This window comes from Carassius gibelio, chromosome A8, assembly GCF_023724105.1.
Source record: "Carassius gibelio isolate Cgi1373 ecotype wild population from Czech Republic chromosome A8, carGib1.2-hapl.c, whole genome shotgun sequence".
NCBI classification, from domain to species: Eukaryota; Metazoa; Chordata; class Actinopteri; order Cypriniformes; family Cyprinidae; genus Carassius; species Carassius gibelio.
The window spans coordinates 24,454,914-24,506,863 of NC_068378.1; the positions used below are offsets into that span (position 1 = coordinate 24,454,914).

At 35.9% G+C, this 51,950-nt stretch overlaps 4 protein-coding genes and 1 long non-coding RNA gene across 6 annotated transcripts; 1 reads left to right on the top strand and 4 right to left on the bottom strand.

Moving 5' to 3' along the window:
* Nucleotides 1-2,244: 2,244 nt before the first annotated feature.
* LOC128018074 (uncharacterized) lies at nt 2,245-4,947 on the bottom strand. The gene is made up of 7 exons (XM_052603456.1): nt 4,798-4,947; nt 4,378-4,543; nt 4,221-4,282; nt 4,105-4,144; nt 3,587-3,895; nt 3,197-3,319; nt 2,245-2,725 (listed from the first exon to the last, which is right to left on the bottom strand). Exons 2-7 carry the CDS (start codon nt 4,424-4,426, stop codon nt 2,676-2,678), a joined length of 633 nt encoding a protein of 210 aa, XP_052459416.1. The 5' UTR covers nt 4,427-4,543; nt 4,798-4,947; the 3' UTR covers nt 2,245-2,675.
* A 1,624-nt stretch (nt 4,948-6,571) lies between these two features.
* LOC128018975 (protein SSUH2 homolog) lies at nt 6,572-11,882 on the bottom strand. Its single transcript, XM_052604908.1, has 11 exons — nt 11,830-11,882; nt 11,043-11,118; nt 9,657-9,792; nt 9,424-9,484; nt 9,000-9,121; nt 7,881-7,943; nt 7,700-7,782; nt 7,400-7,492; nt 7,197-7,302; nt 6,995-7,102; nt 6,572-6,879 (listed from the first exon to the last, which is right to left on the bottom strand). Exons 1-11 carry the CDS (start codon nt 11,876-11,878, stop codon nt 6,739-6,741), a joined length of 1,038 nt encoding a protein of 345 aa, XP_052460868.1. The 5' UTR covers nt 11,879-11,882; the 3' UTR covers nt 6,572-6,738.
* A 1,054-nt stretch (nt 11,883-12,936) lies between these two features.
* Nucleotides 12,937-28,055, bottom strand: LOC128018972 (protein SSUH2 homolog). The gene is made up of 14 exons (XM_052604903.1): nt 27,978-28,055; nt 27,525-27,617; nt 26,269-26,379; nt 25,926-26,027; nt 25,279-25,354; nt 22,420-22,549; nt 22,227-22,287; nt 21,708-21,829; nt 20,300-20,362; nt 20,009-20,091; nt 19,575-19,667; nt 15,556-15,661; nt 15,373-15,480; nt 12,937-13,511 (listed from the first exon to the last, which is right to left on the bottom strand). The coding sequence occupies exons 2-14, from the start codon at nt 27,613-27,615 to the stop codon at nt 13,371-13,373; spliced, it is 1,287 nt and encodes a 428-aa protein (XP_052460863.1). The 5' UTR covers nt 27,616-27,617; nt 27,978-28,055; the 3' UTR covers nt 12,937-13,370.
* LOC128018976 (uncharacterized) lies at nt 26,619-27,482 on the top strand. Its single transcript, XR_008185024.1, has 3 exons — nt 26,619-26,768; nt 26,890-26,980; nt 27,317-27,482. It is a non-coding gene; the product is annotated as an uncharacterized LOC128018976 (long non-coding RNA).
* Nucleotides 28,056-34,635: 6,580 nt separating the features above from the next.
* Nucleotides 34,636-47,885, bottom strand: LOC128018973 (protein SSUH2 homolog). 2 transcript variants are annotated; one of them, XM_052604904.1, is made up of 13 exons: nt 47,649-47,885; nt 47,475-47,530; nt 43,501-43,605; nt 43,121-43,193; nt 42,088-42,217; nt 40,916-40,976; nt 40,624-40,745; nt 39,364-39,426; nt 39,046-39,128; nt 37,285-37,377; nt 35,542-35,647; nt 35,359-35,466; nt 34,636-35,148 (listed from the first exon to the last, which is right to left on the bottom strand). In XM_052604904.1, the coding sequence occupies exons 1-13, from the start codon at nt 47,666-47,668 to the stop codon at nt 35,008-35,010; spliced, it is 1,161 nt and encodes a 386-aa protein (XP_052460864.1). In that variant the 5' UTR covers nt 47,669-47,885; the 3' UTR covers nt 34,636-35,007. The 2 variants fall into 2 exon arrangements, with proteins under 2 accessions (XP_052460864.1, XP_052460865.1); XM_052604905.1 differs by lacking the exons at nt 47,475-47,530; nt 47,649-47,885 and adding an exon at nt 43,905-44,289.
* Between the last annotated feature and the right edge of the window lie 4,065 nt (nt 47,886-51,950).

Genomic DNA, 51,950 nt, shown 5'->3' on the forward strand with positions numbered 1-51,950 from the left:
CCCACCCACCCTGGAAATCCACTGTGTCATCTGCTACAGTCAGGCAGACGCTTCTGCAGTGTGATGGCAAAGACGGAGAGACTCATCAGGAGTTTCTTGCCTCATGTTATCAGACTACTAAACATGGACATTAAATACACTGAACTTTATAGACCGGTTGTTTAGGGCTTCCCAATAACTCTCTGCACACTGCACTTTTTTGACAACCTAACTATGCAACTCCTCCTCACTGCACATTGTTTACGTCTCTGCACATCATCTGTGTAGCAGTTTCTATGTAGCATCTCTACAAATCATCTGTGTAGTAGTTTAATACAGTATATTGTGTATATTTTATACAGTATATTTTTTTCCTGTTGTTTCATTATTTTTATTTTTTTTGCACAGTCTAAAAAGAGTATGCCAGACCTACATTTCACTGCTTTTTGCATGTCATATAACAAATAAAACTTGAATTTTTAATGGTGCGGATTGTTGGTACAAATAATATTTTCCTCTTAAGTCTTGGAATGTTTTTTTATTATTATTATTAACTCTTGTATTACTATTTATATATTTTTTTCTTTTTTTAAATTAAATGTTTATTTGTAAAATGTACTTCCACGTGTGGCTTTTTGTAATGTTGTTTCACCTAGAGCCAAGGGGGTTGTAACAATCTAAACAATATAATTTCTCCCTCAGATTTCAAACTTGCTTTAAAGAAAAACATTAACATACAGTAAACATTTTATTGCTCTAAATTACTCATTCATTTTCTTGATACTGATATAATTATAAAATTTATATAATTTAATATAGGCTACTTGAATGTTTGCAGTTGTCACAAAATTAAATAACCTCTTGTTAATCAAATGTAAACTACAATGAAAAACAATAAATCTGTTTTTCATTAGTATCGCTACTTTATGCCATCCTCATTCGCGCGCACCCCGGCAATGACGCAATGTGAAATTTCCGCTTAAACCCCGCCCATTTGCAAAGTCCCGCCCACTAGCGGCAAAAGTTCCTCCCACTTGGAGCTCTCCGTGAAGTCCAGCCCACTTGCGGCAAAAGCTCCTCCCACTTGGAGGTCTCCGGGCTGCAGCGATACCTACTTGAAAGTATTAGAACAGATTTAAAATAGATTAAAGTGAATAAGATTTACCCCTGGTGGCTACACAGACTAGGCTTAAGCTATTTCCAGACTAAAATGCATATATGAGCGGTCTTAACTGAGAATATCTTGCTCTGACATTAGGATTGGTCCGACAGACGATGCCAGACCCCCCTGCACGTCTTCCGGTTCCCAGCAGTCAGCAGAAGTGGATAAAAAGTTTACATTTGAAATCTAGATATTTATCTTAAAAAAACGCATGGATTTGCTACAGGTGGATTTTATTCACCCCCTGGAGGTACGTGAGGGATGTTTTATTACACAGACTTTATTTCTGAACTGTTGACACCAAACACTCACTTTACCCCATTGAAAGGCTTGGAAGAGCAAGAACAATTTTTAATATAACTTCGATTGGATTATTCTGAAAGAGGAAAGTCACCAGGGATGCTTCGAGGGTGAGTTGAAGATTTTTCATTCTTGGGTGGACTAACCCTTTAAACTGTTTCTTGGTAATTTGATGCAAAGGTGACATAATACAAAGAATTGTGTTATGTACATACATAAAAAAAAAGAAAAAGATTTGTGATGCTGATGACAGTTAAATGCGTCATCACAGTCTTGTAAAATGAGTAGCAAGAGACCAAAAAATGCAGATGAGCTGAAGGCCACTGTCAAAGAAACCTGGGTTCCATATCACCTCAGCAGTGCCACAAACTGATCACCTCCATGCCACACTGAACTGAGGCAGTAATTAAAGCAAACGGAGCCCCTACCAAGTAGTGAGTACATGTACAGTAAATGAACAAACTTTCCAGAAGGCCAACAATTCACTAAAAATGTTTTATTTTTATTTTTATTGGTCTTCTGAAGTATTCTGATTTGCTGAGATAGTGAATTGGTTTTTTTTTTTTGTTAAATGTGAGCCTTAATCATCACAGTGAAAAGAACCAAAGACTTAAAATACTACAGTCTGTGTGCACTGAATTTATTTAATTCACGAGTTTCACAATTTGAGTTGAATTGCTGAAATGAATGTTTCCATGATATTCTAATTTACTGAGGTGCACCTGTAATTTGAAAAAGAACACTTTGCAGAGTAGATGTGACAAAGCAGAAGTGACTCTCAAACACTAACTTTATACCTTCTAAATACTGCTTTATTTAATTTTTATTATTCAAGATGAGAAAAAAGCACAGATCACATTAATACATGCAAGTATTCACTTTTATTTTCTTATAAAAACATATTTGTTATATACATCAGCTTCTGCCCCTTGCTGAATTTAGACAATTCAAAGCTACAGCAGAAAGGGAAGCAGTTATTTTTATATAACAAAGATTTGTATCCAAAAATACCAACAAATGAGGGATGTTACAGCATAAGCAAAATCTTGTAAAATGTATTTTTTTAAAACCCTTTACAAATGAAATTTTTATAAAATAGTGCTTTTAATATATTTCATAAATTCTAAATAAAATAAAAAAATCAGGAATTGCAAGGAATAGTTTTTTAATTCATATATAATTTTTATACTGTTTTGTTTTTCTTCAGGCTTGTACTATTCTTTTCTGAAAGTGGTTATGTTTCCTCATAGTCATTGTTTGTAACTGCTGTGGGGTTGATGGAGTCTGTTAAAAGGTTAATAAAGAGTTCAGGGTTAGTTTATGTGTGCTGTTAAACTAAGGAAGCTCAGGCCTTATCCAAATCTAATCTTAAACCCAAATTCTTTCAGCTAGAGTTGACTTCATTACCAATGCATGTCAAAATGCAGACATACACAGAAAACAATATATATGCTTGACACCTTATGTGTGATGGTTGTCAGATTTAAGATCAAGGAAGAGAAACTTAGTTCATTTACTTTAATCTACAGATCTGAAAACCAAAGCCTGCATGTTAGTAATGAGCTTCTTGAAAGGAATCTTTAGCAGCCAGAGGATGATTGATCCAGTAATCAAATGAAATACATAAAGAAGCATTTTGAAATGCTATCAGTGTGTATGCATTTTCATTCTTAGGTTTAAATCTGACTGTGGTCATCAGGTATTTAATAATATTCATTGCTGCTATAAATGAGTGAGTAACTAGTAAACACACACCTTTAGTTTTGCTCCTTATGTGGGTCACAATCACTGCTGCAGTCATGATGAACAGACCAACAGCAATGAAAGAGGAAAAGCAGATGTAGGATAAAGATAGTCCTTCCTCGTGATGATCAAAGACTGCAAGGAAATGCAATGATAGTCAAAATATGCTTTGGCTTGCATGCACTGAAACATAGTCTCATACAGACACTCCAGTGATCAGCTGTATCTTATTCATGTATATTTTAAATGGCTAATTATGCATCCGAAACATCAGATGAGAATGAAAGAGAGTTGGGAGAGAGAGAAAAAAATTAAAATAGGAAAAAGCTAACATTTAGCAATATTTTATGATCTTGGGAGGGATGCACCATTAAACATAGTTGCAGAGATGTATTTGTTTACCTGATCTGTTGTAATTGTAGGTCTGGCTGCGCAGGTTCCTGACATCTAAACCTGACTTAAACTCATCCACACAGGTGAATGAAGCCGGTGGACTCACTGTGACCAGAAACACACATATTTCTGAAGAATTTAAAGAAGAGCATTTCAGTAGTTCTATGGTGTAGTTCAGTTCGCTCTCTACAAACAACTCATATGACTGAATTCTGAATCTCCATTGAAACATTTGGGTAAACTCGCACAGTACGACCACTTTCTCTCCATCCTCCATCTGTTGGTACACTGTGATGTTGGGCTCTGGAACATCTGGACCTGGAACACATCAACATGCCAAATAATGCAAAATAGTTGTTTTGAGGAATGTAATTAATGTTGATTTTAAATTAATCAAACTGTTTTGGTTTACTAAAAGACATCAACAATAATAAAAACAACTAGTAAGAATCACTTCAACTTAAACATGATAAACATGTATTGTATTTCAAGGAACTTTAATACAGTGAAACAAAATTGGTTCATACTTTCATACTCCTCGGTGTAGTCATCAGTGATTAGAAATGTCTGTCAGACAAAGGCACATAAAAATATTAGACATGTAATATTACTTGTTCTATTCTAGGGCTGAGAAAAGACATACATCCAAATCTCCATAGTCTTGAAGTATATAATCAGTAAAATCTTCTGATTCCTGACATTTCTCTGGATAAACAGATGGAAATAGTTTATTATAACACATTGTGGAGTAAAATATAAAACATGGGAGAAAATATACTTACGTGAGTATAAATACTTACGTGAAGCTAACATTAGAACCAGCAAAAGGACATGTGAAAGGAGCTTCATTGTGCATCAAACGATGGTCCTTACTAACACAGTGTGCACTAGCTCAGTTTGACTTCCTTTATATTTCCTGTGTTAAAGTGCAGTCCTTGTCATTCGTATAATGAGGAATGTCCTAAACTGAAACATGGATGCAAAAAACAGATTTTTACATTTTATGAAGCAGTGTATGGTGCTTTCCTTTGGACTCTAAGAAGCTGTGAATAACTAAAATAAGAAATGAAACACAAATAAGTGACAATAAACCAACAGGTGTTCCCAATCAGAAGAGCGACTGCTACAGTGGTTTAGCAGACGTCCTGTTATGCAGACTGTAATACTGTGAATTACTTGTGAATTATTGGGATAATTTAATCAGATGTTTGGACTCTCACCCATTCACTGCAGAGGATCCACTGGTAAGCAAATGATGTAAGGGCATGTTCACAGCTGGCATTTTATTTGAAAAGAAAAAGTTGACAAGGGCTTTTTTATTGCAAAAACAAAAGCTGGCAGCTGAGGACGTCTTTTATTGCTATAACAACAGCTGCCTAGTGCTGTGTGGTGCAGAAATGTTGAGAAAGAGGAAGCTGGCTCTTGCATTTTCTTTTAAAGAGGTCATATGATGCGATTTAAAATTTTTCCTTTCTCTTTGGAGTGTTACAAGATCTTGGTGCATAACGAAGATATGTAAAGTTGCAAAGACTAAAGTTTCAAATTCAAAGAGGTAGCTTTATAAAAGATAAGACTCTACCATGCCCCCCTAAAACAGCTTATTCTCAACATGTCTACATCACAATCTGGGAAGGTTTGCATAATGCTGCCCAAATGTTTCAAGCTGACCTCCACTCACTCTAGCCCGCAGTGTGTGACACTGAGTTTCGTTGTGAAGGCATAACTACTTTGTTTGGTCTTCCAAGGACACGACTAGAAATCAGTGGTTAAGTTGTATTTACAACACTATTCCAGAACAGTTCGACCAAAATATTCAGATGTGTGCAACACATTTTATGGAGGACTGTTTCCTGATCTGTTGGCTGTTCTGAATTAAAGAATTTGCCACTGATAATTCAAACACATAAAAATACAGTACTTTATAAGTCACTATAATCAGTAATTTTGTCCTCAATGGACGCAACAAATGCTTAGCTTGTAATGGGTTTTATTGGTTTTCTCTGGTCAGGAGCCGGGACATATTATCACAATATGTTAAGGGGTTAAACATTTCTGTCACTCGCTTAAGGTATTCGGCCAATCACAACGCACTGGATAGCTGGCCAATCAGAGCACACCTCGCTTTTCAAGTCGATGAGCTTTGTAAAAATGACGGGCCATAGAGGACAAACAATAATGTACAGTAAGTGGAAAATAATGTGTTTTTTTAACCTTAAATTCTTTGTCATCAGTTAGGAACCTAAGTGTGCTATTTGATGGCAATCTTTCATTAGAAAGCCACGTTTCTAACATCTGTAAAAATAAATTTTTCCATCTCAAAAATATATCTAAATACGCTTCTAATATCCAAATCGGTTAAAGGGTTTTTAGGCTGCCTTAATTAGGTAAACCGTAACCGGGAACACTTTGATTGATGATTGCACAGATACTATTTAAACTGAACTGAGCTGAATGATGACATCACTGAATTCAATAATGAACTTTGATTATCATTTTGCATTATTGACACATTGTTTTCCTAATTAATGTTGTTCAGTTGCTTTGACACAATATTTTTTGTTTAAAGCGCTATATAAATAAAGGTGACTTGACTTAAACCGCCAAATACACCAAAACAAACATGAAATACACAAAATAAAGTTATTTTTAGCAACATCATATGACCACTCTAACAAGGAATGTCGGTTCTCTGAATGTAATTTTTTAAAATTAACATTATATTCTCACCAATGAACATTTCTCTATTCGTATATCTCTATATTTACACCAGCGGTTTTTAACTTTACTTTTTGCGAACCCAGTGTAACCTCATGCTTACATTTTTAAACAGTATTCATTTTATGGATTTATTTGTATAAAAATAAAAAGGCAAATTGATGTGTTCCATCCACAAAACTCACTTTATTTAGACTTACTGCAGGCTACATTACAGACCTTTCCATCAGAAAATTACAGTAAACTATCATTAAAATAAGTTTTATTCGTGAGATGTTTTAAAATGTTAAAAATTTTTACATGGTCGTAATGTAGGTTTGCCTAGAACAATTTTTAAATACTAAATAATAGTCGTCGCTCACAGGTTTTGTTAGGCGTGTCAGGTTAGAAATGTGGGATGTACAGTTTGGATGTTTGCATGCACAGTCCTAAATGAACATGCAGAATCACATCACAGAACAGCAGCAGGTGTCAGGATAGTCATCAGCGTTCACTTTCAACTCATTTCCATACACATAATAAACATAAGGCTTCTCTTTCCACGTGTAGTTCACTCTCGTTATGGTAATGAGCTCGATCATCTGCCTCTGGAATAAGAGAAAATTGATTTAAAGAACCAGATTCAACATAAAATCATACATAAGTATGTCATCATGATGATCATATAATGCAACTTTCATTAAAATAAAATAAAAGAGGTACCTGTTGTATTATGCGGGAGTTCTTGGTATATTTCACCTGATGGTCTCTTATTAAACGCTCAGACGCTTGTGCAACAGAAACATCTGGGAAACCCATCACTGGATAAACCTACGGCAAACGACCATAGTGATAAATGTATCTTCTTCAGCTTCTTTACTATTCTTGCTTTTATCTCTAACTGTCAGTGCACATCTGTTCCCACCATAATCTGGGCATCTCTGAAGAGCTCTTTTCCTGAAACCTTCCCCAGTTTTTCAAGTCTCAGTCCACTCGAATCTTGCGCTACGTAATCGTCCTTCTCAGTGCTCCTGAAATTGCCCAAACAGTTGCTTTCAGATTGAGACAGTTGAGTTTGAGAGATTGTACAGGGTTAGGATATTATCAGTGAAATCCTGATGATGATACCATTTCACTTTGAGATTGATGAAGACGAGCAGCTGTCCCTTTCCATCACAGGTGTCACACTTGTGAAAGCCACTGCCGCTACATGAACTACATCTAAAAGTAGTCAGACAAAGGCTCAGGAAATATCAAACCACAACTGCTCTCTACTGAATGCACTTACAACTGTTTAAAAACTGTGGAAGTAAAGCATTAGTGCAAGGACACCATTGCAGTTGAGCTTGACTCTGAATCAAACGTGATGAGAGTCTTTAATGGATGGAAAAATACAAACAGTTCCTACATGAAGAATGGCAGACTTACTTTTCACGGCCGCTATAGTCACATTTATTGCAGGACTGGTTATCAGGACGTTGACGGGAACCATTACATCCAGAGCACACTTTCTGCATTAAGACAGACATAAAAAAAAGTCTCTAGTTTCACATACAATAATGCAACCTCCTATAATTTTTTGCTCTTAACACAATAAGATGTCACTTACACTTCTGGTTCCAGTGCAGGAAGAACAAGAGCTTTTTCCCATTCCACTGCATGGATTACATTTCTAGGATACAACAAGAATTGTCTTGGTTACTTGTGTAACTCTTGTTCCCTGAAGGAGGGGAACGCAGAGGTCACCTCGGTGACGGACGACTTGGGAATCTCACCAGAGAGATATACTTCAAATGTAATCTAAATGAGCCAATGCATATTGGCATATGATATTTGCATCTGACTGCCAAGCCCTGCAGCGTTGGTATAAATAAGCAGCAGGTGCAACGCATATTCAGGTTTTCACTCCTGAGATGAGTTGGTGACCCGGCCGCTCAGTGGTGGCACAACAACTGATGTCTCCATTCCCTCCTTCAAGGAACAAGGGTTATAAAAGTAACCAAGACGTTCCCTTTCAGTCGTTCATCTTCAATGTTACGTTGGTGACCGACAAATTGGGAATCCCTACTGAAGTAGTTGTTGTTTTTTTGTTTTGTTTTTTACCAGAAAGAGAACTAAATCAAGGCTGAGACTAGGGGTGTCCACCACTTTTTAGGTACCGGAGTCTCAATTGCTACTCTGAGATGGTCATCTTCCCACAGTGGGTTTATGACTTTTCTATGAAAGCCACCTCAGCCACCCGTGCTTGATGCCCAGACACATGAGGCAGTGATCTTGAGGCTTCTCCTAGAACAACTCTCTATTTAGAAACAATTAACAGATTAGTGGAGCAGAACAAACAAGTCCGCTAGGCTCCGAAGCAAAAAGCTGAATATGTGTATTATGTCTATTTATACCTAATCTGCAGCGTGTAGCAGGCTGATGCAAATATTGCATGCCAATATGCATTGGCTTGTTTATTTTACACTCAAAACAGATTGTTTTTTTCTGGCAAGATTCACAGTTCATTGGTCACCGATAAGACATCAAACATGACTGACTGAAAGGGAACAAATTACTTTCAATTTACATGACTATATATGGTACATTTCTTGCTTCTTTAAATTAAGTGCTAACAATAGCTTCAGTTAAAGATTATTGTTTGATTAAAAAACAGGTTATGATTCAGTATTCGCTGCAGGCTCTGTTGTTTGCATTGGATATTTTTGATGACAGTGTCTGATTTAACCTTGATTGAGGAAGTGTAAGGCACTCTAATGGTCTCCTTGTGATCAGTAAAGTAGGACGGGGGTTGAGCTGCGATCTCCCACGGTCCTGGAGGACGCTGAATACCAGCATCAATGCGCTGTCCTGAGAGAGAGTTGAGTTTACATATGTAAATCAGCTGAGAATTCAACAAATAGTTGCAATCTGGCTTGGAATAATATTTGGATCATGTATTTGTGGCATTTTTTCTACTGAATAAGGTATACAAGACTTCTTCACTTTACATATGGTTGTTGAATGTGATGTGTTGCAAAATCTTTGTTTTTGAGCAAACATTTGCACTATTTTGGAATCTGCACCCCAAAATGAGTAAGAATTGAGTATTGGATTTCATTCAGCAAATTTTATGCAGCCTAAGAAAGCACATCTTTATTGACTTTTGTTACCCGTGTAAGGCTCCTGACTCCATTTAGTCGTTCTGGACTCTGTGAACGTTTCCAAACGATACTAAGAACAGAAACCGAACAAAAAGACAAGACCTCATGAATACATCTATCAACACATGGCTCTATAAAGCCAAAACAGCCCCATATTTATTCATGTGCATTTATACATTTCCACTCCACATGCTCAAAAAGAATAATATCACCAAGCTCATAATGAAAATGAATTACGTCACCCTGTAGGTATTAAAGGACTCCATTTTGGTTATGATTCCATCTCTGACGGGGGCAGAACTATAGCAGCACTTGCTGGAGACGTACTCTTCAAAAGCTTGACGTGCTCTTCCTTCTGAGATGGAAGGAATGTTGTCACTAACAAGAAGATATTGATTGCATGTTGAATAATGCATCATCTGCAACATGATTCAGTTGAGAAATCAACATACTTTAAGCACAATGCATTAATCTATAAATGTCAAATTAGTCCCTGCCTCCACTCAAACCACAGCAGCTCCACCTACCTGCTTCCTTTTCACTCAGTTAACTGAAGTAGTAAACGGCTATACAATATTATCAATATTGGATTAATTCAGCCATGTATGTTTGAACTAGAAACTGATTCAGAATAAAAAGGGGAAAAGTGAATTATACAGGGTTGTATACTAGTCAATGTATCAGAATGAGAATGGTAATGCTTATTCACTTAGGGACAAAAATATCGGCACCCTTGGTAAATATGATCAAAGAAGGCTGTGAAAATTAATCCGCATTGTTAATCCTTCTGAACTTTTATTTTTAAAAAATCACAAAAATCTATCCTTTCATTGAATAATAAGAATTTAAAATGAGGAGAAATATCATTATTAATTAAATGTTTTTCTCTAATACACATTGGCCACAATTAATGGTACCCTTTTATTCAATACTTTTTATGTTGACTGGAAATTCTTAATTATTGCCCTGATGATGGAAATGGGAATTTCCACTGCTCTACCTCTTTTCTTAAAGCTACTTCATTCACTAAATTGTGAAGCTCAATTATCTTTTGCTTCACATCAGAAATATATTATTAGTTTTTTCTCATTGTGATTGATGATTAATGGATTTTTGGCTTTGTTTTCCCTACTATTTATATTTCTTTTATCCATTCTTTAATTCATGTTCATTTCATCACCCTGGAGTGCTCAAAGTTGTGAATATGAATGGAAATTTAGTTTAGAGATATATTACTCATAAGAATTTCTAGGGGTGCCAATAATTGTGTCCAACATGTATTTGAGAAAAACATTTCATAACTATATTTCCCCCCATTTCAAATTCTTATTATGCAATGAAAGGTTAGCTTTTTGTAGTTTTTGTTTTTTTAAATAAAAGATTAAAAGGATTAACAGTGCAGATTAATTTTCACAGCCTTTGATCATATTTACCAAGGGTGCCAATAATTTTGGCAATGATTGTATACAGTATGTTAAGCTCAATGTCAGACATGATAATTGATATCATTAGTCTTTGGCTTGACTATTGAAAAACTATTTTCACTGCTTCCTGAAGCAATCTGTATTGAACTATATAAATAAATGTGACTTTGTTTGAATAAATATATTTATAAAGTAAAAACGTACTTCCACTCTGGATGGCTGGCAGCGTGTTCAGGCACAGGCATCGGCACAGAAGGCATTGGAGGAGGAAGATACGCACCTGTTAGAAGAACATTCACAAGAAACCACTCTTTATAACTCCAGCATCCAAATTCTACTTTATACTGAAATCTAGAAGCTGTACTACTGCAACCAAGAAAGTTAGCACATCATCTGTTTGGTATAGTATTAACACAAAGTATTGCATGCACTTGGATCCCTAGTAGGTGAGACTCTGCGATTCAAAAAAAATATAATTAATATAATTAATAATTTAATGAAAGCGCATATACACTTCCATTCAAAAACAAATTGGGGTCAGTATGATGTTTTTGAAAGAAAATAATACTTTTATTCAGCAAGGATGCATTCGGTTGATCAAAAGTGACAGTAAAGACAATTATAAACAAAGTTTCTATTTCAATTCTATTTCGAAATTTGTAAAACTTTCAGAAAATTCTGAAAAAACAGCTTTGGCTATCACAAGGAATGAAAAAAAAATATTAAAATTGAAAATGTATTTTAAATTGTAATAATATTTCACAATATAGATGTTTTTATTTTTGATCAAATAAATGCAGCCTTGGTGGGCAGTCTTCTTTCAGAATTAAAATGAAAAAAAATCACAGACCCCAAACTGCTGAATGCTGTTATATGGTAGAGTACCTATTAATACTAGCAATAATAATGAAATAATGTAAAATAATAACTAATTTAAAAATATATAATAAGGAAAATTGAACAGTACTAAATATTGTTTTGTGCTTCTTACCCCCTCCGCCGGCCACAGTTCCCTCGTATCCTGGGATGCTGTCAAACATACCTGCAAGAAAGAGATTGTAACAAATTAATGCAATTTTTTATTTGCTTATCATCAATTATAAATTAATATTAATTTCAGCTCATATCAAACTTTGGAAAAAAATAATTTAAATGTTTAAGTTCAGCTCTCATTAAGTTAGATCTGCAATGGCTAAAATATATTCAGAAATAGGATCCTTTTTGCATATGTAACTAATAATTATATAGCAATTAATCTAGGCATTTACATTATTAGATATTATCCTGTACAATACATACGCCTATTATTAGCCAAAAATAAGCTATTGTCTCAACATAGAGGTAACCAGAGACTTACTTTCCTGTATCTCAACGATGCTTATCAAATCAGAAGCGACAGATGAGGATTATATATCTGTAAAGAGTCTTGCATTCTGACGTTTGTGATTTTCCGAGATGGTTAAAGAACTTGAGGTTACAGGTTGGTGGTTTAACGCCCACCCACCCACTGGCTCTTCAGTGAAATATTTAACAGACTGGTGCAGAGATAAAATGGCAAAACCAGAAAATTTAAAAAGAATAAAAAGTAACCAAGGTCAAATGGAAAACTGATCACCATCATTATAACAAAACCACTATTTACATTAGATTTCACAATTGTACAGTACCTAGCCTATCAGTCTGAATAAATGCTTAATTAATGATAAAAGGAAATATGCAGTTTTTTTCACTCCTTGCACCTACAGCCATGCTGATGAAGTATACTGCTAATTAAATCACAATTGAATTAAATCAGCTTTATTTTTTTCTGAAACTCAAGAACACATTCGTGAGGAGCTCAGCTATGAAACCATTTCAGTACATTGGTTTGTGGTCATTTTAAATGGAAATTTAGTTCACAACAGACCCATGAGGAGGTGTTTTTGACCACATAACCAGAGGTTCACCACTGACCTAAATTTTTTAAACACAACATTTTCCATTAAACAGTACCAAAAAAAACCAAAAAAAAAAAAAAAAAACAATTGCTGCACAAATGTTTCCAAAACCAGATTGAATATGCACTTAATTGAATTGATACTTTAACATGTATCAGTATCGGTCCTTTCTCAAAGCAAATCATATTATTCAGAAAATGAAAAGAAAATACAAAAAGGTCCTTCCTCAAAACTAAGTTTATTTGGACTCTTTCTTGAAAAAGAAATGCAATAAATCAATACATTTTTTTAATATAGATTTACTTCAGAATATACGTATTATTCATTAGTTAGGTCTTCTGAAAAATGTATTGATCTATAGGAAGTTTAGTTATTCATATTTGGTCATATTGAATATAACATATACATGGTTGGAAGTTAAGCTGCATAAAAAAAAGACCAATTCGGGCAGGTTGACCTTTGTGTCTGTCAACTACAGATGATTCTGGGATGATTCTGTGATATACAAGACAAAAGACACATTACATTTGTTCATCTTAATGGATGTACAGTATTTATATTGTACTTCTACTGTCCAGGTCAGGTGTATTTGATGTTACATGACAGAACAACAGCAGGTGGCGGGATAGTCAACAGCTTTCACTTTAAACTCATTTCCAAACACATAGTAAACATAAGGATTTCCTTTCCACTTGTAGTTCACTTTGGTTATGGGAATGAGCTCGATCGTCTGCCTCTGAAACAGATCACAGAATGACAGATTCAATATCTAGTTACAGACAAACTGGTGATGATACAGCAAAGTTTGTGCATTCAGGGCATTCAGAGTGTGACCTAGTGTTTTCTGAGTCTGTGTTGCAAGGATGAAGTTGCCGATAATGACTCGCCATCTCATTTAGAGAGAAATGCATCTTTACAGATTATGATTATAATTAAAGTTTTTCGATTTCTTTTATTTTGTCAAGTAGAATCAATGTAGAGGGGCCAAGTCTGGAAGATTTTGCTGCTAGAGAGAGTGTGGCCAGCTGTTTCAGCCAAGGCCAAAGATCAAGAAGGCCAAACTACAGGAGTTGGCCATAAGGGGGAATGTTACTGCAATGGAGGATTAAAACACTTAATTTAGACTTTCTTTTTATTTAATTTATCTTGAGATGTTTTAAGTTTACTTTTCAGCTCAGTGAAACACGTTAAGCATCAACACTTTTTGAGTAAGAAAAATTTATTGTAGAATTGTGCTTCAAATAAAGAATTTTCAGTTGACCAGATTGTTAGTTAATCATTTAGGCTCCAAGTTAATATTGTCTATATGGACAGCGATTTAATTTTTTTTTTTAAAAATTGTGAAAAATTTGGGTCAGTGCAGTGCAACCAGTGCAAAAAGTTTGTCTAGAACTCTGTGCATTACATTGTTGTGTTTTAAAACAAATCGGAAATTAGGGATGCACGATATTGGATTTTGCTAATATCGGATATGACGATATTTTGCAAGTCATTTTGGCCAACAGCCAATGCTGATACAATATATTTATTTTGTTTGTAAGCAAGACCAAGTCTCTCCTGTGCAGAGATCATAAACGAATTATTTTATAGTTTGGATATTTTTAAACAGAAGCTTACTTGTTAGAATTAAATTATTTCATAATGAGAGTATTAAATGCTTTGAAAACAACTATGAAGCAATCACTGCAGTTTTTTTCTTCAGACAGATGCAATGGTAACCTTAACATTTTATTTATAGGGATTACATTTATAAATGGTCTAAAGCAAAAGAGTTGCAATGCCTCTGAAAATCTGAAAAACTTTTCACAATTAATTTGACAAAATGTTACACGTTAAAGAATACATCTGTACAAGTATCAGGTTTGTGATATTTTATTAATTTAAGATATAGCTTCTGAACTTTAAACCAAAACATACTTGTAATTTGATGATATTTATTATTACTTTATTTAATCAGAAATACAATGTTAATGTTATTTGTGTATTTTATTTAGATTTTATTGCAAGTAGGTCAACAGCGCCCCCAAATAGAAAAGTGGCCTTAAAGGGTTAGTTCAGCCAAAAATGAAAATTATGTCATTAATAACTCACCCTCATGTCGTTCAAAACCAGTAAGACCTCTGTTCATCTTTGGAACACAGTTAAAGATATTTTAGATTTAGTCCGAGAGGTCTTAGTCCCTCCATTGAAAATGTGTGTACGGTCTACTGTCCATGTCCAGAAAGGTAAGAAAAACATCTTCAAAGTAATCCATGTGACAGTATACCGTACACACAGTTTCAATGGAGGGATAGAAGGCTCTCCGACTAAATCTAAAATATCTTAAACTGTGTTCCGAAGATGAACGGGGGTCTCACGGGTTTGGAACGACATGAGGGTGAGTCATAAATTACATAATTTTCATTTTTGGCTGAACTAACCCTTTAATGGGACAGCATTAGGACCGGGTACCTGAGCATTAGGACTCAAGGCAAAACAGCGTAATTATTCATATCGGGTGATGCCAATGTTTACATATACAATTTAAAAAAAAGAGGTAAATTGTAAATTTTACAATATAATAACATCTGGAAGCACACTAAAACACAAAAGATTACCTGTTGTAAAATACGGGATGTTTTGGCATTTTTCCCCTGATGGTCTTTTACTAAACGCTCAGAAGCTTGTGCAACAGAAACATCTGGAAAGCCCCTCACTGGATAGACCTACAGTAAACAGAACCATCTGATGAACTTACAAATTTCAACAAACCTCTCACTATATGTATGGTATGTTCGTACCATATGCTGGGCGTCTTTGATGAGCTCTTTCCCCGAAACCTCCTGCAGTTTTTCCACTTTCAGACCACTTGAATCTTGCGCTAAGAACTCATCCTTGTCTATGCTCCTGAAATAGTCCAAAAATAGCTTTTAGCATGAAACAGTTCAGTTTAAAAGACTTTTTGATTATCATGAAATAATTAATAATAATGACTTGATTTATTTTTATTTAATATGTAAATGAGTGCTCTCTTGTGCAAAGAATGACTTCAATGTAAGTCTATGAGTATGATAATTTAGAAACATAACCGCAAACATCTCCTCATGACAGCAGGATTCATGAATATACTGTAGCACAAACAGTGACTGAGGAGCTATAGTTAATATAAGGCTGCACGATTATGACAAAAATCATAACTGTCGATTATTCCATTGAAATTGTGATTATTATTTACGATTATAACAATTTACATTGAATAATGTTTATACCGTTGTTTGATGCAACTGCATGCTGTATTTTTAAATAAAATAAACAAGCTGAAACACTCTAACTGAAAAACATTTAGTGCTTTTCTATATAATCAATATTAAGACTCAAATGTCAGATAAACATTGGACTGGTTTCTTCTTTAAATTATAAAAAAGTAAAAATATGAATGGCATTATAATGTTGTACTAAAACTAAAACAATGGAAACACCCTTAAGATAACATGTAGACAGAAAAAAAAACATTTCTTAAGCGTGCAGAATAACATAAGTGGACTTTGAATAATTGCCACTTTGAACAATTACATAATTGTGGCATCCATAACTGTAATTGCGATTAGAAATTTGATTAATTGCATAGTCCTTAGTTAATAATATAGCAATAGCCATGCCTGCCTTAGCAAACATGAAGGTTGGTTTCATGCTTTCAAGGAGTGCAGATGTGCATGAAAGCCCATAAACTCTTATATCAATTGACAAACTGTTAAATGTAACCAGTTAAGAGAGCTTAAATTAGCAAGAACGAGAAGGGTGTAAAAAAATAAATAAAAATTTTTCCGTAAACATTTGTCTCTGTCTCTGTTTTAATGTTCAAATTAAATCTGATTCAACAAAAAGCATATCTAATTCATTGAAATCATGACTTATACATTGGAAAACATTTTATTAAAAGTTTAGCAAAAAATAATTTTTTTTAGAAACTTATGAAATATGTTTATTTTTTCTCAAATTATGTTTGTTAGTTTATTTATTCATGCATTTTCAGACATTTTGTGTTATTTACTTTAATTTGTCTCGTACTCAAATGATGGCATAAAATATTAATTGAATTTATCTTTTAGTCAAATTAAAATTAAACAAACCCTTTAATTTTTTTGTCAGACAAAGAGCTGCACAACAGAGGATTACTGTTAAAACATGGAGGACAAAATGTGTGATTATTCCTAAAAAATAAAGTTTTTTCATATTAGGGATGCTCGATTATGGTAAAAATCATAATTCAAGATTATTTTGGTCAATATTGTAATCACGATTATTTAACACGATTATGACCATATGACCAAAACTTTATAGGAGTGGTTTATTTAAATATAGTGATACATGTTAAACATGTATTTCCTGTAAATAAGGATGACATCTACATCGTAGAAACCAGCGGAATTCAAACAAACAAACAAACAAACAAACAAAAAGTCCTCAAAATTATTGAAAATAATTAAACCGTCAGTAATAAAAAAAAAGCAAAGGACAAATAAAATATTATAAAAAGATACGAATTAAAAAAACTGTGCTTTAATGTTTTTTTTGTATGCAAGCAGTGCTTTAAGTGGGCAGGTACGCACAGGTAGTCAGTAGGCTACCGCCACTTCCAAATATAGCTCTTGAGCGAACCGCCACCTATCCCGTGCTTTTAGCGTACCGGTATGCTCATTTGGACATGTTTTAATAGAGGTTTTAATCTTTTGCCTGCACTGCCACTTTTCAGAGCGCCCTTCACAATGCAAGCTTCCTAATTTATCCCACCGAGAGCAGAGACTACATTACCCATACACCCTTGAGTTTTACAAGTGAAAAGTGCATGCGTCGCTTTTGCCGCTGTCAGTGACAATTTAACGTGGCCGGAGAGGGTGAGGGAAACGTGTACACTCGGCTCGATAAAAATTCAAATACACTGAACACCACTTAACATGCTCTCCTGGCTTCAGACTTTGAGTACTTAAACAACACGGTCAGAATCAGATGACTCGCTGTCTGACACCTCACCAAGCCTGAATGATATCACTGCAGGTCAGACGCAAGCTACTGAAGTAATGCAGTAGCTCTTTCAGGTAGGGTGACCAGACGATTCGGTCTGGGTGACGGGATGGGGGGCTTATGATATTAGACTTCGTAGCCTATAATAAAAGATAATGAATTTCAAACCTTAACTAAACACATTTTTATTCACAGATCAACCGTCTGTCATTACTCTTTAGTCTGCCACAAGAAACAACAACATTAAAATCATGAACTCAAATGTCATTGTAATAATAAAAAAAAAACAATGACTGTTGTAACAGTGTGTAAATCAAACCTTTCTGTAACGCTAACTTAACGCTAACTTATTTTTTGTTCACGGTGCCGCGAACTGTCAATCACTCCTGTACGCGTGCATCACTGTCCTCCTCGCATCTGCAGCAACTTGCGCTCTATTCATCAAGCTTTAAAACAAAAAGGGGACAAAAAGGTTGTATTGTCTTTGTCCATATAGATTAATAAGATAAATGCATATCTAAATTCGTGCCTAGCCACCAACGGTATTTTTTTTAGAACTTAGAAAAAAGATGCTGCCAATGAGCAGCTGGCTGGGGCTGGATGCAGGACGACTCAACCTCCACAGACAGTTTTTAATGCTGAAACTTGAAAGTGAAAGTGAAAGTGACGTGACATTCAGCCAAGTATGGTGACCCATACTCAGAATTTGTGCTCTGCATTTAACCCATCTGAATTGCACACACAGTGAACACACACCCGGAGCAGTGGGCAGCCATGTATGCTGCAGCAGTTGGGGGTTCGATGCCTTGCTCAAGTGCACCTAAGTCGTGGTATTGAAGGTGGAGAGAGCACTGTGCATGCACTTCCCCCCACCCACAATTCCTGCCAGCCCGAGACTCGAACTCACATCCTTTCAATTGCGAGTCCGACTCTCTAACCATTAGGCCACGACTTCCCTTAAGCGCAGCATGTTTACACTTTAATGTGTTTTGTTCATATTTCAGTCTCTGAGTGCATATATCTTCCTGAGGAGCAGCACAAGTTCTTTCATGCTTTTAAAAACATGAATAAATGTACTTTGATAAATCAAGCACATCCAATTTTGCAAGAGTCACGTTACATGATTTTACAATTTTGCATGGGAAATTCTGCTTTTATGGAGGAAAGAAAGCGGAGCGCTGCAAAAGGGGGCGGAATGGGGTGCAATAATACTTTTATCTCAACTATTGTATTCTCATACTCGTTGAAGGCCAAAATCGAAATCAAAACCGTTTTTCGATTAATTGCACAGCCATATTTCATATCATTTTAGTAGCAGTAGTAATACTAGTAAGACATACATTCTACTGTTCCATGTACCATATTTTGACAGGTTGCCATGGAGAGTTATGTCTGTGTGTGTAAATGATATGATATGAAATTGTCTGTCTGCACCATGCATTCACACAGAGACATGCAGTATTCATATTTAAATAGTATTTTTGCCATTTAATATTCACAAACACTGGTCCATATTGCCATTTGACTTAATTGTACTGACCTACCTTTGATTTATTCATTCTTAATTAGCAAATCCTGAGACATTCCACGTTATACAGTAAATTCCATTTTTATTACTGGATTCCAAGATTCGTGTTTTTCGCACCATGGAAATCATAGGCCCTATGAGCCCCAGCACGTTATGTTGGTTACTCATCAGGTCGGGCCCCTACCTGATGAGTTACCAACATAACGTGCTGGGGCTCAGCCCTGGACCGTCCTAGCCAAATATAACCTTGATATATCATGTAGATCATACCATTTAACATTGAGGTTTATGAAGATGAGCAGCTTTCCCTTTCCATCGCAGGTGTCACACTTGCAAGATCCACTGCCGCTACATTTAAGACAGCTGAAAGACACCAAACAAGTAAAAACTCAGAAAAATACCAAACCACTGAAGCCCCCTGCAGGATTTAATCTGAATTTAACCCACAGTAACAACACCAATAAATAAAATCAGAAAAATCAATAAATGAATAAATAAATACAATGAAAATAAACAAGTAATTCAATAAAATAAATACATAAAATGGGGGAAATGAAAGAAATACATTTTTATTTAATTAAAAGTAAACAATTAATAAAGCAAAAAAACTAAATAAAATCTGGAGTAATCATGGAACTTATTACCTGAGGAATTGTTCTTAGAGAGACACCAATTTTTAAACCTACCTGCCACAACGGACTTACTTTTTACGTCCAGTCCCGTGGCAGTTCACACATTGTTCCCCAGATTCACGGTTACCAGAACCATTACACGACGTACAGTTCCTCTGCACACAGACAACAATATTTTAGGATATTTTACATCATATGAACTAAAAAAATAATAATTCTCCAGCTTGTGTGCACATTTACAATACAATTCAACTTGAATTCTTCTCCAGTTTACACAGTACAAGTGTCATTTTCTCTGTGAAATTAAAGACAATTAAAAATTGAGAACAATTAAAATCCTTGCATGCAAGAAAAATTACTTACTTTTCCAGTTTTATTACAGGTGGTACAGGGTGTTTTCCCCTTTGTCTGACACAAGTCACAGTTCTAGGGTACAAACAGAATATAATGCTCAAAAATATGATCTGACTTTTTGAACATAACCATTACTGGCATGTTTACATGCAGCATGAAGCCAGAAACCATTCATACTTTAGAGAGCAAAACACTTTTTTAGCAGCCTTGGTTCCAAACATATTTATTTTTCCATAAAGATATTAAAAACTTTTGTTTTAAGTTTTAAGCCATGCAAATGTGTTAAAATCACAGAATTAAAACTTCGATTTGTAGCATGAAGCAAAAAAAAGTATTTGAAGATGTGGCCAATACACTTTTTTTTTTTTTTGTATATTTTATATTGTTTTTTTTTTAAAAAAAAAGCTTCTTCTGCTCACCAAGGCTGCATTTATTTGATCAAAAATACAGAATATTTAATACTTAAACTTAACATTGTGAAATACTATTGCAAATTAAAATAACCATTTTCTTACTTTTTCATACTTTAAAATGTAATTTATTTCTGTGATGCATAGCTGAATAAAAAAAAAACTGAATTTATTTTTAAAAATAGAAATCTTTTGTAACAATAGAAGTCTTTTCTATCGCTTTGTATCAATTTAGTACATCCTCGCTGAATACAAATTTATATATGAAAAAAAAAGAAACAAAAATTGACTGACCCCAAACTTTTGATAGTGTATATGGTAACAAAAGTTTCTATTTTCATTTGTAATAATATTTCACTGAAATATACATATTTTTTAAATCAAATAAATGCAGCCTTGAGCAGAAGAAACTTCTTACAGATCCCAAACTTTTTAGCTGCAGTGTTTATATGTATATTTTCTGGAAGTGTAGATAGACTATTATAGATAATTCACAGTGCTTCATCTGACTGGGTGATTTTTTTTTTTTTTTTTTTTTTGGTGTAATTTGCTTTTCATTGTTCTCTGATTGGTGGAGATCTCTTTGCAGAATCATAGTTAATTTAGCTATTCACAATGAATTCTTGATTGCATTAGTTTTTGCCTTGGTAACACAAGTTAAACATACAATACAAAATGTAAATTGTGACCATGTTATGGAAGATGATCAGATATTTCTATTGACTTTAGTCAAATAGTGCACTTGGCCAGCTACAGAGAGAGAGAGAGAGAGAACTAGTGGCAGACAACAATCAAGTGACCAATTCTGAGTGGTGATGTCACTATACGTAGACATCAGAAAATGTAAACATTATTACATACACTACATGCAATCATGCCGTGCCAAATCCAAGAGGTTATACTGTTCCTTACCGAACCGTTCGGTCAAACGGTGGAAAAGTGGCTAAAGTGTGTCGAATGGGACCCGCTTTCTTAGTTTTTGTGGATCATGTGGTTAAATGTCAAACCTTGACTGAGGAAGTAAAGGGCACTTTAATGGTCTGCTTGTGCTCTTGAAAGAAGGCCGGAGGTTGAGCTGCAATCTGCCACGGACCTGGAGCAGGCTGAACACCAGCATCCACAGGCTGACCTGAGAGAGAGAGAGTCACAGGGAGAATGACATGGTTCTTTTGGCAACCAAACAGTTGATGGAAGCCGTTCTATAACATTTGTACTTCTTTTGTGTTGAACAGGAGAAAATTTTTTTGAAAAAAATTCCAAAAGCCATGGCTGATGGTTTCAAAATGAAAGAAAAATGAATATTTTGCAATGTAATTCAGAAATGTTGGGGTTTTATCGATTACAAGCCACACTAAATGCAGCAATATTTCCCTTGTAGCCATTTGCATCATCATGGAGGATTTGTTTATATTATAGGAATGTGAGATTAGATTTGTGGCAATTTTTCAGAGATATGGCCAAGTGTAAATGAAAGCAAAAGACAGCATAAAGTATAAAAAAACATGCTATTTCTGACTTCTGGGTACCTGTGTAGGGCTCCTGACTCCATTCAGCAGATCTGGACTCCAAGAACGTCTCCAAACGATACTGAGAACAGAAGCAGAATAAGCAGACACACCACAGATGAACACCAAAATTACTCTAGTTGCTACTGTTCTGCTCCACATACTGGAGAAGAAAACGATGGTCATAATGAAGATAATTTACTGTAGGTCTCACCCTGTAGGTATTAAAGGACTCCATATTGGTTATGACTCCATCTGTGACGGGGTCAGAACTATAGCAGCACTTGCTGGAGACGTATTCTGCGAAAGCTTCACGTGCCCTGTCCTCTGAGATGGAGGGTATACTGATATCAAAGAGAAAATATCAATATGTAAGTGACATTTGCACGTCTAACAGGGTGTGTTGTGACATGGACATGTTTTAGTAGCCTACTACTGTGATGCTTTTTAAGTGATTTACTAAGCTGATACACCACATTAATGCAGACCAATGAGCTAAAAAGGTGAATCAGCAGAATACTTTTTAGGTAAAGCTTTCAAACATTTTGATGCCGAAAACCTCAAAAATAAGATAATTCTCTATTAAATGCATTTTCACCTCAATTTTAGCCATCAATTATAGCCATTCAACATTACAGTATGGAAATACTTATTTTTCAACATTTAGTAGGCTCTGAAAAATGTAACTTTTAATTTATTTGCAGTCTTCAGAAAGTTGTTCCATCTCTTCCTTTTCATTTTCGGTTGTGAAATAGCGGCCTGTGCCAGTGATGCCACCTTGTGGACAAACTAGTTAGCACAAGGCATATGTGCGACTTGCGTGAACTCCTCCTTCAGGCCGCCAATTGAACCTGTACATTATGAACGGCCTCTTTAAAGGTACAATTTGTAAGATATTTGCATTAAAATATCCAAAAACCACTAGGCTAATGTTTTATATTTTGTCCAGCTGATTACTAACAATATCTGTAATGTTTTCAACTACTTGTAAATCATGAGAAAATTCCCATTTTAAACAGTGACACGGGGCAGAGCAGTCACCTGTCGATGACGTTGGTTACCGTTTGTTATCACCTTTACTGATGTAGAAACCACATGACAACAGGGTCGTGGACAAATGAGGAAATAGTTTCACGACAAACTTCAACTAGAAAGAGATGCTGATCTCGCTTGTGTTTTACTCGACAGGTGAGTTGTTTTGATTTGTATCTTTACAGAAAAGGTATGCTATTATAACAATGAACAAGATTAGTATTATGGGGCATATACGCCAAACTCGGGGCATCACATCGCAAACTCTAGAGCCACATAAGGACACGTCTGATCCATCGTCTGATCGCGTCTTTGCGTTGACTAATCGTGCAAATCATTGAACTCATGTTAAATCCATGATTTATCTTTCCGTGTGATTGATGGCCATCAGCAGTTGGGTAGAAGACAACACATCCCATCATTCCACGCTCCTTCTTAGCATCATCAAACCACATGATTGTTATTGTTTTGATAGTGCGCCCTCTCATGGCAGGTGCTACAACCTGTACCTTTAACTGTACCACAGTATAACAAATACAGGCAATGGCATAGGTTTCATGTTAAAATTGGGCACTCCACACCAGGTACAATATTCTGATTGTTTGCATCTTGTTTTCAAGATCGTCAAAAAAAGTGCTTCTGCTAATATATATGTGGCTCAGTGATAGAACATTGCGTTAGCAGCACAAAAGGTTGTGAGTTTGAATCCCAGGGAACACATACTGGTAAAAAAAAATGTATAGCCTGAATGCACTGTAAGTCGCTTTGGATAAAAATGTCTGCTAAATGTGTATATTAATAATATCATTGCACAAATTAACACATTTTCTACTTAAAAAAAAATAAAACCGCTGTCTTTGCTGTAGATCACGCTTTTCCATCTTAACTCAATCCTGCCATGCAATTTCATCATTAAAAGAGGTACATTAGAAGAGGTAGGCTACATTGTTTTTCTCAGCAAAGAGTTGGAAATATCATTTCTGAAGCAATTAAAGCCACCTATTTACTGTTAATAGAGAAATGCACTCTCTCCATCTCATAAATTAACTTGATGAATCACAATTTTCTGAGAATAGAATAGTGAATATCGCTAAATTGTAAGTTTACCTGTGTATTTAGAAAGCTGGCACATTTATATTTTATCTAAAGCGAAGAAAGAGCCCGTGCACGGTTGCCAGGTTGACAAAAATTAGTAACACATTTATAATTCAATATTGCGAACAATAACTGTTAAACTCTGTATCGGGGATTATGGCTCTTTGAGCCTGGACTGAACTACTGGTTTCGTCTGGTCAGAGGAGAACTGGCCCCCCCAACTGAGCCTGGTTTCTCCCAAGGTTTTCTCTTCATTCTGTCACCGATGGAGCATCGGTTCCTTGATGCTGTCGTCTCTGGCTTGCTTAGGTGGGGTCACTTCATTTACAGGGATATCGTTGACTTGATTGCAAATGATTGCACAGAGACTATTTAAACTGAACTGAGCTGAATGAGGACATCACTGAATTCAACGATGAACTGCCTTTAACTGTCATTTTACATTATTGACTCACTGTTTTCCTAATTAATGTTGGTCAGTTCACAATACTTTTTGTTTAAAGCACTATATAAAGCGCTTTCACTTTTCACTTTCACTATATAAATAAAGGTGACTTGTCTTGACTTGACTATATCAGCCAACCTGGTTGGATTCCTCTGCGACCAGATTAAACTAGTTATAGTGGCCTATACTATATTGTCTTCTCTATCTCTATCTTTATTAATTTATTGTATTTTTATTTTTTAGAAACCTTTCATACATTTCATTTCGATTTAAACACTGTTCTTGTATTCTAATTTAGCATGGTAGCTACAGCTACTGCGCACGTGCTGCGATACCGATATAGAAACAGCTGTATCTACACGTTTAGCTAAGTGCTTGGGATGATACATCGTCGTATCAATGCATCAAACACAGCCCTACTTTCTATGATGATTGCATAGGTGGGTTTTTAAGATTCAATGCATGCATTCAGTGCTTTTTGTATAGCAAAAAGTCTCTTACTGCCAGTCTTGTTGGCAAGGGGCCTGTTCAGGCACAGGCATCGGTACAGATGGAGGAGGAGGTGGAATACACGCACCTGTGAAAACAGTGACAGGTCAAAACTGTCAACCTAGACAAAACTAGGGGCCCATTCATGCTCTGAACACTATAAGGTTTATAGTTCAAGTTCTTCTAATGTTTGTATTTACTAGTTGGGAATGAAGTTGTAATTATGACATCAGGTGCGTTGAAAAATTGTTCAAAGCAAGACCTCGATGTACCTTTTTATTTATTTTTTTATTATTTCTTTATTTCTTTCTTTACATAAAATTCAACTCAATTAAATTTGTTTATAACTCTACATCTACAAAATGATTTAAAAAAAATGTGCATTGCTGTGTCTTTGCTTTTATACTTTTTTAAATCTATGATGGTGCTGTAAATTTAATTGTTAGGCTATATATTCTATGGTAATTTTACAATATTATGGTATTTTGTAAACTAAAATACCCCTTAATTTGAAAAAAAATTAAGCTTTTCCTATCGTCATGATGTTCATGTGCACTCAACTTGTAAATACAATCTTTCGGGGACATGATTTGAATGCTCTATATGAGCTAAGCATATTTTCTCATGCTGACATATCTTAAATTTGGCATGCTTCTTACCACCTCCACCAGCCACTATTCCTTCATATCCAGGGATTATATTGGCTGCAGGGGGTGCATAAAGGGGTGTGTGGATGCTTGCCGCAGGGGGGGCTGCCATTGCTGAATGAGAATTGAGAAGAAAAAAAAAAAACAGTTAGGGATTTTTTTTCACTGGTTGTGCACCAATAAAGACATGCAACTAAAATAATCCCAGTTTGAAAACTCAAGGTTTATAGAAAAAAAACTTTCCCACTTGTGATGACGGCTATGTGTGGTCAACTTCTAAATACAATCTTTCTGACATGAGCCTGAGCATGTTTTCTCTTGCTGACTTATCTTACAGACATAACTTCACGCTTACCGCCTCCGCCAGACATCGTTCCAGGATATCCAGGGACTGTATTGAACATATTGGCTGCAGGGGGTGCATAAAGGGGTGTGTGGATGCTTGCCGCAGGGGGGGCTGCCATTGCTGAATGAGAATTGAGAAGAAAAAAAAAAAAGAGAAAAAAAAAAACAGTTAGGGATTTTTTTTCACTGGTTGTGCATCAATTAAGACATGCAACTAAAATAATCCCAGTTTGAAAACTCAAAGTTTATAGAAAAAAACTTTCCCACTTGTGATGACTGTAAATGTCTTTATAAATCGCATTAATATCCTACACCGTATATATACAACATATATAACATTTTATATTAATATTTTAAGGCATTATATGTTTAACAGTGTCACTTTGTCTGTTCCGCTTTTATTTTGAAAAAGCGCTGTTTTCTTCTTCGGATGTTTTTTTCTTTTTTGTGACGCTAAACTTCCGCTATTCTCTCGTCACAATGTGGTGTTCACATATCGTCGGAAGAACGGTAAAAACCTTTAAACACTCAAGTTATTTATCATGTTCATCCATTTGAATCTTTTAAAGAAAGAGTTTACATTGTAATTTACTTTATTATTTTTGTATTGCTCGTACATGTTATTTTTAAGCGCTCCGAACTGTGAGGGTGTGTCAAGCTAGAGCACATGGTAGCTGATGGCAGAAACTCTTTGATTAGCGCCCTTGGAAAAGCGGAATGAGGTATGAAGGAAAATATGTGGAGTTTGTATTATTATCAGAAGAGATATTGTTTAAGGAAAAAAGAGAATGTCAATACTTCATTTGTTTATGGGTTTATTGCACGTCATCAATATAAAAACGTATATTCTTTCTTCAAACAATTATAATATATTCTGTTTAATTTAAAAGAAGCATGTGATATTTCATTTGTCATAAAGGCTTAAACACATTTCATATTGGTCATTTGTTAAAATAATTTGTATTGGGTCTAAACATGATTAATATGTGAAGATGATTTATGTGCAAATTATTTGTGAAACTACATGGAAGCATTTTGTATTTCTGTTTATTCTGTAGTTTTCAAGGTGTCCAGGTGCATGGTGCTCGTTGAGAGGAAGAAATAAATTGACACCTGTTTGAAACTCTGCGTCTTGATCAATCTATATCCGAGGGGCCGCTACAATGACTGCTATGTGTGGTCAACTTCTAAATACAATCTTTCTGACATGAGCCTGAGCATGTTTTCTCTTGCTGACTTATCTTAAAGACATAACTTCACGCTTACCGCCTCCGGCGGACATCGTTCCAGGATATCCAGGGACTGTATTGAACATGGCTGCAGGTGGTGGATAAGGGGGTACTTGGAAGTTTGCCATGGCTGAATGAAAAAAAAAGAAACAGTTAGAGAATTTTTCCACTGTTTATGCACAAAGAAAATGTTTTACTGTAGTAACCTTTCATAAAATTCTGATTCAAATATCACAGAAATGTCACTATACATTCAGACAATTTTATATATATCTATTGCACAGCTTTCTAAAACATTTGGTTCTGACTGCCCAGTCACAGCAGCCTTTATCAAAATACATTTGTAAAAAAAAATCCAAATATAAATAGCTAAAAATCCAAATATAAATGTATAAATTATAAATAGCCAGTTATTAAGTCTTCATCTGCTTAGCCTTTTCAAATAAGCTATTGAAAATATTATTAAAGGCTGCACCAAGTAATAACTTCCTTTTTTTTCCTTGAAGAACTGATTCTTGTTGTTGTAAGGCTCCTGAAGTCAGTAGTGAGCAGTGTGCACTATAATGACTATGGACTTAAGTCTCCCGTATTTATGATTTAGGAATGTATAATACAGATCCAAGAGCTGCTGCTATTGGATGGCACTGGAGGAGTGGGTGGGAAATTGTATAGTACAGTTGTAAATTGAGCAATCTCCTTCAGTGAAATAGGCTAGCCAAGACAAGTGTTAGAAAAATGCATATATAGTACAGTTATGGAAAAGTCCAGTTCCATAGAAAAATGATTGCCTCAGAAATACTAGGAACTTTCTTATACATTTCAACTTAAAGGGGGCGGGGGGGGGGGGGGGGGGGAATGCTAGTTTTTACTCAATATCCTTTTAATCTTGAGTACCTATAGAGTAGTACTGCATCTTTCATAACTCCAAAAAGTCTTTAGTTTTATTATATTTATAAGAGAAAGATAGTTTGTACCGTTTTCTCCCGGAAAAACACGAGCGGCTGGAGATGTGACGTGTGGGCGGAGCTAAAGAATCACAAGCGCGAGTAGGCTTTTGCGTTGAGAGCGTCTGGAAGTTTTGACATTACCGTGAGGGAAAAAAACATCCAAAACAAACCATGGCTAACAGTCAGATTCAGCGTATATTTATGATCCAGAATCAGATCCAGAGGCTGAAATTTAACAAGAGCAGCATCAGCAACAACGTCTCTATGTGGTATGTACTGAAACTGTATATATTTGCTTAGCGGTTTTGCAAAAGTTCCACTTTATGTCGTCTTTTTTTTTTTTTTTTAAGCTGTACATGTGGAAAGTGCAGTTTGATGTCAACATCGCACGTTGTTTACTTGATGTGCTTACGTGCCGATAGCTAAGTTAACAACAACACAGAGATATTTGAAGCAGTTTTACTCACCGCATGCGGTTCCAACACACGATCGTGACCCTTTTTCATTAGGACTGCATTATCCTTAAGAAATAAACGATGTGCAAATCCGGCATCAAACTGGGCCTTGTTTGTAAAACAAGCATCTTCGAAATGCAGGGAACAAACAAAAACACTTGCACAACTCCGTTGACGCTCTGTAAAAATAAACTCCATCCACTGGTCCCTTAATGCTGTTTTTTTTTTTGGTAATCTGTGCAGGGTTGTCTTGCCCTGGCAACCAAAAACACACTTCTTTTGGGACATTTCACTCTCGCTCTGATCAGTGAATGTCTTGTCTCTGCTCTGTTATACGGGAGCGCGCGCTCTTCCGGCAGAAGTGCCTCAGGACCCATATAAGGAAATTCCGCTCCATCTAACGTCACACAGAGCCATACTCGAAAAAAACTTTCCGGAACTTGTGACAAACCAGAAAAGGTATTTTTGGAACAACTTAATTGTTGAAACTTTGTCCATGTTTAGCATGGGAATCCAACTCTTTAACAGTGTAAAAAACTCAGTATGCATGAAATGGCATTTCACCCCCCCCTTTAAAGGGATAGTTCAGCCAAAAATGAATATTATATAATTAATGACTCATCCTCATGCTGTTCCAAACCAGTAAGACTTCCGTTCATCTTCGGAACACAGTTTAAGATATTTAAGATTTAGTCCGAGTGCTCTCAGTCCCTCCATTGAAGCTGTGCGTACGGTATACCAACCATGTCCAGAAAGGTAAGAAAAACATCATCAAAGTAGTCCATGTGACATCAGAGGGTCAGTTAAAATTTGTTGAAGCATCGAAAATACATTTTGGTCCAAAAATAGCAAAAACTACGACTTTATTCAGCATTGTCTTCTCTTCCGGGTCTGTAGAAAGCTTGTCTAATATTTTTTAGGCTAGAACATTTAACATATAGCTCATCGTATACATTATTATTGATGCAGCAAAACTCTACAACTACTATGCAACAACCAGACCAGAATCTTTGGCTCAGTTTGGCTAGCTTACGTTATCTGAAACTAAGGGAAATGTTAGTGGGTATGGGAAGGAATGAAGATGTATTTCTTCATTTTATTTTTTATTATATATTATATTAATAGTATTTTTAGTTACATTAAGGCTACATGTATTAAAGCAGAGTGCTCTGGGTAATATTTTAATATTCTGTCAAAACATACATTGATTAATAGTTGCCATTGCATTTGTATTTTTCAAAGATGTCATCAAAATGTGCAACAAACACTAAAAATGTACACCTATCATACGCTGGAGTGTGGACTCTTGTGTACACACACACGCACACACAAACTCCTTAATACTATAATATGTCCATTTGTTCACAATTTCCCACCACACAATAAATCATTATACCATTTCGACTAGACACATTCAAAATGCAAAAATATTAGTTTTTTTCCAAACTGAGCAATTTGTTATATACATTTTTGATTATTTGAAATTTGGACATATAACATTAAAGAGTATACTTGATGTGATGAATTGCTATGTCATTTATGAGATATAGCAATTATATTATAATTAATATAATTAATTATAGTTATAATTTCAATTTGTCCTGGTTAATTATGAACAATGGGTAAAATTGGGGAGGGGGAAGGGGGGGGGGGGGCGAGATGGGCTCCATTAGGTCTCCTCCCCTAACCAATTTGATAATACTTGAGAACCCTGGCAGACACAGAGAGGATAACATGCTTGACTGGTCTACCTGCAAGTCCAGATCTGTCTCCAACTGAAATGAAATCTGTATGACCTTTTACGAGAAGGAGAATCAAAATGAAAATATAAACAAAAAGGTGACAGAGCTTTCTCTCGAGCAAGCCCTAAATTGTGGAATGACGTCCCTCAATGAACTTATAATCTGAAAAAAAAAAAAAAAACAGTAAGTATGGAACATGAGAGGAGAAAGAGGTACTTGCTAGGGTGAAGTGATATTCAGGTTGCTACATTTTTAATGATTACAGTAGTTAAAACAGCTAAACTTCAACATTTTAGCTGTAAAATGCCACATGCTGTAGCTAATATTAAGAAATATTTTGTGCTTTTACTTTTAAAAATGTTGGTAACATTACAGTTAATGCTTAAATTCTTTGAAGATTTTGAATACAGAAGTTACATTTGTAATGGTGTATTCTCATTTAGATGTGGTATTATTATCTGTGCAGTAATATTAATTAACTGCATAAATTAATTAAGATTATTAAGTAATAAATTAATTTTAAGACAGCATGGAATAGATTGTATAATATGCTGTTATGACATATTATATAATCTATTCCATGCTATCTTGGAATCAAACCGTTTTTTTCTTTTTATTCATTTCATAATTGTATTCAGGTTGAGCTTAGACCAAGAGCAGAGAAAGACACTCTCTCCAGCTCAACTTTAAATTACTTTTAAGTCAGATAGTCACATCCTAGATTTTTTTTTTTTTTTCAGTGCACCCTCAGAAGTAGACAAAATACCTGACAGTACAGAGAGTGTTTAAGTTGAGTGTTTAAATCAACCGTACACAAAGATGGCGCAGACAGACTGTTGTCTAGTTTCTGCTTGCCGATTGCTTTGGGCCGGGTTTAGTCAAAGTCCAGGGCCGCTTTTTATTCCCAGTCCCTGTCCATGAACATAACCAGGTGAGCAGATCACTCTCTCACTATTTGACTGCTCTAGTCTTTATCCACTCATCATCATCATCCACCAATCAGAACACACGAGAACTCTTTGACCACAGCTGCTGTGCTTCAAAAGCTCTTGCAGCAGATCAACACTGGTTTTCTCTGAGGTGGTCGGATCACATCAGATTGTGGATAATCTTGCAGATCATGACTTATATCTACCCTTCCTCTCCCTGAAGTTTGGTAATATAAAGATTCCTCATTTGAACTCATTGGGGTTGCAACATTTTGTATTTGTAATTAAATTATTGTTTGTAACTTAATATCACATTTTAATCATGCTGATTTTTGGAGAAAAACTGAAAGGGCACTCTTCGTGTGATATTGATTAACTTCATAAAATTATATAAATATATACATTTTCTAACCCCCATATCTTCAATTTTGTGATCATTCACATGCATTCATAAATGCATTTGAATACACCGAATAATGCAGTGAAAGATCGCACTCAAAATGCACATGCGCACTAGTATGACTTCATCATGTAACTTTACATTAGCCTAGATGCGTGCACTTTTTAGGCACGAATTGTTTAGTTGTTTAATATACTTGATACTGTTAAAAGGCACATCATTAAAACAAAAAATAAGAGTTCACATAGATCACACCTAAACACGCTTGGAAAACGTAATTGGAACTAGTATTCAGTACTGACTCAAATGATTCGCGAACCCCAAACTGGCTCAAATGATTCGCGAACCTGCTCCGAACTCTCGAACTGGCTCAAATGATTCACGCGCCGAATTCCCGAACTGACTCAAATGATTCGCGAACCCGCTTTGAACTCCCGAACTGACTCAAATGATTCGCGAACCCGCTACGAACTCCCGAACTGACTCAAATGATTCGCGAATCCGCTCCGAACTCCCGAACTGACTCAAATGATTCGTGATCCCGTATCGAACTCCCACTGACTCAAATAATTCGCGAACACGCTTTTAACTCCCGAACTGACTCAGATGATCCGCGAAGCCCTCCGAACTCCCGAACTGATTCAAATGATTTGCGATCCCCGAAATGATTCATATGATTCGCGAACCCGCTACGAACTCCCGAACTGATTCAAATGATTCGCGATCCCCAAACTGACTCAAATGATTAGTGAATCCTCTTTGAACTCCCGAACTGACTCAACTGATTCGTTATCCCGTATCGATGTTGTTAACAAATAAAATATCAATATTTCCATTCCGAACTGCTTTCCACTTCGAAACATACACTATTACAGTATTTATTTAATGTCAGTTATCACTTTTCACATATACATCTTTTTATAGCCTCTAGAATGAGCAAATCTGCTGTGCTGTCTTTTCTGGAGTTTGGACAGGAAATGACTGAATATAGTGAATGTTGACATATTCACCAAAACTATTTATCTGGAGTAATTGATGACTGAAGTTATCAAGTACGCTGCTGTTTATAGATTTACCTGACTTGCGTAGTCAAGGACATCACACTCCCAAGTCGAATGCACAAAGTCTGAACTAAGTACCTATGATGCACGTCCAAAATTTGTTTTTTTAATCAGCGGAACTTTGTATTGAGAAACGCACGCAGACCTACATCACCAGTCTATTTGCCTAATCTACCCGGTACTTCACACCACGGTGGAAACGCAGAAAGCAACAGGTCTGGGGGGAAAAAAGTTCCTGGTACAAATGTTCAGGGTAATTTCGGTGGAAACGCGGCATATGTCTATGAAGAATCACAAAGGTACTGGATTACTCCGCCGCGGTATCCCCGAAGCAATCTAAAATAGTCCGAATATAAACACTTATTATAGGTGCACCCTAGTGATTCAGGACAAGCCAAAAACACGGTTTGGAAAATGGATTCATGGTGTACTCGCTTATTATATACATTTTTCTACATTTTGAACACAAACAAAGTTACTGACCTCAGCTCCGATTGTTTTTTTTTTTACCGGGAGCGCATGACTTTCTGCAAATGGCAATAGGACCACTGGGAGGAGCCAGAGGAGCTTGATTTTTTTTCACAGATTATCTGTCTCATAATCTACTGTCAGGACATAATGACAGGTTTAATAAATATGTAAAAAATATTTTTTTCCAAAAGTTCCCTACAGCACCTTTAAGGCCACTATCGAAGCATCCTGGGCCTCCATAACACCTCAGCAGTGCCACAGGCTGATTGCCTCCATGCCACGCCGCATTGAAGCAGTCATTTCTGCAAAAGGATTCCCGACCAAGTATTGAGTGCAAAACTGAACATAATTATTTGAATGTTTACTTTTTTTGTATTAAAAACACTTTTTCTTTTATTGGTCGGATGAAATATGCAAATCTTTTGAGATAGGAATTTTGGGTTTTCATGAGCTCTATGCCAAAATCATCATTATTAAAACAATAAAAGACGTGTAATATTTCAGTTGGTGTGCAATTAATTTAAAATATATGAAAGTTTCATTTTTATCATTACATTATGGAAAATAATGAACTTTTATCACAATATGCTAATTTTTTGAGAAGGACCTGTATAGATCATTTAGTAGGGAAGCTATTACATGTCCCTACCGATATCCAGCAAACACTAAATTGTCCCAAGCAATAATTCTGATTAAATAATCAAATGTCTGTTGTCTGTGGTTACATTCCCACCAATGCCAAAATCAAAGCCCTTGCTGTTAGGGATTGTGCTATTGGCATAACATGGCCAAAAATGTCTCAGAAAAACATCGCCCACATCATAACACTGCTGCCGTCAGCCACACGGTGCATCCAGGTGTCATAGTCTCTGTTCGTAATCACCATATCTGGGCTGAGCCATCGACGTGATGAAACCAGGAATCTTGATTCATCAGAACAGGCCATTTTCTTCCAATCATCCACTGTCCGATCTTGATGATCTTGGGCCCATTTCATATTGGGTGCCGTTAGCATGGGGACTCCAATGTCCAAACTTTTTCTGATTTGTGATGGTGTTTAATGAGTGTTGGCAAGTATGAACCTGGTTTGGTTTTGAATGTCTAGTCTTAAAAACAAAAAAAAATCAAATACAATGGGAAAAGTTTTGGGGTGTTTTCTCATGACTTTATTAAACTTAATACATTGGCTTTTTTTTTTTTTTTTAAGATTTACTATATTTCACATTCTTCAATAGTTAGAAAAATGCATGCAATCTACAAGTAATCCACATTTGGTCATATTGAGTCAGGTGATATAAAATGTAACATACAGTGTAAATGATTAAGCTGCATATACTGCATATACAATGCCCCATTCGGGCAGCCTGAGTTTTGTGTCTGTCATCTAAACATGTCATGATTCTGGGATATATAGGATGTATATTGATCAAGCCCAAATACATTACACTTGTTCATCTTAATGGATGTACAGTATTTATATTGTACTTCTACTGTCCAGGTCAGGTGTATTTGATGTTACATGACAGAACAGCAGCAGGTGGCGGGATAGTCATCAGCGTTCACTTTAAACTCATTTCCATACACATAGTAAAAATTAGGCTTTCCTTTCCACCTGTAGTTCACTTTGGTTATGGGAATGAGCTCGATCGTCTGCCTCTGAAACAGATTACATTACAGAAAGATTCAGCGTGATGGTTGTCTCTAGTTACAGACTGGAAATGATATAGCACAGTTTGTCATTTACATTGTTTTTTTATATACAAATATGCAAATTATAATTGAAAACTATGAATGGTAATAATCAAGTGATAAAAATGAAAATATAAAAAGGTCTGGAAGCACATAAACATATGAAGACAGTGGTACCTGTTGTAAAATGCGGGATGTTTGGGCATATTTCCCCTGATGTTCTCTTATTAAACGCTCAGAAGCTTGTGCAACAGAAACATCTGGAAAGCCCCTCACTGGATAGACCTACAGTAAACAGAACCATCTGATGAACTTACACATTTCAACGAACCTCTCACTATATGCATGTTATGTTCGTACCATATACTGGGCGTCTTTAAAGAGCTCCTTCCCAGAAACCTCCTGCAGTTTTTCCACTTTCAGACCACTTGAATCTTGCGCTACGAAATCATCCTTCTCTATGCTCCTGAAATAGTCCAAAAATAGCTTTATGAATGAGACAGCTCAGTTTGAAAGACTTTTTGATTTTCATGAAATAATAATGACTTGATTTATTTTTATTTAATATATAAATAAGGGCTCTCTTGTGCAAAGAATGACTTCAATGTAAGTCTGCGAGTATGATCGTTTAGAAACAGAACCACAAACATCTCCTCAAACTGCAGGAATCATATATAAAGTGCCCTCCACTAATATTGGCACCATAGGTAAATAAGCAAAGGCAGCTATGAAAATAAATCTGCATTATTTATCTTTTTGATATTTCGTAAAAAAAAAAAAAAAAAAAATTATATATATATATATATATAATTCACAAACTTCTAACAAATCATTGAAGTAAAACAGTCGAAAGTGGGGGGAAAATCTCAATGTGAAATAAATGTTTTCTGAGGTTCACGTTGGCTCTAAGTTTTCTCCTATAATGCCTGAAGAGTTTGGACAACACCTGATAAGAGATCGGAGACCATTTCTTCATGCACTATCTCTCCAGATCCTTCAGATTCCCAGCTCCATGCGGTTCACCTCACTCATTTTCTACAGGGCTCACGTCAGAGCACTGGGACGGCCATGGCAGAAGCTTCTTTTGCACTCAGAGACCCATTTTTGTGTTGATTTTAATATTGGTTTTGGATTATTGTCCTGATGGAATTTCCAACTACGGCCCATTATAAGATTTCTAATGGAAGCAGTCAGGTTTCGATTTTTTATCTTTAAGTATCTGACTGAATCCATGATGCCATGTATCTGAACATGATGTCCAGGACCTCCAGCAGAAAAGCAGGCCCACAACATTTAGGATCCAGCAGTATATTGAACTCTGGATATGGGGTACTTTTTATCCCCATTTGTACTAAACTTATCTGGTGGTTTTGCTGCTCAAAAGCTTTTCGTCCGACCATAGAAGCCAGTGCCATTTGAAGTTCCATTCATGTCTGACAACTGAATATTCCAGAGTTTGTTTTTGGATGAGCAAGGAGAATTTTTCCTTGAAACCCTCCCGAATAACATGTGATTTAGGGGTTGTTTGATATATTATGTTTTTTTTTGGTTTTCTGACCCCAAATCTCAACCAATCTGTGCCAGTTTCTATTTTGTAAAGCTCAAAAATCATGTTCTGGATATCAGAACTATATTCTTTGGTTTTACTCCGTGTGATGGATGATTAAGAAGTATTTGGCCTTTGTGTTCCTCATATTTATAAACATGTGGAACAGGAATGGCTGTACAATTTCATGCTCCTAGTCACCCAAATTAATTGTAATATACTTTTACTCAAAATAATTTCTAGCGGTGCCAATAATTTTGGCCAACATGCATTGGAGAAAAACTATTTAATTATGAGACCCCCCCCCCCCTTCACTTTCAATTGTTTTACTTTAATGATGTGTTAGATATTTTGTGATTTTTTTTTTTTTTTATGAAAAATCAAAAGGATATACAATGCAGATTTATTTTCACAGCCACCTTTGCTCATATTTACCAAGGGTGTCAATATTAGTGAAGAGCACTGTATAGCACAAAGAGTGACTGAGGAGCTAGTTAATATAGTAAACAGCCATGCCTGCCTTAGCAAACACGTATGTTATATCATACAGATCATACCATTTAACATTCAGGTTGATGAAGACGAGCAGCTGTCTCTTTCCATGACAGGTGGTACACTGGGAGGAGCCGCTGCCGCTACATGAAGTACAGCTGAAACACACCAAACAAGTCAAAACTCAGAAAAATACCCAACCACTGAAGCCCCCTGCAGGATTAATCTGAACTCAACCCACAAAAGTTATACAAATACAAGAAATTAAAAATATTGTAAATATATTTGCAGCAAAAATACACTGTATTGGCCAAAATTAAAGATATTTCTTTTATGCCAAAAATCATTATGATATTAAGATATTTTGTCATGATATTTTGTTCCATGAAGATATTTAGTCAATTTCCTATTGTAAATATATAAAAATGTATTTTTAATTAGCAATATGCATTGCTAAGAACTTCATTTGGACAACTTTAAAAGCGATTTTCTCAATATTTTGACTTTTTTGCAGCATCAGGGGCCCGTTCTTCGTACGTCGCTAATTCAGTTAGCTGGATTTGAATGTTGACGATTTGGCGTGATCTTGGACCATTTGGTTCTTCGAAGCTCATCCCGGAGCTGCTGTCATAGCAACAGGTCCATAAGGTTAAACCTGCTCGGGAGCAGCTTATTTCATGTAAGCAGGATTAGATCGCTTCTTTTCAACCAGAACTGATACTCAAAATATGCCTGCTACCACCGCTACTTTATTATACGAGTATTGTACTGATCCAGGGACAATAATTTAAAATAATAATCATTAAAAAAATTATTTAAAAATAATATAAAAATGTTGTGTAGTCCATAACAGCCTACTATAGACACAGCCACTTTTACTCACGGAAATATTTATTTGTCATAAAATTATTACTTCATAATTGTATTAGAGTCTTACACACATGCTATTCAGATAATAGAGTTATTTTGAGTGATGACTGCTATTATAAGAGTGGCTTGATGGAGCGCAGGAGATGCAGATATCATGATATTGACCCTTTAGAAACTTTCATTAATGCTGTCATGAACAAATCTGTCCAAATATAAAATGAAATGAATAGATAATTTCTACATTGAAATAAAAAATTTAAAGACTGCACAACTATTATAAATTGCGAATCTAAATAATTGGGAATAATGAAAAATATTCTAAAAAAATAAAAACATGCATCTATTATCTGTCTCATGTATCTATTATCACATTTATGTAGTTTTGTTTGCTTGGCTGTTTCCTTATAAAAGTCCAGAAATTTGTCAAGTTTTTCGTCAGGAGTCGTTTTAAATTATATGACGTCATTACATTGCTGCCTTGCCACCAGCAAATCGCTGCACTGCTGATCATGGTTTCGAGTATCGATACACATCCCCTTTTAAGACAACACATGAATGTGCAATTATCTCAGATAACTCAATCCAGCGATACTAATCATACACAACAGGTGTGTTTCGAAGAACCCAATTAGCTGGATCAGGATTAGCACGATATCATCTTGGATGTGTCATTTGATCTCGGATGTAATAAGCAACGTACGAAGAACAGGCCCTAGATTCCAGATATTCAAATAGTTGTATCTCGGCCAAATATTGTCCTATCCTAACAAACCATACATCAATGGAAAACTATTTATTCAGCTTTAAGATTATGTATAAACCTCAATTTCGAAAAATTTACCTTTATGACTGGTTTTGTGGGCCAGGGTCACAATTAAGATAAGCAAGACATTTTTTTAGAGAGAGAAACCAGTTTTAAAGAAATGCCTCATTACTGTATATACTGCTATACTTACTTTTCACGTCCGCGCCCATTGCAGTGCGAGCAGCGGTCTTCACCACTACGGTTACCAGAACCATTACACACCCAACAGACTTTCTGCACATGGAAAACAATAGAGGACAAACAGATCATATATTAGGGTGTTTATGTCATATGATGAACAATTAAAAAAAACATTCTGTGGTTTGTGTCCACAATTCAACTTGAATTGCTATCCAGTCATCATACAATGAGATACGTTTACTCAACACAAGTGCTTTATTTTTCTTTGATAACAATAAAACGCCTGGCCTGCAGCTTGTTCAGTCTGTGCTAGTCAAAATTTACTTACATTTCCAGCTCCAGCACAGTTGGTACAGGGGCTTCTTCCCCTTCCCAGACACAAGTGACAGTTCTAGGGAGCAAACAGAATATAATGCTCAAATATGATCCGACTAATTGAACATAACCATTTCTGGCAAGTTTACCTGCGGCAGGAAGCCAAAAGGCATTTGTACTTTAGAAAGCAAACACTTTTTAAGCAGCCTTGGTTCCAGATATCTTTCTTTGTCCCTATTCCTTATTCCCTTAGGGATTTTTAAAAGTCATTGTTAAAGAGTTATAAGCCATCTAAGCAAACCAATCCAGCTATGACGTAAAAATCAAAGCATAACAAAGTATTCTGAAAATGCAGAGAGACTATTAAATCATCAATAGTGCTTCATCTGAGAGGGTGGTTTTTTGGTACAATTTACTTGTCACAATTTCTTATTGCAGAATTTCTTCATGCAGAATCATGGGTAATGTAGCTCTTCACCATAAATTTTGAATGCAGGCTTATGGCTTCAAAAGCATATGTAAACCATCGATAAACAACCTCATACTGTAGCTCATGGCACGTCTGTCTTTAAAAGGTTTTTATGCAATCATTTAAAATTCACTATCGTATTGTGAAAATGAATAAGACTTTTGCTTCCGGAAAGCGACCGTTTTGCTCCACAGACAAAATAAAGAAAATGAATGTTCTGGTGATCGTGAATATTAAATAAAATGCTGTAGAACGTGTTGAGTTTTCATGCAGAAATGCTGTGTGAACCATCTGTGTGAAAGCAAACACGTCCCAGGATTGATTCTGGCATTGAACCCAGGTCGGGGACCTAGTAACATTGCCGTGTTCAATCCTGGGATGAGCGCGGTGTGAACAAAATTCAGATCTAATGCTGTGTCGTAGTGATGACGCACATTATAACGTGACTCTTTTACCAGGTTTTTTGAAGGAAGATCAACGTTCACGGCAAAAAATATGTGCAAACTGTAATGAAGCAGAGATCAGTTAGTTTCCGCGCTGAAGCTGAGATCGTTCGCTTGCTTCAGTGAAAGTATAACGTGCCTAACGTTTTCGACTCCATTACATGTCACACCCTGATGTCACGTGTCATTACAGGACCTTTATGGGTTGTATGTGAAAGCACGCACATATCCCGGGTAATCACTGGCAGTGTGAAAGTGCAAAATCTAGCGACCCGGAAACAATTGCCGGAACACTGGTTGAAGTGTGTCGAATGAGACCTGCTCCTTTAGTTTTTGTGGATCATGTGGTTAAAGCTCAAACCTTGACTGAGGAAGTAAAGGGCACTTTAATTGTCTGCTTCTGCTCTTGAAAGAAGGCCGGAGGTTGAGCTGCAATCTGCCAGGGACCTGGAGCAGGCTGAAGACCAGCATCCACAGGCTGACCTGAAATATTATGTTTTTATGGATTCGGAGTCACATTTAATGCAGATTTTTTTTTCCATCCTGGCATTTGCATCATGTAAGATTTGAATATAGTACAGGAATACAAGATCAGATTTGTATCCATTGTAAATGAAAGCAAAAGACTGCATGAAGTGTAAACTTCTGGGTACCTGCGTAAGGCTCCTGACTCCATTCAGTAGATCTGGACTCCGTGAACGTCTCCAAGCGATACTGAGAACAGAAGCAGCATTTAGTTCGATCAAGTACATATCACATCAAGTTTTGACATACAATCACCATGTGATGCTTCCGGACACATCATCAGTGATGTTTCTTGGCGTCATCAGGTGTTTCCAGTCTTTCAATAATCAGACACCCTTGCCCAGGTGACCCAGTCGGGATTGATCAAGAACCAACTTGTGTCCAGGTACCACTACCCCACCCAAGGCTCTCCTCTCCTGAGCCAGACTTGCTTACTTGAGTTGGTATCGGAATTTGATCAGGGTTTGAACTAAACTCTGGGGGCAGTGGTCCTCTAGGACTGGATTTGAGGAACCCTGTGCAATGCTCTTCAGAACTTTGTCATGACACTTACGATAGCGCCCCTCACTCAGGGTTCTTAGACAGCTGCTAAGAATGTGATCCTGGGTTCCTCTATTCAGGCACAGAGGGCAAGTTGGTCACTATCTTCTCCCAGCAGAAAAGATTGATCAGGCTTGGTAGTACATCATAGATGGCCTGTATTAAGAATTTTATTCAGTAGGGCTTAGATTTCAAGAGCTTGGACTAAGTTACTTGTTCCCAACTTGTCCAGGCTCCCTGCTGCTGCATTCTAACAATCCTGCTGTCTTGCAATTCCTCAAGCAATGCTCTGACCTCATCCTGGAGCTGCGACCTCTTATCCATCCTCCTTGCCTTGCCATAGCATGATGCCGTGTTGCTGCTCAGGTCTGCGCTTCCTTCAACCACTGTGCCCACCAATGCCCTTTGTTCAGATGTGACTCCGCAACATCCACAGCCTCAGATAACTTCCATTTCAGCCCTGGCCTGACCTCAATCCCTGCCTGAGAGACTGTTGGGTCTGAGGACTCCTGGTATTGCAGCAACTACCTAGTGCAGATCACCATGAATTCTTTAAGGCTGGTGATGGGGAGTTTCAGCTTGTTGTTTTGCCCATATAAAGTGATACTGCTTAGGCTTCAGGGTGGTCCAAGCCATTTCTGTAAGAACCTGCTCATCCTCCTCCAGGATTTAAAATTATATGTCTTGTACATTATATGTAAAGAAAACACATACCAAAGAAGAAAACGGCATAATGTAGATGATTTATTGTAGGTCTTACCCTGTAGGTATTAAAGGACTCCATATTGGTTAATACTCCATCTTTGACGGGGGCAGAACTATAGCAGCACTTGCTGGAGACGTATGCTGCGAAAGCTTCACGTGCCCTGTCCTCTGAGATGGAGGGTATACTGATATCAGGGAGAAAATATCAATATGTAAGTGACCTTTGCACGTCTAACAGGGTGTGTTGTGACATTTTCAGTACCTCCCTGACCCTTTTTAGGCGTTTTAGTAAAGTAACACACAGCATTCAGGTCATAGTGCAAAATAAGGTGAATCAGCAGAATGCATTTGAGATAAAGCTTTCAAACTTTTTGTTGCCAAAAACCTTAATATATGATGACCCCCCACAACGTGAATATAAAAGCAGCTACAGTACATAGCTATATACCGTAATTCCTCAAATAAAAACCAGTAGTCAAATAAACACCGAGCTTCTTATGGTGGCCAGGGGCGTGGTCAACACGGACAAATGCTGCCGGAGTGTTTCTCATTCGAGTCAAAAACCGGTTGCATCGGTTTTCGTATCACCAGTACACTGAACTGAGAACCGTTTCTGTCGGACGCATCCAATTCAAGAACCGAGGAGCTGATGATAATGCGTATGTGTGATTCAGAGTGAAGCAGACTGACTCACTGCATGTCTGAACCGAACGGATTCTTTTGGTGATTGATTCTGAGCTAATGTAATGATCTCTGTCCACTGGAACGCTATCGCTTTTATTTAAAACAATTACTTATCAAACAGATGGAAGTAGAAATAAAGGCCTGCCTCTAATAAAATCCTGCTTCAAATAAAAGCATGTTACCTTCTGCAGTTCAGGTAAATAAAGCCCCCGGCTTTTATTTGAGGAATTACGGTATATTGTCTGACAAAATTGCAAAGAAAACATTTATTTGCTAAGCTTTTACTGTACTGAAGTTAACGCCAATGTTTTAAAAATACTGTTATTTTAATGAAAAATAGCCATTTTTGTATAAACACTACATATCATAGGTGAGCGCTTTTTGCAGAGATAAAAAGCTCTTACTGCCAGTCTGGGCTGGGGGGCTGTTCAGGTGCTGGCATTGGTACAGATGGCATGGGAGGTGGAAGATACCCACCTGTGAAAACAGAGACAAAACTAGGAAGCTCATTCATGTATTTATGTGCTGAAAATACTATAAGCTCTACTGTTGCATTCAAGACAATCTGGTACATGCAACTTGCACCAACATGTCCTCTATTCGGAAACTATTGGCTTGAATAAACGTTTTCCAGTTTTAATTACTGTTTTGTAGTGACGTTTATGTGCTTTCAACTTGTATCTATGATCCATCCGTCATGGCTTGATTGCACCATATGCACATTTTGGCACGCTGAAGTGTTTTGTTAAGCATCTTTGTTGTTTGATATAACTTGCATTCTTACCGCCTCCGCCAGCCAAAGTTCCTTCATATCCTGGGACAGTATCGAACATGTTTGGAGGGGGTGCAGAAGGTCCGTACATGTTTGCTGCGGGTGCGGTCGCCATGGCTGAATGGGGATTCAAAACAAACTGGTTAGGTAGGTTTTCCACTGGATGTGCAAGAAAGACAAATAGTAGCCATTAATAAAATTCAGCTTAAAATATATCAGAAATGGCACGATGCGTTCAAACATTTACTTATTTACTGCACAGCTTCTGAAACAATGATTGCGATTTATGATTGGTCAACATGGCCTATAAATAACCAGTTATTAGTCGTCAGCTGCTTAGCCAAAAAAAGAAGAAAAAAAAGAAAACGCTATTAAAAAAAAAAATGTTATTCACAAAGAAATAGTGCGGAACTTACTTTATAGATCTCGAAGAACTGGTTCTCGTTCTTGGTAAGATCCCTGAAGCCAGTGGTGAGCAGTGTGCGCTCTAATGCCTATTGATTTAAGTCTACTATAGCCTATTTATGGTTTTGGACTGTATAGTACTATATATAATCCGAGAGCTGCTCCTATTGGATGGCGCTGAATGGACAATTGGGTGGAGTAACGTTAGTTCCTTCAATAAGTAACACTGCTTTCAGTGATTTACTCAGTGAATCTAACAAGTTCTTGGACATATACCACTGTAGGAAGTATCGGTGATGTGGATAAACAGGGGATCGTGTTTACTGGGGGGTGTCAATGTCCTTTGTCTGTGGGGATGTGTGCGTTTCACTTTCCAGCAGATTCGTCAGATGCGAACTGTGACGTTGCAAAGGGAACAAGTTTGGTACATTCTTCATGCTCTTAATAAATGTTGTTACAACTATTACACTGTGTGTTTTTCCTCAGTGACTGCTAATGTATTCAACTCAGTTTAAGTGTCATTTTAACAATTTCACACGGTAACAGGGTTCACAAACCCCGCCCCCGTTATCTTGAAGCGTTCATTTACAGTAACTCACGTAGAAAGAATGACGATTGCTCAAACAAACGCATATTTAAAATGTTCTACACTTATTTGCAACGATCATGTTTCGAATATTGTAACAAGGCGATTTGTGTTGAGAGGGGAAAAATACTGAAAATCTTTCTCAATGCGTCCCAAACGGAATCCTGTTCTGTGTCATTTATCTTAAACCGAAGCAGCATAGAAAACACGTGACTGCAGCCAGAGCCATTGAGAAACAGAGTTGCAACACTCCTTGTGTGCAATAGGAACAGAGGAATGTGAAGTGTGTCAAGGAGCAAGTTTTTTTAGACTTGGCCTCTCGTAAATCTGGCCAGTAGTGGTATTTTATTTTTATGAAGCGCCTTATGGTTTATGTTTATCGTTAGATGGAGAGTTATAGCCTTTTATAACTTCAGTTAGATAATGCGAGAAACACCTTAATAGCGAAAATAACCAGTTGCTATTTTTTCATATTTTCAGTTTTTTTTGTCTTTCTGCGATCTTTCTCGGGTTTTCAACCTTCTCGGGCACGGCCACCAATATAGGCTACATTACAACTACAGACGTTAAGAGCAGTGATTGTTTTTTCGTTTACTCTTTTTGCTTAATATTATGAACAATGATGGGAAGTCCGGTTTCGTTCTTTCGGAAAGTAAAAAAAAAAAACTGGTTTAATGAGTTTCAAGGAAGACTGACCATTCCAAGAATACAATAGTCTCGCTGAATACATTTGGTTGCCTTGCCTTGTGTTTATAAACATAATTTTTATTATTGGATTACCTAAATTCCGTATTTGCTTGTCTTTCTTTATGTTTTATGCTTATGTGAATATCACAAAATAACACTGGGATGTAAGAAATTAACCGTTTTAAATCTAACATTAAAAAAAAAATCGAAACTTATAAAATCGAATGTTTGATAATATACAATCAGGGTATCTTCCGTCCATTCTAAATATAGATACATAAAAAAAAAAAAAAAATACAAGTAACCAAGTATGACTGGAGATACTCTTTTTTTTAGCATGTAGTCAACACATCATGTAAGCTTTATTGTATCTGTTATATGTATCCCCTTTTTTTGTTTATGTTCTGTTTGATGTTAAGTATATATATATATATATATATATATATATATATATATATATATGTGTGTGTGTTTTTGAAAGAGAAAAAAAAAGCAAAAAAAAAAAAAAAAAAGGATTATTTGTTAAACAGCCAAAAAGGCATCTAGTGGTTAAACAATTGCATTACATATTAATATTATTTTTCCGGTCACCAAATGCCTCAAATTTGCCCAAAATACAAACAAACAAGCAACAACCCTGCTAAATAATAAACACATTAAAAAAAATTACATTTTAAATAGTCATTCATGATTCATAATTAGTGCATATATTATTTAGTACCAAAAATGTCCTCAAAATATTAACTAAATAGAATTGAACTAAAATATAGTACAATTATTTAATCTTACTTAATTAAAGTTATACTTATAGTGTCTGGTCACATTTGACTGCCAAAGAGTATGATAACATATTAATGGTGTGCACACTCTAATGGTTAATATTTCCCACAGTCCATTGCACTTTGGCAAAGGGTTCTCTTGAGAACTAAAAGTACGAATAAAAAATGTTAAAAACATAACATTGCAGATGTTTGAAATACTAATAATCCACATTTAACATGGTAGAAAAAAAATATTTTATGTTATCTGTGTTATGTTTCATCGGCAACAACGTGAACTTTTTTATACATCTGTTTGACCATTAATTTTTAAATCCATCATTGTGCAAAAAAATCTGAACAGAGTTATTGGCATAAAGACCCACAGCTGGCAGATCAACGTGCTACTTCTTTTCTCTTCAATACGGTAGGAAGTTAACAGTTTACAGTGACAGGATGTTTGTAATTGCGGCAGGGTGGTCCGTTAAAGATGTGGCAGTAGGCTGTGCCTCAAAGCTTGCCTACTGGTCTCCTACACACTCAAAAGTGTGTACTTTTTCTTAAACAAAAGAGTACATACTTTAGTATAGTATAAGTAGGCACATTGGGACATTGCATCTGTTTCTCAATGGCTCTGATTGCAGTGAGAGAATTCTAAGAGCCTAAATATTCATTGGCTGTTGCTATACAAGGACACTAAACTTTATAGCAAAGTGTCAAATAATATCCAGGGAGAATATCTGAAAGTGATGTGTGGCTCATGTATGGTGGTCCATACACAGAATTTGTGCTCTGCTTTAAACCCATCCAAGTGCACACACACACAGTAGTAAACACACACACACCCAGAGCAGTGTGTTCCAGGAAGATGAAGAAAAAGGCAAACACAAATTTATGCAATCTGTTATAACTAGATGCTAAGGACATTTCCATTGATGTGCATATATTTCCATTGATGTGGATGTATGTATGGGTTGATATTGAACCAAATATTTTTATAAATAATAAATTACTCAGATTCATAATGTTATTTATTTATTTGTTTTATTTCTTGTTCACTCAGTCAATTTTCATTAATGTTAAATAAAGTGTTAAATAAAATACATGCTATTTCACCATAATTTTTCACATTATAATGTACTGTGAGTAGACTTTGCATGCCTGGAATTATAAAGTGCAATTTTTAGATGTATTATATTTAAGTTGATCCATGACACCAGAATATAATTGTACATTTCGAGAATACTAGCCTATATATTTTGTAAATAGGCCTACTGTAGGCTATAGTAACGATTACTGTACCTGTGGTATTTTTGCCGATACTTGCATTGCAATTGTACAATTTTTTAGAACAAGTACTGCATACTAATTCTAACATTAATAGTAATATTAATACTACGTATAGGCCTACGTAAAAAAAAGCGTTATTATGAATACCGTTACGCAGTCACTTGGTAATATTAATAATATAGCGCTGAAAAAGTAGTCATGAGGTGCCGCCATGTGGAAATCTGAGATTATGTACATTTCACAGCAAAACCATCTCTGACCTGGTGCTGGTGATCCATAATCCGGGTTAACGGTGCCGTAGTTAGCTCCATAATCACTTCAGAGGAAGCAGAGGAAGTTTAATGAAGTAAGCTTTGGCGCTTTTCGAAGCACAAATAATGTAAATATCGGTTATGACGACTTAGATAAAAAAAAAAAAAAAAAAAAACACGTACCCCACTGTCGATCTCTCCATTTTGCAAAATGAGAAGTAAAATTGAGAGTTCCTGAACAAGTCTCCTTATGCTGTAATCGTCATGCGATTGTTATTTCGTAAATTACCCAACTCATAAGTGCAGGGGAAGCTAAACAAATAGCCAATGCTCAGTCTACAAAGACGTGTATTGTACATAAAATGAGTAAACTTTGCAATATTCGTAGACGTAGCGCGTGTCACAAGAACAAAGTGCAGTTTCAGTTTCACACGGAGCCACCAGGGGGACATGCTGAAAAATGCAATGTGAGGTAAAATATTTGCGTTTTAAAGGGAACATATGCAAACTTCGCAAAACTCGCAAATCGTATTAAAACGAGCGCAACTTATTCTGAAGAACGCAAAAGAGCTTTCGGTTCTCCGTAGTTTGACGGTAGGACTACTACACAAACAACCACCTGCTGATGAAAGCAAAAACGAGGAACCAGACAGACAGAGAAACCAGTGCGGTTTACTTACTACTTTAGGTGAGGAGTAGCTACTTTTAGAAACATATAGGTGCACGTGGCACCACGATACAGTGAAATGGACAGTATATCCAGGGTAGTCTTGATGCAAAAGGGCGCTAGTTGTCACAACTTTTACACTTGTTCATTCATCCAAAGCTACACCAGTGAAGTGGGTTTTTTTCTGCTCTAATTTTTTCTTTCTTTCTTAAAGTTTTTCTCGTATTCAGGAGTTCACGTGCACGTGTATATATATATATACATTGAATAGAAATGATGTTAAACAGAATGACGTTTTGGACATATTTGCATTCTTTGGATTATTTTTCACATGGCATAGGCCTACATTTTCACAATGTAAACCTGTTTATCATCTTTTGGCTTCATTTTAACAGTAAATTTATTATTATTATGAACCAATGATTAATGAAATAGCAAATATGGAACATAATAGATTATGATTAACAATAAACTCAAGTTTATTGAATAATTAAGCAATACATTTGTAAAAGAATTTATTCATATTTAAGATTAGCTACAACTGTTCATTATTAGTTAAAGTTAGCTCCATTAAATTATATGAATGGATACAACTTTTGATTTTGATAATGTATTAATACATTTTCAATTTCACTTAGAAAATTCAAACAACAGCTGAAAACTCATCTCACCTGTCAACATTTGACTGCATGGCAAAAAAATATAAATAAAAATCAATAAAAAAACACTTTGAAACAGCAAGATCATTTGTTGTTTGCCCTCAATTGTAAGTCAAATAAAGCGTCTGATAGATAAAAAAAAATGTAAATGTGCTTCAGAAGATTTTTATTTTATTTTTAGTGTTATGTAGACTAATGTTGGAACCTTATTATGAAGGGTTATTAAACTAGAATTGAAAAATTCTGGAATTTTCAAGACTGGAAACTTTCCTTGGGAATTAATGGGAATATATGGGAATTAATGGGCATAAACTGGAAACTTTATTCCACTGTATTGCATAGATGGTTCTAATATTTGAGTACTGAATGAACCAAATTCAAGTCTTCATGATCTCTCACACACAAGCCGTTGCAAACAAAAGAAATTACTGTTCTAGTACATTTCTAGTACAACCAGGGATGGATTAAGGTGGTCAGGGCCCCCTAGGCTGCTCTTTATGTGAGTCCCCCCCCAATCATTATGCTTTACTGGAGAAATGTATTTTGAAAGCAGAATCAAGTAACTAGATCAATAAAGAAATATGTGCTCTTTCTTAGTATCACTCATTTATTTACTGGTTGCATATTGAATGTGATGGTAGGGAACAATTTACACTCTCACTCTTACTAACTCAAGACATAAGGTGAGACTAGATTTTAACGATAATTTTTTTTTTATCATGATCAAATACATGACTGGAAAATTTATCAAATCAATTTTCTAATACATTTTGTTCTACTTTCTGAGTATAAATTATTATATGCATTAAAAACAACAACACTCAAGCACTGTAAAAGGTTTTGTTCAACTGACTGGCTTCTCTCTTCAAACCTTAGAACTGTACATGAATCATAAGCTTCTAGAACGGTTGACTTCTAACTGAACACTTTTTCACAAATTGAACATAGATATAAAAACAGTATGAAAAACAAAAAATAAGCAGCAGTTATTTTTTTTGTCATATTAAGTGCGAACAATAAGTGCTCTCATCAAAGTGCAAATAGAGACAATTTTTTCAAGCATGATGCAGAGCTATAGACACAACCTACTTTATCCTACATATAACAGCCTAGATAGTTATGTAGCCTAATTTGCTCTCAATTCGCTCTCAAATAGCGGGGGAATTAAAATTGTCTTAGAATGCACGGGTGAGTTCTACTTTCTATTTAACTATCGCGCGAACTTTCAGCAGTGCTGAGCATGCATTCTGCAATACAACACATTGATTTTTGTCACATGATTCTTCAGAAATCATATATTATTATAATCAATTTCACAAATCAGTTGTGCTGTTTATTTATAATAATAATAATAATATTTTTTTTTTTTACCTTTGATTTATTTTTTCAGTATTCTTTGATTAATAAAGAGTTAAAAGAAAGAAAGAAAGAAAGAAAAAAGAACAGCATTCTTCTTTCAAAAGTTTGGGGTCAGTATCTTTTCTCCTTTTTTTAAATAAATGAATACTTTTATTCAACAAGGTTGTGTTAAATTAATAAAAAGTAATAGTAAGGACTTATATTGTTATAACATTTTTAATAAACAATGTTCACAAGTTTTCATTAGGGCTGCATGATGAATTGCATGTGATCTTCACACGTATCTCCTCAGTAAACCGGTTCTGTGATTAGTAGTAAATCTCCTTCATGTGCTTTTAGATGGAGTAGCATTTAATGCACTGATCCATAGATCACTGACAAGCTATGAAATATCGTGTTCATATTTGAAGGCGATTCATCTAAATGCAGCACTAGTTTTCATTCATCAATAAATCCTGAAAAATGCCACCCCCACCCTCAAAATATATATATATTTTTAAATTGTTATTAATTTGTATGCATGTGATCAAACAAAATGTTATATTTATGCCTGTATATAAACAAATTTCCAATTAATTCCCATAAATTACCAAAAATTTCCATAAATTCCTGGTAAGTTTCAAACTTAGAATATTTCCAAAATTTCTAAGTTCCCATGGAAACTTTCTGGAAAACTTCCAGAAATTTACTGGAAATTCTCTGGCCTTTTGCAAGCCTGTCAGACCAGTCCTGTTGGGGATGAGGAATGAACATGACCATGCCCTAACTTGATCATGCCCAAACAGAAAAGACAGAGAGCTGAACAGTTGCACATTTGAACTGCTGGTTTCGTCTGGTCAGAGGAGAACTGACCCCCAACTGAGCCTGGTTTCTCCCAAGGTTTTTTTCTCTATTCTGTCACCAATGGGAGTTTTGGTTCCTTGCCGCTGTCGCCTCTGGCTTGCTTAGTTGGGGTCACTTCATCTACAGCGATATCATTGACTTGATTGCAAATAAATGCACAGACACTATTTAACTGAACAGAGATGACATCACTGAATTCAATGATGAACTGTCTTTAACTATCATTTTGCATTATTGACACACTGTTTTCCTAATGAATGTTGTTCAGTTGCTTTGACACAATGTATTTTGTTTAAAGTGCTATATAAATAAAGGTGATTTGACTTGACTTGACATTTCCATTGGTATGCCTGTATTCAAACAATGCAGTTATATGTAGTACAGTATTTGATGTTGATCTCTCAAAAGAGTAGAGTCAGCAGCTATCACTTTTCACATACATCTTTTCGTAGCTTCTAGTATCAGCAAATCATGTGTGCTGTCTTTTCTGGAATTTGGGCAGGAAATAACTGAATATGGTGAATGCGGATATATTCACCAAAATTATTTATCTGGAGTTATTGTTGACTTTTTGTCATTATATTGATAATTTACTAGGTACACTATGACATGTCCATACCAATATCCAGCAAATACTAAATTGTCTCAAGCAATAATTCTGATCAAACAATCAAATGTCTGTTGTCTGTGGTTAAATTCCCACCAATGCCAAAATCAAACCTAAGCCCTTGCTGTTAGGGATTGTGCTATTGGCATAATATGGCCAAAAGTGTCTCAGAAAAGCATTGCCCTCATCATAACACCGCTGCCGTCAGCCACACAGTGCATCCAGGTGTCATAGTCTCTGTTGGTATCTGGGCTGAGCCATCGACGTGATGAAACCAGGAATCTTGATTCATCAGAACAGGCCACTTTCTTCCAATTGTCCAATCTTGATGATCTTGGGCAAGATCTTGG

What these genes read in the sequence shown, in the direction of transcription:
- LOC128018074 (XM_052603456.1), bottom strand. Translation starts at nt 4,426, where the DNA reads ATGAAGCTCCTTTCACATGTCCTTTTGCTGGTTCTAATGTTAGCTTCA. An exon ending in CTACACCGAGGAGTATGAAA is followed by an intron (nt 3,896 to 4,104) that starts GTATGAACCAAT and finishes GATGTGTTCCAG; the next exon opens with GTCCAGATGTTCCAGAGCCC. An exon ending in CTACAATTACAACAGATCAG is followed by an intron (nt 3,320 to 3,586) that starts GTAAACAAATAC and finishes ATTTCCTTGCAG; the next exon opens with TCTTTGATCATCACGAGGAA.
- LOC128018973 (XM_052604904.1), bottom strand. Translation starts at nt 47,668, where the DNA reads ATGGAGAGATCGACAGTGGG. An exon ending in GAGTCAGGAGCCTTACGCAG is followed by an intron (nt 40,746 to 40,915) that starts GTACCCAGAAGT and finishes ATAATATTTCAG; the next exon opens with GTCAGCCTGTGGATGCTGGT. An exon ending in TTAAAGACGCCCAGTATATG is followed by an intron (nt 35,467 to 35,541) that starts GTACGAACATAA and finishes TGTTTACTGTAG; the next exon opens with GTCTATCCAGTGAGGGGCTT.
- LOC128018972 (XM_052604903.1), bottom strand. Translation starts at nt 27,615, where the DNA reads ATGGCAAACTTCCAAGTACCCCCTTATCCACCACCTGCAGCCATGTTC. An exon ending in AATAGTGGCTGGTGGAGGTG is followed by an intron (nt 25,355 to 25,925) that starts GTAAGAAGCATG and finishes CTGTTTTCACAG; the next exon opens with GTGCGTGTATTCCACCTCCT. An exon ending in CATCCCGTATTTTACAACAG is followed by an intron (nt 13,512 to 15,372) that starts GTAATCTTTTGT and finishes GATCTGTTTCAG; the next exon opens with AGGCAGACGATCGAGCTCAT.
- LOC128018975 (XM_052604908.1), bottom strand. Translation starts at nt 11,878, where the DNA reads ATGTTTGACAGCATCCCAGGATACGAGGGAACTGTGGCCGGCGGAGGG. An exon ending in CTTACACTTCCTCAATCAAG is followed by an intron (nt 7,944 to 8,999) that starts GTTAAATCAGAC and finishes GTTGTATCCTAG; the next exon opens with AAATGTAATCCATGCAGTGG. An exon ending in GACTATAGCGGCCGTGAAAA is followed by an intron (nt 7,493 to 7,699) that starts GTAAGTCTGCCA and finishes GACTACTTTTAG; the next exon opens with ATGTAGTTCATGTAGCGGCA.